Below are 72,089 nucleotides of genomic sequence, written 5' to 3' on the forward strand. Positions count from 1 at the left end.
GTTGTTATTATTATTATTATTATTATTATTATTATTATTATTATTATTATTATTATTATTATTATTATTATTATTATTATTATTATTATTATTATCATTTTATTACTTCTATTTTTATTATTATTCTGAGTTGCTATTATTATTATTATTATTATTATTATTATGATAATTGTTATTATTATTATTAATTTTATTTTTATTAGTATTGGGAGCTGTTAGTATTATTATTGTTATTGTTAGTACAATTATTCCTGTTGGTATTGTTATTATTCTTATTGTTTCATTATTGTTATTACTATCATTAGAGAAAATAGAAAACCAATATGGGTATGTAATAAATTTTTTAAATTATATTTGATGTTATTAGTATTAGTCGTATGTTGAGGATTTTCTTACCCACATTTTGCAACCTACTAGGGTTATTAGCGGTGTAAGGAGACAACAGAATATGCCTTTACACGACCGGATTATACCATATCTGGAGACCGCTGGGTTGTATCACCTCGCTAGGCTAAATAGTCAGTGGTTTTGGGTTGATGAGCCTCTATTTAGCGCATTCGTTGAGAGGTGGCGTCCTGAAACGCACACCTTTCACATGCCGTTTGGGGAGTGCACCATCACTTTGCAAGATGTGGTATATCAGCTGGGTTTGCCCATAGATGGGGAGGCCATTAGTGGGTGCCTGACTGACTTTGAGAATCTGATGGAGAACGGAAGACCCGCATGGGTGTGGTTTCGGGAGTTGTTTGGGGAGTTACCGCAGCATAATAAAGTCAAGCAGATGACAGTGTGCTACACATGGTTCCATGAGAGGTTCCGGGTTCTCCCAGTAGACGCGAGTGAAGAGACGGTGCGTATATACGCGCGTGCTTATATTCTGATGTTACTGTCATCTTAGCTATTTACGGACAAGAACGCAAACCGGGTTCACCTTCGCTGGTTGCCTTATTTGGCATTGCTGGACGATTTGGGTAGATATAGCTGGGGCTCGGCTGCACTAGCCTGGTTGTATAGATGTTTTTGTCGTGGGACAAACAGAAACGTTGTTAACTTGGCTGGGCCACTACAGCTTCTACAGTCTTGGATTTTCTGGAGGTTTCCCAGTTTGAGACCTAGTGGTTTTGTTGTGTTTGGGTTTCCGCTTGCATCCAGGTACGGTTTATTATTTTCGATCCATAACTTGTTCAATTTCATGTGTTCTTGTTTGTTATGACATGCTTTCAATGAAAATTGTAGATGGTCTACATATCTACCGAGAAACGATGCAAGGGATTAAAGAGTGGTGTCTGCACGCCTTTCTTTGGATAGATTGCGTGACCAGGCTGACGGCAGAGGCCACACCGCTTCGGCTGGTTCTCAACAGACTGATCCATGCTACCGCAGATCCTGGTTGCCTTCGGACGACCTTCCCTTGCTCGCCTCATGTTAGGATCAGGAATGACAGTTGGTCCAACATACGGGGGCCATAGGCCTTCTGGGATAGGCGGAACAAACCCTCTCTTGTAAACGTTGAACACCTCACTCATATGATGCACCTCGTGAACATATGACACCCAATTCAGGCGCGAGTGGGTGAAACATGCAATGGCGTGACAACATGGGTAATGGAGCACCTGAAAGTGGCCACAATCGCATGTGTGATCCTTAAGGGAAACTCGATAGCTACCTAACGAGAAGTTTTCAGTTCGTCTCGTCTCAGCCACCGTGTACTCCAATTGGTGCCTGTCGTATAACGTGACCATGAAGCACCTTGAGTCTCTTATGTTCTGATCAATAGCCTTCACCAACGCCTGACAAAATTCATGTCCAAATCCAAGTTGTGCCTCTGCTGTCTGTCCGCGGACCACGAATAGCTCAGCAAGCCTCCCGTAAGTAGACTTAACCAATGAAGTGACCGGGAGGTTGCGAGTTGCCTTTAACACAGAATTCACACATTCACTAATGTTGGTTGTCATGTGCCCGAACCGTCGACCGCTATCTTTGTGTTGGGTCCACTTGTCATACTCCATCCGGTTGGCCCAGTCACACATGGCCAGATTTTCAGTCCGCATGATGTCAAACCAGTAATAAAACTCTGCTTCAGTTTTTGCATAGGCAGCATTCACCAGCATCCTCCTTGCATCTTTACCTTTGAAGCTAAGGCTAAAATTTGCTGCCACATGACGAATACAATACTCTCGAAAAAGCACTTGGAGGCAGGCAACCATTCTAGGGGGCCTCAAGTACAGCCTTGATGCCATTATGCCTGTCAGAGATAATAAGGATACCTTCCTGTGGCGTCACCTGTGATCGTAGGTTGGACAAGAAGAATGACCATGACTCCACATTTTCTCCCTCCACAAGGGCGAAGGCTATCGGGAGGATGTTCGAGTTTCCATCCTGCGCAATCGCCAACAGTAACGTGCCTCCATACTTGCCATACAAGTGGGTACCGTCAATACTCACGAGGGACTTGCAATGCCGGAAGGCCTCTATGCAGGGCGAAAATATCCAGAAAAGACGATGAAAGTACACCGTTGACTCATCCACCTGATTCCCAACTCGAATAGGAGAGGTCTTCAACACAGTGACTGTCCCAGCCATGGTCGATTGCACCCCTAGCATCCAACGTGGCAACTCGGCATACGACTCATCCCAATCTCCATATATTTGTGCTACTACCTTCTATTTTGCCATCCACACCTTCCTGTAACTAGGCCTGAACCCATAATCAGCTTCTGTTTCTTGTTGCAAGACCTTTATTGTAACCGTAGCATTCGCCCTAACCAACGGAAAAATCCTCGCACAGATAACGTGGTAATCAAGCTGACGGTGATCACTAGAAATGGAGGTGGCCAAGCAAGTGTGTGGACCGTTGTACCTCCTAACCTCCCAAGTGCCCTTTCGTTCACGAAGTGATATGCAAATCAACCAAGTACAACCCTTGCCGAACTCCTTGCATTTTCCATGATACTTCAGATGATCCGATTCCATGACTCGGTACTCAACACCTCGATGGATGCTATAGTCCTTCACACTCAGAACAACTTCATCTTTATTCTGGAACGATTGCCCAATCTAAAATTCTGTAGAAGAACCCCCAATTGTAGCACCTCCGTCTTCCTGTTGACCCAAAGCCTCCAAGTTTAGAGTGGAGAAGTGTGGAGGGTACTGCTGTGTGCCAGAATTTGAAGGCCCGTGCTGTGCATGTAGATTGAGACCTGTGTCATCATCACTATCCCTAATGATATCTACAGGCTCCTGGTCAGAGTCATCGTCTCACATTGCATTCTCTACTCGATCAGGTTTCCCGAAGCCTTGTACTTCATGAATTATGCCACCACCGGTATCCGCATCAAATGCCTGCTGCCAGACCCCAGGATTCTCCAACGGTATAAAACCAACTACCTCCGTTCGATCTAGATCAGTCGCGAAGGAAGGGGAAGCGACATGCGGAATAGATGGCCCGGCTACAGGCATCGAACTAGACGCACCGCCTGCGGCAGTCGAGCTATGAGCTGGAGCTGATGCCCCAGAGCTATCGACACCAACCTCTAACTTCGCATACAGCTCGTGTATTCTGACCTCCGAAAAACTCCTAACACAATGAAACAGAACCCTAATATCTTCATAAGCCGCTAGCACAAACGTATCATACTTAACACCGGTCGTCACAACTGAGATGGAAATCTTATAGAATAGCTTCTTCACCCACTTGCTTCCAAATACCCCAAGCTTCTGCAAGATGCTGTTCTTTACATCTGACAAAGTGCTTGATGAACTGATGAATACACTCAACGATTCTCTGTCAGTAAACTTCACACCATATTTTTTGATTTTTTTAATTTTTCCAGAGCAATGCACTAACACAAGAAAACTCTCTTCCTCACTTGCCATTGTGTGATAATGATCTCTTCACAAGCTTCAATCTCGCTCATATATTTATAGAATTCTTCTCCACATAAACCGTGGCTGCCTACAAGGGTTTATGAGTTTAAAAAATCCTTCATAAACCGTGGCTGGCTATAGGGTTTTTTGGGTTTATTTCTGCCTTCCTAAACCGTGGTGGCCTACCACAGTTTACGTTCAAAACTTCTCCTTCCTAAACCGTTGTTGGCTGCCACGGTTTACATGTAAATTCTAAACCGTGGTTAGCTCCCACGGATTACATAATAACAAAAAAGGACATGCAGGTAACAAGGTTCCAATTGTTGCAATCAGGTAAACCTTTCTCTTCTTTTATTTATTTACGTACATTGCCCTAATAATTATATAGTGTATACAATATATACACTTTTATATTATATAATATAATTATGTATTATTCTAGCTTGGACATCCGGCGTCCTTAGGAGATATATATATATATTACGATTATTTAAAAGGGGCATTCGACATCTTTGCTTTATTTTAGTTGGGTGTTCGGCGCCTATGTTCTCACGGCTGGCGTTAGTGGTTCTACGTCCGGCATCGAAAGTGTTTGTGAGAATTTTGAAAGAATTGCTGAAATAAAGAGTGCTGGAAAGAGAGTCAACTAATATCTTTAAGGATAACTCTTGAATCGAAGGAATTTGATAAGACCAATAAGATGAAAAACAATGCAGTATTTTGAAACGAATTCAAGTTGAGACAAGTAAATATGAGGTTTGCAGAATAAGTATATCCAAACCAAAGACAAAGTTTATAGAACTCAAGAGTATGGTTAAAAATATTTTCAAATGCATTGTTCGTAAAGAATGGAAACTTAAGGGGAAATCATTTCATGTTCTAAAGAGAAAATGGGTAACAAACATCCTTCAAAAGAGTAATAAAAATGTAAATGTGGCATTATTTCAATATAAATTCAAGTGGAAATAGATTACACAAACTTTGTAAATGGAAAGATTAATTTGGCTAAGAGCTAAACTGTATTTTCTCTTCTTCTTCAAGCATGTATGAAAACCACAATCTTGTTGGAAGAAAACTTAACATAAAGTTTTACTAATAAAAGAAAAGATAATGCATTACAGTTGAACAGGTTTAAATCACATACAGAGATTTTCAGAGTATATGGTAAAGGAGTGTAGGCTGAATTGAAAGTGATTTTATTAAAACTTTAATAGACGGTTATATCGCCCCGAATCAAGTTCAAATCATATTAAAGAGAGGCACTACTCAAGTAAGGCAATTCAAAGTCAGGGACAACTCTGCATAAGAATAAATCAAAACTCGTTTAAAAAGGTTTAAAACAAAACTCCAATAATATACTTGAAGTCACAACTTTATAAGGATGTTCAATAATATTAAGATGCGCTAAAAAGGAAACTAATTCATTTTAGGAAAGGAACTTAAATCAAAGGATTTCAATTACAATTCATATAGCATGTCACTCATAGAAACGAAAAGCTTAAAAAGGAACTCAGCAACTTAAAAAGTTGATCCAAAACTTAAATTTCTTTAAAAGAATTCAAAACTTCGTCAAAATGGTCCAAAACAAAATTTTGAGAGTATACTTAGAATAACCACCTCGCAAAAATCATTTAAGAAAATTACGATGCGCTTAAAAGGAAATCAGCTCATGGAAGAAAGAATCTTTAAATCAAGGGAATTTGAGCAAGAACTCACTAGGCATGGATTATCAAACGAGTTTTCAATTGGTCCAAAGGAATACAAAACGCGTCAGGAAAAACAACTTAATCAATAGAAAATTCTCAAGAAAGAATCTTTAACTAAAGAAAGACAAATAAAAGGACAAATGGCGCATTAGATGGAAACAAATTAAAGTCGACTCGGATGAGAACAAGATTCACAAGAAATGGAAAACTAAGACTAATGGTGACGTTAAAAGAAATAAAAGAGTAGTTAAAAACAGAACTAAATATGACATTCACAGAAATAAAAAGTTTAAGAAAGAAATTGATCCATTCATGAGAATAAAGACATGAGTCCAACATTGTTTTTTGTAAGAACAACAATTGCATAAATAATATAGTATGTTAAACCAAATTCGAATAAAAAAAATAAATTAGGTGAAGCTTACCAAACAAAACCAACTGGAAAGAGACAAAAACCTTTCTTTGAAAAATATCTAAATATATAGTCAAATCAGGATATTCGTAAAAACTGTAATAAAATTGTTAGAAAATCAAATTATATTTAAAGTATATATACATTTCTATAAATCAATGAAGGAACAGGCGAGGTATTGGAAACAACTAGTTTTAAACTGTATAAGAAACTTTCAACGTTTATATAAAGAAGTACATATCAAATTAAAAGCGGTTGTATATTTCAAATTAAAAACGGTTTTGTTAAGATTTAAAGAATGACTGTAATTATTATCAAATAAGAGGAAAACTAAATTACAATTTATTTACAAAGGACTCGAAATATGAACTTAAAAAGGAGTCCTGCATCAAAATAGATTCAAATGTATATATAAAAAAATACATAATTTAAAAAGAAGTGCCTAAATAAAGAAGGTAAATACACCAAGAGTTTTAAACAGGCATATGCAGTTAGGATCAAACAAAAGCGTACGTGAACGAGAGAGTAGGATTGAAAGATAATCTGTTCATTTTCCAAGAAAAGTATCGCAGACAAGAACTTTAGAGCATACCAAGCAGGAATAAGATACGTGATATTCGCAGAGTTCAAGACACCTAACCGAGTAACCTCAAGAATTAACTCCTAACGTTCCCAAAACCCGCGATTCGCATTACCTATAACTCGCATATTGTCTATCATAACCCATTAGTACTTACATATACATAATTCACTAGTGTTAAGCTGGCCAAACTTAATACCAGGAATTATGCAATGCAAGATTAATGGTATTTATCAATAGACCGTCATGTACTTAAAGGTCTATTCTCGTTATCCAAACAAGACCTACTACATGACTGACTCTCAGAGTATGCAATTGAAGCATAATCAGTCTATTCCTCAGGCTCTACAGGAAAGACCGCTCTGATACCATAATGTAACACCTTCACTATTAGAAGTCACGCTTCCGGCTGCGCTACTCTGATAGCAAGAAGTATTACGACTACTTTAAATATTAGATATTAAAATAGGAGCATGTGACTCAACGCCGTATCGCTGATTTCTTCGAAAATCGAAAACTATTTTATCTTAAAAAAAATACAAGCAGGCATAGATTCATATACAAGACTCCTTACATAATATCTCATAATATAATAAACATATAAAACATACAACTCCTATCCCTCTTACAAATTTGTAATAACAAAGACGAGGGAAAACAAAATAATCTAATTAATACAACAACATATAACCCAAACGCGGTATAACTTCTCTTAATGCTTCTTCATCCGGTTCCTGAAAAGGTAAAGCTGTAGGGGGGTGAGAACCTAACCACACGGTCTCACCATGAAATTTCAAAGTTGTCATAAGAAGATATTTAATAAGAAAACTGTTTTCAAGCTCAGTGATTATCATTGCCTTATGAATCGTTTAAAAAAAAGTAGGTAATCGTTCAAAACCTTTTCAAAGAAACGTTTAATCTATCAAAAATCCAAAATCTTTCCTTTCTTATAAGAAAAATCTCAATCAGAAACCAACCACGCAATCAAACAATACAATCAATAATTTAGCACCAAAGTTTATTCTCAAATGTAGCACGCCAAGACAAACACATGCAAGGCAGACAAGGAAAGCACAAGTAGGTAGCAGTTACAGCAAATAGTTCAAGTAGCAGTTAAGAACAGTTTAGCAATTAGGCAAACCAAAACAAGTTCAAACCCAAGCAAAGCATACAAATGCATATGATGCATGCCTGTCCTATGGCTGATGAGGCTCATCTGTCGGTTATCCAGCCAACCCGACAAGTCTGAATTGTCCTTAGACTGTCCCCCGACGTGCATCCCCAAGAGTCTATGCATAGTTTTTCCCAAATAATCAATATTGCTCAATGGGGGTAACATTCCCGGGAATTTATATAGTGCCCGGTCACACTTACGTCGTAGGGTCAACAGAGTATCGAGTTTTCAACCTGGTACACGTGGTGGCAAGCCACGGCACTTAATCCAGGGAACCTCGTATCTCAGATATTTCAAATTCATAAGCCACATAAATAATTCATTCATCATTCATCAATATCTAAGCCATTCTCAATCTCATCATCATTCGTCAATCCATATCCCATTTCCAAATTCATTCAAAAATCATATTTCAAATCAATCCTCATCATCCTTCTTTCTGTTAATCAACAATCTCAATTCAAAACATAATTCTTTCTTTTTTAAATAAATCAATCCGAAACAAATAACGTTTAAGAACTAAATCTTTTTAAACAATTACTTCAAACAAAACTTCCAATTTTATAAAATTTCGGCAGCATCTCCTCTAAAATTCGGATTCTGCCACCCTGTTCGGGTCCCAACCAAACCAAACCAAACACCTGTTAATCAGTCAAATCACTTCCAACAACCATTATCACAACAATAGTACTCAACCCAAAGAAATTACAAAATCCAGAATTCAGTCAACCAATCCTATAAATCACAATTAAAACCGACTTCAACCAACAGCATCAATCAATAGTTAAGAATTCTCGGTCTTCTCAAATAGTTTCAAACCAAACCATTCTTTCAAACACTTTTTGAATCATTTCCAAAATAGCAAATCATTCTCAATAAATAACCCGTTTTCAAATATCAAGTCTTTTCCAAGTTTATTTTAAAATCAAATTCCAATATCAAATCGGGTTTAATATCAAATCAAACTAATGATCTCATTCAACTAAAACAACTCAATTCAATTCATAAGACTCACGAAATCACAAAAATGTATTTTACGCGCTAATATCGATTTATAACAACCCTGTAATATAAAATAGATTTAAGAAAAACCCCTACCTCAACTAGCTGAATTCACACAGGTTAAACATAGTAACTCCCTTCCCTTTCTGTTTTATGGCAGCAGCAATGATTCCAATGTGACTGAACCGGTGGGGAGCAGCACCCATTTTAATTTTTCAAACAATCCTTAGCAGAATTAAAACAGAGACATACGCGGTCATAATTAAAAGATCATAGCAGAGGAATAAAATGGCAGCAAAGCAAGGATAGAGGAGTTACATATTCAGTGGAAAAGGGCAGTTCTAATTCGAAGACAAGAACAGAGGAGGCTGTGGTGAATCCTTCTGGTGGCAGCTTGGACGGCGGCAGAGAAACTCTGTGGTGACCGTATAACCTGGCACAGACAACCTCAGCGACAATTCTCACGGTAAAGGTAAACTTAACGAATAAAGAAGCTGAAGCAGGGTTAGGGCTTACCAACAGACACAGGCTTGGAAGGCGGTTTCCGCCGTCGACAGCGGCGGCGAGGAGCTCCGGCAACACAGCAGCCGCGCGGGCAGGACAACGGCGAGCCCAGCAACGCGGCGGCGACGGCAGCTCCGCGACAGTTTCCCTCGCGCGTTCTCTCTTCACGCTTCCAGTGGCGGTGGCAACGACAGGTTCAGCGGCGGAGACCCGACGAAGCTGGCGGCGACGGGCTTCCCCTCGGTGACAGCAGCAAGTTCGATAGTGATGCGGACTCCAATGACAACGACGAACCCAGCTTCGACGGCGGCAGCTTCCTCGCGAGCTCCCTCTCTCTCTCTCCTCGCGTTCGCCTCTTTCTCTCTCCTCCCTTGGTGACGACAACAGCGACTGGCGGTGGGCTGGAGACGGCTGGGTGGTGACGCAACGGGGTATGAACGGCGGCGAGCCCAAGGCCGGTGATGGCGATGTAGCTCCTCCCTCTACCCTTCTCCCTCACCGATCTCTCCTCCCCTCTGCTCTCCTGTTCTCTCTTTCCCCCTTTCTTTCTTTCTTTCTTTTTTTTCATTTCTTTCTTGGTTAGTAGCTGAGGTTAGGCTTGGCTGAAGGGTTTGGGGGGTGTGACGGTGGTGACTAAGGGTTAGGGTGATATTTTGGGGATTTAGGGTTTTGGTAAAAATTAGGTATAAAGATAATTTGGTAATTTTAATAAAATTAGAGCATAAGATATTAATATTGAAAAACTAATTTAATCTCTAAAGTTACTTTAAAATATTATTTGTAGTATAAAAAATACTAATTGATTTTCAATAAATTACTCTAATTGAAAATTCATGATAGTATAATTAATTTCTCTTTATCTTTAACTTAAAGTATTAAATGATATAAATTAAATTATCTAAAATCAAATCTTATAAAATTCTTATTATTTCATAACCACTAATTTTATAATTTAAATATAGAAAATAATCAATAATTATAAAATTAGACAAAATTCTAATTTAAATAGCCAAACCTCATTATTTTTAAATTTCTAGAACTTTAAATCATAGATAGGAAAATAATCCTTAGGAATAGAGTTTAGACAAAAACCTTAATTTATTTTAAATCCAATTAATTGCCTTTAATTATTTTTTAATAAAAATAATTTCTGAAATTAAAACTATAAATAAATATATATAATTTGAGATTAGTTCAAAATAGGACTTTTCAAAAGTCTAGGGTCTTACATCCTACCCACCTTATAAAAATTTTCGTCCTCGAAAATTGATACAAAATGAAAGAGATTTTCATATTACTTCACTCTTGAACTTATTTAAAGAAATGGAAACAAGTCCTCAATATATATATACAAATAGTTTCAAATACCAGGATTTTCATATGACATAAAAATATAAAGGATATAAGTATGATGTGAAACAGAAGTTACCAGATAGGCTTGATGCACAAGATGATATGTTTCAAACATGTGATGGTAGAGCAATGCGGCAAAAGGTTATAACACAAGCTGGGGTTAAAATGATGTGCTTAACGTTTACATACTGATCTTATATCAACTTTAGAGATTCAATTATTCAAACTTCAACATAATTTATCTCCACCATTCTTAACCGTACTTCATTGAGCAACTCATCCGAAGGTTTTCAACATTGTTAAACACTTTGCAATCCTTACTACTGGTTATAAGTCCCACATCAACAAAACTCTTTCACGTAAAACAAGGTTTCACAACTCCCTGTGATGTCGTACACTTATGAGTTTCACCTTTTGCATTCACCAAACGTGTCCTAAAGAACTAATGTGTCGTTTACTAAGTCTAATGGTCACACAAAATGCCAAAACTAATCTCGAGTATACTCAGAAGAATAGTAGACCATAGAAAAGGAAGAAAAACGACAAGGACCGTGTTTGTGAGAATTTTGAAAGAATTGCTGAAATAAAGAGTGCTGGAAAGAGAGTCAACTAATATCTTTAAGGATAACTCTTGAATCGAAGGAATTTGATAAGACCAATAAGATGAAAAACAATGCAGTATTTTGAAACGAATTCAAGTTGAGACAAGTAAATATGAGGTTTGCAGAATAAGTATATCCAAACCAAAGACAAAGTTTATAGAACTCAAGAGTATGGTTAAAAATATTTTCAAATGCATTGTTCGTAAAGAATGGAAACTTAAGGGGAAATCATTTCATGTTCTAAAGAGAAAATGGGTAACAAACATCCTTCAAAAGAGTAATAAAAATGTAAATGTGGCATTATTTCAATATAAATTCAAGTGGAAATAGATTACACAAACTTTGTAAATGGAAAGATTAATTTGGCTAAGAGCTAAACTGTATTTTCTCTTCTTCTTCAAGCATGTATGAAAACCACAATCTTGTTGGAAGAAAACTTAACATAAAGTTTTACTAATAAAAGAAAAGATAATGCATTACAGTTGAACAGGTTTAAATCACATACAGAGATTTTCAGAGTATATGGTAAAGGAGTGTAGGCTGAATTGAAAGTGATTTTATTAAAACTTTAATAGACGGTTATATCGCCCCGAATCAAGTTCAAATCATATTAAAGAGAGGCACTACTCAAGTAAGGCAATTCAAAGTCAGGGACAACTCTGCATAAGAATAAATCAAAACTCGTTTAAAAAGGTTTAAAACAAAACTCCAATAATATACTTGAAGTCACAACTTTATAAGGATGTTCAATAATATTAAGATGCGCTAAAAAGGAAACTAATTCATTTTAGGAAAGGAACTTAAATCAAAGGATTTCAATTACAATTCATATAGCATGTCACTCATAGAAACGAAAAGCTTAAAAAGGAACTCAGCAACTTAAAAAGTTGATCCAAAACTTAAATTTCTTTAAAAGAATTCAAAACTTCGTCAAAATGGTCCAAAACAAAATTTTGAGAGTATACTTAGAATAACCACCTCGCAAAAATCATTTAAGAAAATTACGATGCGCTTAAAAGGAAATCAGCTCATGGAAGAAAGAATCTTTAAATCAAGGGAATTTGAGCAAGAACTCACTAGGCATGGATTATCAAACGAGTTTTCAATTGGTCCAAAGGAATACAAAACGCGTCAGGAAAAACAACTTAATCAATAGAAAATTCTCAAGAAAGAATCTTTAACTAAAGAAAGACAAATAAAAGGACAAATGGCGCATTAGATGGAAACAAATTAAAGTCGACTCGGATGAGAACAAGATTCACAAGAAATGGAAAACTAAGACTAATGGTGACGTTAAAAGAAATAAAAGAGTAGTTAAAAACAGAACTAAATATGACATTCACAGAAATAAAAAGTTTAAGAAAGAAATTGATCCATTCATGAGAATAAAGACATGAGTCCAACATTGTTTTTTGTAAGAACAACAATTGCATAAATAATATAGTATGTTAAACCAAATTCGAATAAAAAAAATAAATTAGGTGAAGCTTACCAAACAAAACCAACTGGAAAGAGACAAAAACCTTTCTTTGAAAAATATCTAAATATATAGTCAAATCAGGATATTCGTAAAAACTGTAATAAAATTGTTAGAAAATCAAATTATATTTAAAGTATATATACATTTCTATAAATCAATGAAGGAACAGGCGAGGTATTGGAAACAACTAGTTTTAAACTGTATAAGAAACTTTCAACGTTTATATAAAGAAGTACATATCAAATTAAAAGCGGTTGTATATTTCAAATTAAAAACGGTTTTGTTAAGATTTAAAGAATGACTGTAATTATTATCAAATAAGAGGAAAACTAAATTACAATTTATTTACAAAGGACTCGAAATATGAACTTAAAAAGGAGTCCTGCATCAAAATAGATTCAAATGTATATATAAAAAAATACATAATTTAAAAAGAAGTGCCTAAATAAAGAAGGTAAATACACCAAGAGTTTTAAACAGGCATATGCAGTTAGGATCAAACAAAAGCGTACGTGAACGAGAGAGTAGGATTGAAAGATAATCTGTTCATTTTCCAAGAAAAGTATCGCAGACAAGAACTTTAGAGCATACCAAGCAGGAATAAGATACGTGATATTCGCAGAGTTCAAGACACCTAACCGAGTAACCTCAAGAATTAACTCCTAACGTTCCCAAAACCCGCGATTCGCATTACCTATAACTCGCATATTGTCTATCATAACCCATTAGTACTTACATATACATAATTCACTAGTGTTAAGCTGGCCAAACTTAATACCAGGAATTATGCAATGCAAGATTAATGGTATTTATCAATAGACCGTCATGTACTTAAAGGTCTATTCTCGTTATCCAAACAAGACCTACTACATGACTGACTCTCAGAGTATGCAATTGAAGCATAATCAGTCTATTCCTCAGGCTCTACAGGAAAGACCGCTCTGATACCATAATGTAACACCTTCACTATTAGAAGTCACGCTTCCGGCTGCGCTACTCTGATAGCAAGAAGTATTACGACTACTTTAAATATTAGATATTAAAATAGGAGCATGTGACTCAACGCCGTATCGCTGATTTCTTCGAAAATCGAAAACTATTTTATCTTAAAAAAAATACAAGCAGGCATAGATTCATATACAAGACTCCTTACATAATATCTCATAATATAATAAACATATAAAACATACAACTCCTATCCCTCTTACAAATTTGTAATAACAAAGACGAGGGAAAACAAAATAATCTAATTAATACAACAACATATAACCCAAACGCGGTATAACTTCTCTTAATGCTTCTTCATCCGGTTCCTGAAAAGGTAAAGCTGTAGGGGGGTGAGAACCTAACCACACGGTCTCACCATGAAATTTCAAAGTTGTCATAAGAAGATATTTAATAAGAAAACTGTTTTCAAGCTCAGTGATTATCATTGCCTTATGAATCGTTTAAAAAAAAGTAGGTAATCGTTCAAAACCTTTTCAAAGAAACGTTTAATCTATCAAAAATCCAAAATCTTTCCTTTCTTATAAGAAAAATCTCAATCAGAAACCAACCACGCAATCAAACAATACAATCAATAATTTAGCACCAAAGTTTATTCTCAAATGTAGCACGCCAAGACAAACACATGCAAGGCAGACAAGGAAAGCACAAGTAGGTAGCAGTTACAGCAAATAGTTCAAGTAGCAGTTAAGAACAGTTTAGCAATTAGGCAAACCAAAACAAGTTCAAACCCAAGCAAAGCATACAAATGCATATGATGCATGCCTGTCCTATGGCTGATGAGGCTCATCTGTCGGTTATCCAGCCAACCCGACAAGTCTGAATTGTCCTTAGACTGTCCCCCGACGTGCATCCCCAAGAGTCTATGCATAGTTTTTCCCAAATAATCAATATTGCTCAATGGGGGTAACATTCCCGGGAATTTATATAGTGCCCGGTCACACTTACGTCGTAGGGTCAACAGAGTATCGAGTTTTCAACCTGGTACACGTGGTGGCAAGCCACGGCACTTAATCCAGGGAACCTCGTATCTCAGATATTTCAAATTCATAAGCCACATAAATAATTCATTCATCATTCATCAATATCTAAGCCATTCTCAATCTCATCATCATTCGTCAATCCATATCCCATTTCCAAATTCATTCAAAAATCATATTTCAAATCAATCCTCATCATCCTTCTTTCTGTTAATCAACAATCTCAATTCAAAACATAATTCTTTCTTTTTTAAATAAATCAATCCGAAACAAATAACGTTTAAGAACTAAATCTTTTTAAACAATTACTTCAAACAAAACTTCCAATTTTATAAAATTTCGGCAGCATCTCCTCTAAAATTCGGATTCTGCCACCCTGTTCGGGTCCCAACCAAACCAAACCAAACACCTGTTAATCAGTCAAATCACTTCCAACAACCATTATCACAACAATAGTACTCAACCCAAAGAAATTACAAAATTCAGAATTCAGTCAACCAATCCTATAAATCACAATTAAAACCGACTTCAACCAACAGCATCAATCAATAGTTAAGAATTCTCGGTCTTCTCAAATAGTTTCAAACCAAACCATTCTTTCAAACACTTTTTGAATCATTTCCAAAATAGCAAATCATTCTCAATAAATAACCCGTTTTCAAATATCAAGTCTTTTCCAAGTTTATTTTAAAATCAAATTCCAATATCAAATCGGGTTTAATATCAAATCAAACTAATGATCTCATTCAACTAAAACAACTCAATTCAATTCATAAGACTCACGAAATCACAAAAATGTATTTTACGCGCTAATATCGATTTATAACAACCCTGTAATATAAAATAGATTTAAGAAAAACCCCTACCTCAACTAGCTGAATTCACACAGGTTAAACATAGTAACTCCCTTCCCTTTCTGTTTTATGGCAGCAGCAATGATTCCAATGTGACTGAACCGGTGGGGAGCAGCACCCATTTTAATTTTTCAAACAATCCTTAGCAGAATTAAAACAGAGACATACGCGGTCATAATTAAAAGATCATAGCAGAGGAATAAAATGGCAGCAAAGCAAGGATAGAGGAGTTACATATTCAGTGGAAAAGGGCAGTTCTAATTCGAAGACAAGAACAGAGGAGGCTGTGGTGAATCCTTCTGGTGGCAGCTTGGACGGCGGCAGAGAAACTCTGTGGTGACCGTATAACCTGGCACAGACAACCTCAGCGACAATTCTCACGGTAAAGGTAAACTTAACGAATAAAGAAGCTGAAGCAGGGTTAGGGCTTACCAACAGACACAGGCTTGGAAGGCGGTTTCCGCCGTCGACAGCGGCGGCGAGGAGCTCCGGCAACACAGCAGCCGCGCGGGCAGGACAACGGCGAGCCCAGCAACGCGGCGGCGACGGCAGCTCCGCGACAGTTTCCCTCGCGCGTTCTCTCTTCACGCTTCCAGTGGCGGTGGCAACGACAGGTTCAGCGGCGGAGACCCGACGAAGCTGGCGGCGACGGGCTTCCCCTCGGTGACAGCAGCAAGTTCGATAGTGATGCGGACTCCAATGACAACGACGAACCCAGCTTCGACGGCGGCAGCTTCCTCGCGAGCTCCCTCTCTCTCTCTCCTCGCGTTCGCCTCTTTCTCTCTCCTCCCTTGGTGACGACAACAGCGACTGGCGGTGGGCTGGAGACGGCTGGGTGGTGACGCAACGGGGTATGAACGGCGGCGAGCCCAAGGCCGGTGATGGCGATGTAGCTCCTCCCTCTACCCTTCTCCCTCACCGATCTCTCCTCCCCTCTGCTCTCCTGTTCTCTCTTTCCCCCTTTCTTTCTTTCTTTCTTTTTTTTCATTTCTTTCTTGGTTAGTAGCTGAGGTTAGGCTTGGCTGAAGGGTTTGGGGGGTGTGACGGTGGTGACTAAGGGTTAGGGTGATATTTTGGGGATTTAGGGTTTTGGTAAAAATTAGGTATAAAGATAATTTGGTAATTTTAATAAAATTAGAGCATAAGATATTAATATTGAAAAACTAATTTAATCTCTAAAGTTACTTTAAAATATTATTTGTAGTATAAAAAATACTAATTGATTTTCAATAAATTACTCTAATTGAAAATTCATGATAGTATAATTAATTTCTCTTTATCTTTAACTTAAAGTATTAAATGATATAAATTAAATTATCTAAAATCAAATCTTATAAAATTCTTATTATTTCATAACCACTAATTTTATAATTTAAATATAGAAAATAATCAATAATTATAAAATTAGACAAAATTCTAATTTAAATAGCCAAACCTCATTATTTTTAAATTTCTAGAACTTTAAATCATAGATAGGAAAATAATCCTTAGGAATAGAGTTTAGACAAAAACCTTAATTTATTTTAAATCCAATTAATTGCCTTTAATTATTTTTTAATAAAAATAATTTCTGAAATTAAAACTATAAATAAATATATATAATTTGAGATTAGTTCAAAATAGGACTTTTCAAAAGTCTAGGGTCTTACATCCTACCCACCTTATAAAAATTTTCGTCCTCGAAAATTGATACAAAATGAAAGAGATTTTCATATTACTTCACTCTTGAACTTATTTAAAGAAATGGAAACAAGTCCTCAATATATATATACAAATAGTTTCAAATACCAGGATTTTCATATGACATAAAAATATAAAGGATATAAGTATGATGTGAAACAGAAGTTACCAGATAGGCTTGATGCACAAGATGATATGTTTCAAACATGTGATGGTAGAGCAATGCGGCAAAAGGTTATAACACAAGCTGGGGTTAAAATGATGTGCTTAACGTTTACATACTGATCTTATATCAACTTTAGAGATTCAATTATTCAAACTTCAACATAATTTATCTCCACCATTCTTAACCGTACTTCATTGAGCAACTCATCCGAAGGTTTTCAACATTGTTAAACACTTTGCAATCCTTACTACTGGTTATAAGTCCCACATCAACAAAACTCTTTCACGTAAAACAAGGTTTCACAACTCCCTGTGATGTCGTACACTTATGAGTTTCACCTTTTGCATTCACCAAACGTGTCCTAAAGAACTAATGTGTCGTTTACTAAGTCTAATGGTCACACAAAATGCCAAAACTAATCTCGAGTATACTCAGAAGAATAGTAGACCATAGAAAAGGAAGAAAAACGACAAGGACCGTGTTTGTGAGAATTTTGAAAGAATTGCTGAAATAAAGAGTGCTGGAAAGAGAGTCAACTAATATCTTTAAGGATAACTCTTGAATCGAAGGAATTTGATAAGACCAATAAGATGAAAAACAATGCAGTATTTTGAAACGAATTCAAGTTGAGACAAGTAAATATGAGGTTTGCAGAATAAGTATATCCAAACCAAAGACAAAGTTTATAGAACTCAAGAGTATGGTTAAAAATATTTTCAAATGCATTGTTCGTAAAGAATGGAAACTTAAGGGGAAATCATTTCATGTTCTAAAGAGAAAATGGGTAACAAACATCCTTCAAAAGAGTAATAAAAATGTAAATGTGGCATTATTTCAATATAAATTCAAGTGGAAATAGATTACACAAACTTTGTAAATGGAAAGATTAATTTGGCTAAGAGCTAAACTGTATTTTCTCTTCTTCTTCAAGCATGTATGAAAACCACAATCTTGTTGGAAGAAAACTTAACATAAAGTTTTACTAATAAAAGAAAAGATAATGCATTACAGTTGAACAGGTTTAAATCACATACAGAGATTTTCAGAGTATATGGTAAAGGAGTGTAGGCTGAATTGAAAGTGATTTTATTAAAACTTTAATAGACGGTTATATCGCCCCGAATCAAGTTCAAATCATATTAAAGAGAGGCACTACTCAAGTAAGGCAATTCAAAGTCAGGGACAACTCTGCATAAGAATAAATCAAAACTCGTTTAAAAAGGTTTAAAACAAAACTCCAATAATATACTTGAAGTCACAACTTTATAAGGATGTTCAATAATATTAAGATGCGCTAAAAAGGAAACTAATTCATTTTAGGAAAGGAACTTAAATCAAAGGATTTCAATTACAATTCATATAGCATGTCACTCATAGAAACGAAAAGCTTAAAAAGGAACTCAGCAACTTAAAAAGTTGATCCAAAACTTAAATTTCTTTAAAAGAATTCAAAACTTCGTCAAAATGGTCCAAAACAAAATTTTGAGAGTATACTTAGAATAACCACCTCGCAAAAATCATTTAAGAAAATTACGATGCGCTTAAAAGGAAATCAGCTCATGGAAGAAAGAATCTTTAAATCAAGGGAATTTGAGCAAGAACTCACTAGGCATGGATTATCAAACGAGTTTTCAATTGGTCCAAAGGAATACAAAACGCGTCAGGAAAAACAACTTAATCAATAGAAAATTCTCAAGAAAGAATCTTTAACTAAAGAAAGACAAATAAAAGGACAAATGGCGCATTAGATGGAAACAAATTAAAGTCGACTCGGATGAGAACAAGATTCACAAGAAATGGAAAACTAAGACTAATGGTGACGTTAAAAGAAATAAAAGAGTAGTTAAAAACAGAACTAAATATGACATTCACAGAAATAAAAAGTTTAAGAAAGAAATTGATCCATTCATGAGAATAAAGACATGAGTCCAACATTGTTTTTTGTAAGAACAACAATTGCATAAATAATATAGTATGTTAAACCAAATTCGAATAAAAAAAATAAATTAGGTGAAGCTTACCAAACAAAACCAACTGGAAAGAGACAAAAACCTTTCTTTGAAAAATATCTAAATATATAGTCAAATCAGGATATTCGTAAAAACTGTAATAAAATTGTTAGAAAATCAAATTATATTTAAAGTATATATACATTTCTATAAATCAATGAAGGAACAGGCGAGGTATTGGAAACAACTAGTTTTAAACTGTATAAGAAACTTTCAACGTTTATATAAAGAAGTACATATCAAATTAAAAGCGGTTGTATATTTCAAATTAAAAACGGTTTTGTTAAGATTTAAAGAATGACTGTAATTATTATCAAATAAGAGGAAAACTAAATTACAATTTATTTACAAAGGACTCGAAATATGAACTTAAAAAGGAGTCCTGCATCAAAATAGATTCAAATGTATATATAAAAAAATACATAATTTAAAAAGAAGTGCCTAAATAAAGAAGGTAAATACACCAAGAGTTTTAAACAGGCATATGCAGTTAGGATCAAACAAAAGCGTACGTGAACGAGAGAGTAGGATTGAAAGATAATCTGTTCATTTTCCAAGAAAAGTATCGCAGACAAGAACTTTAGAGCATACCAAGCAGGAATAAGATACGTGATATTCGCAGAGTTCAAGACACCTAACCGAGTAACCTCAAGAATTAACTCCTAACGTTCCCAAAACCCGCGATTCGCATTACCTATAACTCGCATATTGTCTATCATAACCCATTAGTACTTACATATACATAATTCACTAGTGTTAAGCTGGCCAAACTTAATACCAGGAATTATGCAATGCAAGATTAATGGTATTTATCAATAGACCGTCATGTACTTAAAGGTCTATTCTCGTTATCCAAACAAGACCTACTACATGACTGACTCTCAGAGTATGCAATTGAAGCATAATCAGTCTATTCCTCAGGCTCTACAGGAAAGACCGCTCTGATACCATAATGTAACACCTTCACTATTAGAAGTCACGCTTCCGGCTGCGCTACTCTGATAGCAAGAAGTATTACGACTACTTTAAATATTAGATATTAAAATAGGAGCATGTGACTCAACGCCGTATCGCTGATTTCTTCGAAAATCGAAAACTATTTTATCTTAAAAAAAATACAAGCAGGCATAGATTCATATACAAGACTCCTTACATAATATCTCATAATATAATAAACATATAAAACATACAACTCCTATCCCTCTTACAAATTTGTAATAACAAAGACGAGGGAAAACAAAATAATCTAATTAATACAACAACATATAACCCAAACGCGGTATAACTTCTCTTAATGCTTCTTCATCCGGTTCCTGAAAAGGTAAAGCTGTAGGGGGGTGAGAACCTAACCACACGGTCTCACCATGAAATTTCAAAGTTGTCATAAGAAGATATTTAATAAGAAAACTGTTTTCAAGCTCAGTGATTATCATTGCCTTATGAATCGTTTAAAAAAAAGTAGGTAATCGTTCAAAACCTTTTCAAAGAAACGTTTAATCTATCAAAAATCCAAAATCTTTCCTTTCTTATAAGAAAAATCTCAATCAGAAACCAACCACGCAATCAAACAATACAATCAATAATTTAGCACCAAAGTTTATTCTCAAATGTAGCACGCCAAGACAAACACATGCAAGGCAGACAAGGAAAGCACAAGTAGGTAGCAGTTACAGCAAATAGTTCAAGTAGCAGTTAAGAACAGTTTAGCAATTAGGCAAACCAAAACAAGTTCAAACCCAAGCAAAGCATACAAATGCATATGATGCATGCCTGTCCTATGGCTGATGAGGCTCATCTGTCGGTTATCCAGCCAACCCGACAAGTCTGAATTGTCCTTAGACTGTCCCCCGACGTGCATCCCCAAGAGTCTATGCATAGTTTTTCCCAAATAATCAATATTGCTCAATGGGGGTAACATTCCCGGGAATTTATATAGTGCCCGGTCACACTTACGTCGTAGGGTCAACAGAGTATCGAGTTTTCAACCTGGTACACGTGGTGGCAAGCCACGGCACTTAATCCAGGGAACCTCGTATCTCAGATATTTCAAATTCATAAGCCACATAAATAATTCATTCATCATTCATCAATATCTAAGCCATTCTCAATCTCATCATCATTCGTCAATCCATATCCCATTTCCAAATTCATTCAAAAATCATATTTCAAATCAATCCTCATCATCCTTCTTTCTGTTAATCAACAATCTCAATTCAAAACATAATTCTTTCTTTTTTAAATAAATCAATCCGAAACAAATAACGTTTAAGAACTAAATCTTTTTAAACAATTACTTCAAACAAAACTTCCAATTTTATAAAATTTCGGCAGCATCTCCTCTAAAATTCGGATTCTGCCACCCTGTTCGGGTCCCAACCAAACCAAACCAAACACCTGTTAATCAGTCAAATCACTTCCAACAACCATTATCACAACAATAGTACTCAACCCAAAGAAATTACAAAATCCAGAATTCAGTCAACCAATCCTATAAATCATAATTAAAACCGACTTCAACCAACAGCATCAATCAATAGTTAAGAATTCTCGGTCTTCTCAAATAGTTTCAAACCAAACCATTCTTTCAAACACTTTTTGAATCATTTCCAAAATAGCAAATCATTCTCAATAAATAACCCGTTTTCAAATATCAAGTCTTTTCCAAGTTTATTTTAAAATCAAATTCCAATATCAAATCGGGTTTAATATCAAATCAAACTAATGATCTCATTCAACTAAAACAACTCAATTCAATTCATAAGACTCACGAAATCACAAAAATGTATTTTACGCGCTAATATCGATTTATAACAACCCTGTAATATAAAATAGATTTAAGAAAAACCCCTACCTCAACTAGCTGAATTCACACAGGTTAAACATAGTAACTCCCTTCCCTTTCTGTTTTATGGCAGCAGCAGTGATTCCAATGTGACTGAACCGGTGGGGAGCAGCACCCATTTTAATTTTTCAAACAATCCTTAGCAGAATTAAAACAGAGACATACGCGGTCATAATTAAAAGATCATAGCAGAGGAATAAAATGGCAGCAAAGCAAGGATAGAGGAGTTACATATTCAGTGGAAAAGGGCAGTTCTAATTCGAAGACAAGAACAGAGGAGGCTGTGGTGAATCCTTTTGGTGGCAACTTGGACGGCGGCAGAGAAACTCTGTGGTGACCGTATAACCTGGCACAGACAACCTCAGCGACAATTCTCACGGTAAAGGTAAACTTAACGAATAAAGAAGCTGAAGCAGGGTTAGGGCTTACCAACAGACACAGGCTTGGAAGGCGGTTTCCGCCGTCGACAGCGGCGGCGAGGAGCTCCGGCAACGCAGCAGCCGCGCGGGCAGGACAATGGCGAGCCCAGCAACGCGGCGGCGACGGCAGCTCCGCGACAGTTTCCCTCGCGCGTTCTCTCTTCGCGCTTCCAGTGGCGGTGGCAACGACAGGTTCAGCGGCGGAGACCCGACGAAGCTGGCGGCGACGGGCTTCCCCTCGGTGACAGCAGCAAGTTCGATAGTGATGCGGACTCCAACGACAACGACGAACCCAGCTTCGACGGCGGCAGCTTCCTCGCGAGCTCCCTCTCTCTCTCTCCTCGCGTTCGCCTCTTTCTCTCTCCTCCCTTGGTGACGACAACAGCGACTGGCGGTGGGCTGGAGACGGCTGGGTGGTGACGCAACGGGGTATGAACGGCGGCGAGCCCAAGGCCGGTGATGGCGATGTAGCTCCTCCCTCTACCCTTCTCCCTCACCGATCTCTCCTCCCCTCTGCTCTCCCGTTCTCTCTTTCCCCCTTTCTTTCTTTCTTTCTTTTTTTTCATTTCTTTCTTGGTTAGTAGCTGAGGTTAGGCTTGGCTGAAGGGTTTGGGGGGTGTGACGGTGGTGACTAAGGGTTAGGGTGATATTTTGGGGATTTAGGGTTTTGGTAAAAATTAGGTATAAAGATAATTTGGTAATTTTAATAAAATTAGAGCATAAGATATTAATATTGAAAAACTAATTTAATCTCTAAAGTTACTTTAAAATATTATTTGTAGTATAAAAAATACTAATTGATTTTCAATAAATTACTCTAATTGAAAATTCATGATAGTATAATTAATTTCTCTTTATCTTTAACTTAAAGTATTAAATGATATAAATTAAATTATCTAAAATCAAATCTTATAAAATTCTTATTATTTCATAACCACTAATTTTATAATTTAAATATAGAAAATAATCAATAATTATAAAATTAGACAAAATTCTAATTTAAATAGCCAAACCTCATTATTTTTAAATTTCTAGAACTTTAAATCATAGATAGGAAAATAATCCTTAGGAATAGAGTTTAGACAAAAACCTTAATTTATTTTAAATCCAATTAATTGCCTTTAATTATTTTTTAATAAAAATAATTTCTGAAATTAAAACTATAAATAAATATATATAATTTGAGATTAGTTCAAAATAGGACTTTTCAAAAGTCTTGGGTCTTACAAAATCAGCTCGTCAAACTAAATTTAACCGCATCACCTCGAATTTTGCGAATTCTAATGTATAGAGCTTAAGAAATCCGTTGTTAAAAATCTGGGTTGTTACAATGCACATCTTTACTTTCTATAGTTCCCGTTCTGTAATGATTGAGATAAAATTTTCACATAACACAAGAATCTTTATTGATTCAAATCAAATTTTCACCTGACACAAGAAAAAAATCTGATTTCCTCCAAAACCCTATCATAGTTCATCGCTGACATAACTAGCAGGAGCATTATCTGACGAGCGCAACATTACCAATGAATCTCCTATCGCACAGTCATCAACGAATGTTCTTGATAATGATCTCATTGAGCATCCCCCGCCTGGAGCCGAATGTCAAAATCACAGTCTTACTCACAGACAGGGTAACAGTTGTTGGGAGTAATGTTAGGGTATGGAGAAGACGCATACTCAATCTGGGTAGCACAGTTACTGCCGCTTAAAAATGGTCCAGTTCAAAATGTCGCAGTTTGGTCCCAAAGCGTGGACTGGTCGAGAAGCGGCTCTTAAAGGGCTCATGAATCTAATTGAGAATGAAAACCTTCAATTGCTCCAAAATATTAGGGTAATATTATAAAAGGTACTTATTAATTTCTAGCCACAGTTGATCACTTTCATCATGCTGTCAATAGAATTGTTTGTGTTTGATCAAGTAAAGTTGTTTTGAACCTAGATTAATCTTTGCTTTCTCCAGTAATTTTGAAAGGCCTTTTCATTTTTTAAGTAAATCTATGAATTTATCACTTGATTTTGAAGACATATATGGATTGTTTTGGTACTTTTTTTTCCAAAATTAGGAGTGAGACTCGAACCCACAACCTCTAGGTGAGTATGGAGAGACTATGCCATTTGAGCTATAGCTTGTTGGTGGATTGTTTTGGTACTTGTCTGAACAAAAAGATGTAGACATATCAAAAGAAATAAAGATGTAGGGATAGAGACATAATATTTTTGTCTTATCTAAGTCTCATTGTCTTTGAATTTCATAAATATGCTTAATTTTGTTCTTATTAATCAGTTAATGTTGGTATATAAGAATCTCAACAACTAATAAATAGTTATTTTTTGGAGTCAATGTGAAGTTACCATTTTAATGATATCAATTCGTTGCTATAATTTACTGTTAATAATTGACTTTTATTTTACTTGCTATGTCATTAGATCACTCAACAAATTGTTTCTTGATAGTTCATGTTTGTTTTTTATTATTGATTTGTCGTTGGAATCAACAATGGAGAACCATTTAATTTTTTTAATTAATAACAATTTTTAAAATTTAATATTTTTATATTAATTCAATTTTTTTAAAGAGGTGAACTAATTTTAGTTGAAAAATATAATTTTTTAATTATTTCATATAATTTAATAAATAAGTATATTTATTATTTATATATGATATTATATTAATAAAGGATAAAGTTGTCCACCTTTAAAACTTTAATTCATTTTATAAACATTTCAAACATTGGAATTCAATTCAATTTTATAATTTTACTAATTCATTCAAAATACTAGAATTTAATTCAATTCCATACTATTAAAAGTTTTCAAGCAGAATGTTACTAATTAGATATTTGATGCGATTAATCTTGATAAGTGCTTGTTCTTGCATGAAGATTAAAATGTAATCTCGTCATTCAGCTTACAAGTTGATTGATGCAGCCTTCAGAATATGCACAAGACTCTCTCTATTGTAGGGTTTGTCTTTCAGGTTACCACATGCTCCAAATCATATAATGACTTTTAGTTTGTATCAAGAGAACAAGTATAGTTTTAGATTAGTGCATCATGTGAATCAATTTTTTTTTGTCTTTTAGGTGATAATTATAGGCCGTTTTCTTGGGATGCTTTGGATGATATTGTAAAGAATGGAGTTGGGGAAAGTAATTTTAAAAATTTGAAAGAAGGCATCACTAAGAAGGAAGCCCTTCAACAAGAAATTCCTATTCCTATTTAATATGCATGCATGCACTTGCAGTTTTCTATATTTTTTAAGCCAGCCTTTTTGTAGTTGCACCTAATAATCTTTTTAGTCAAAGAAAATATAATGTACTTGAATAAAGTTGCTGTCTAAAAAAAAACATGTTTCACATGAATTTCACCTTACAAAATGTATATGTTCCTTGTCTTCATTTTCAAATTTGGTATCTTTTGGGAAAGTAGGTGGTAATAACAAAAATTCTTAAGTTCTATTTTGTTTCTTTAATAAATGTTTAAAGTCTTAAAGATTAAAGCTATACACAATGAGTCCCATTATAGGGTAATATATGTCCATTATAGCTATTCAAAGCTCAAAAAGTTTCTAATACTGCAAAGTGGACCGTCACTTGTAAAGTATTACAAGTCCAAATCCATAATTCAAGAGGGTAAGCTATTAAGATAAGTCACTAATGCAGGACAACCTTCATGATTCTCTCCTGCACAAATTTAATATCCAACCTGTAGAAATCACCTTGTTTTAATCTATAATAACTGTAGAATAGCTTCCAATCACCTCCAGCTTCAGTTCTTTCTTTCAATTCTCGTTGGGCATTAACTTGAAGATAAAATTTCTGGTTGGTTTAGTTGGAGGTTTTATAACATGCCACTCACTATTTATGCCTGCTTTAAGCAGTATGGCAAAGAATTTTCGTGACACATATTGTAAGATAGTCAATAATGAGTTAAAAAATAGTAAAAAAATATATTTTTTAAAATATTTTTATTTTTTAACAACTTACAAAATAGCTTGAATATCAGACCTGGTTAAGAACTTAGAATAAGTGCACCAGCCTATTGATCTATTTGTAAAATACATAAAAATATTAGGCTGGTAACAAAGTATTTCACATAGACATATAAATCAAATCACGAAATACCTTTCACAATAATAATCACTTAAATCCTCGACTTCAACTTTCCTTTTTATGTCACTATCTCAAAAAAGTCAGATAGTTAATAGAGTATGTATGTTAGTATATAAATAAAAATTGGTTGATGCTCTTAAATTATAACAATGTGTGTTACATTTTAGGAGTTTGTTTAGTGGTTACTTTATCTTTCTTCGACTCATCATTGCTTGTTCTTATTTGAGCTATTGTAGAGGGGTCTTTATCAGAATACCTTAAACTAAAATACATTATGGATGAGATAAATCTCTGTGAAGGAAAAGACGTCCTTTATATAGTGGTCAGCAGATACTTCTCCTGTCACCTGGTTCCAGTGCTTATCCCACATGATGAGATAAAATATACCCCAACTAACATATCGAAGTTTGACAGTACAATATTTATGGGTGTCATATAACTTATAAACCTTCTTTAGCTCATAAAATGGAATAAACATTTCATTTTCTCTTGTCACCAAAGTGCATCATAAACAGTTGTTACCTATGACCATCACAAATATGAAATTATAATCTTGTTGCTTAAAATTTTCCATTATATGTTTCGTCAATGCTATGTCTTCTTACGATCCATTGATAGAACGTTTAATATTTGTTGCTTAACACATTATAGTAGAATATTATAATTGAATATATCTAAAGAGTAAAAATTATATACTATCATAACTTTATGGTAGAGAGTATCAGATTATACCTACTTGTTGACGTTGAATTGGAAAAAGGGGTTCTTGAACCTTGGCCATGCATACCACAATTCGATAAACCTCCTACAGATAATTTGTTTTTAAATTTAAAACATGAATTAGTTGAATCGAAATTGTGTGTTTTCTAATCTATTCCAAAATGATTGAACTTTACCAATTTGCAATTCTAAAGAAATGTTCAAGTTAGATTGAACGCTGTTGATATTTTAATAATACTGGATCATATGCAATAGTTAAGACTTATCGTACTGAAACTATATTTATGATATCTTAATATTAGGAAATAGATACAGTAAACAAATAAAGACAGACAAACAAATAAACTTGTATACAAAACTTCTTACTAAAATGCATGCCTGCTCATGTCGTCTCTGTTGGCTATTATGGACATCCTTGACTGCTAGATCAGACAAAAATAAGCTTTGGAGTCATGTTGTGGCTTGGCTTAGGCACATGTGTAATAATGGATTATGTGGAAGAATAAAGTCTCAGATCGATATTCTCAGTAGAAAGTAATAAAGTGAAAAGCTTGGTACAATATAAAGTGTACTGAAAAAGATATCTTCAACTAATTTTTTAATTAAAGGTTTGAGGCTTTGTGAAAAAAATATTTACCGGGCCAGATTGTGTGGGTTGTGAAACAAAATGATCATTCATTGTGAAAATAAATAAAATCGGTTCAAAGTCCAAATAAAATTAAAATATATTGGTTACTTTGATTATCCGCGTCTGTTACAAATGAATCAATAGCGTATACAAATTTTTTTTTCTCGAATAATATTACAATGGTGAAATTTTTTACGTTGGAAAACATAAATCCTAAATGATTAAGCCAATATTGTAAACCATAAAATGTAAACCCTAAATCTTACATCATCGACTACAATCTCTTAATGCTCCTAACAAACCATAAATTATAAATACTGAACTCTAAACCAACAAGCTTAAATAGTAACTCTCAAACCCTAACCTCCGCTAAACCTATATGTAAATTTGAATCGTATACCGTAATACTTAAATAGAAAATCACAAACCCAAAACTCTAAACTCTTAACCTCAAATCCCAAAACTCATACCATAAATTGCAAAATCATGAATCCTAAACTGTAAATTCTAAACTCGTCACACTAATTTCATTATTTGTAAAACCGAGAACATAAACTACACAAAAAATCCTAAACTTTAACCCTTAACCATATATTCAAAATCGCAAAGCAGGAAACCTAAATGCTAAAAGAACCTATCAATCAAACCATAAAGACATAAACCTTAAAAAATAAACTATGGACTCAAATACCATAAATCCTAAAGCCTCACCCACCAAATCCAATACTAAACTAACATTCAAATACCACCAATTGAAAACACAAAATTCCTAATCCAAAACACTATAGCCAAGATTCAAAGATTATATTTTGGAACCATATGGAGTAGAATTAAAAATTTTAAATGCAGTAAAACACTTTATATTAAATCATGCAATGGAACACACAATACTAAACGGGTAACACTTTATATTAGTAAATACTATTATTATATTTTAAATATTACTTATCTAATTAGTACAAAAAAATGTACCATAGCCCTTAAATAATAGTATCTAATGATACCTGGAGATTGATAATATCTAATTATAATAACATACATAAAATTATGAACACTCAATTTAAAATTATCATTCAAGGCTTTAAAATCTCTTTTGCTGATACTTGGATTAAAGAGTTTCTGAAATGTTTCATGTGGGGTACACTACAAAAAATTCTGGTTAAAACGGCGGTTTTTTTAGGTATTTACGGCGGTTTGAACCGCCATTATTACCAAGAATGGCGGTTTTAGGAAGCGACGTAATTTTGGGCGCCATTCTAGTTATTACGGTAGTTTTTTGAAAACCGCCATAATTTTCTGGATTAAAACGGCAGTTTTTGGATAGGTTAAAATGGCGGTTCAAACCACCGTTATTTCCAGGATTAAAATGGCGGTTCTTGGATAGGTTAAAACGGCGGTTTGAACCGCCATTATTACCCTGACAGAGTGGCGTTTTGGTTGGTTAAAACGGCGGTTCAAACCGCCGTTATTTCCAGGGTTAAAATGGCGGTTTTTGGATAGGTTAAAACGGCAGTTTGAACCGCCATTATTACCTTGACAGAGTGGCGTTTTGGTTGGTTAAAATGGCATTTTTGAACCGCCGTTTTACCCTTATAGTGACTTTTTTTATCGTTTAAAAAAATAATTTTTACCGTTATTTTTATTGCGTTAAATAAATAATTGTGATTAAAATTTACAATAGCAAAAAATCATAATCCATAAATGAAATATTATATAACTCAAACAAAATATTAATATACTGAAAGAGTGTCAAAAAAAATGAAGAGACCTGAGACAAGTGGGTTGACATGAGATCCAACCAGCCTAATCTTGAGGAGGGCGTAGAAGATACAGAGCCTGCCGAGCCAGAGGACTGGGGTCTCGATCAAAGAAGCATGTGAGGGTGCGATCTTGGTCTTCCTCAAGCCAGAAAGCTTACAAACCAAAAGCAACAAATAAGATTTACATATTCGAAGGTGCCAGACAAACAGGCCCTGATATCAAAAGAAAACTATGCACTAAAGGAACTCTTTCAGATGACAGAACTATTTAGTTTTCTTGAGGGTTGAATGTAACAGTTAGATTAGATGAATGCATACCGCATAAGTAAAATTACAAATTACATAAAGTCCAAGAGTTTTGGTGTTTTCTTTCTTGGCATTAATCTGCCAGCTCGTTCAAGCAAAAAGTTAGAGAGAAACAATGTGGAATCTAAAGCCCTTAGATTTTGTATAGACATAAATATGGTAATGACATCAATATCTGACAGCGCCAAAATATTTTAAAAAGATCTAGAGAAAGATTGTGCAATTAGATTCAAGCGCACATTCCAAATACCAGAGAAAGGAAAACTAATAAAATTAGCCCATAAAGTTATATTCCTTTTATTATTTCTAATAAAATTAGCCCATAAACAAGCACATCAATAGTGATATGCTTGCAAGTAAACCACGATGTCAAAAGATAGGATGAAATATAGGGAAAATCAAAAATATAGATATAGATATAGATACTACTAGAAGTCCATAAATTATAAATACTTTGCCAAAGAAACCAGACGGAAAAGCATAAATAATGTACAATGCCGACTGACTACTTATAACCACTTGACTACTTGAACAGGTTGGTTGTTTCTTATTAGGTGCCTCAAGGAACAGATAATAGGCACAGAAACATACATTTATTTTCTCTTCTTATGGTCTGCACTATATGGTATACCTTCTCCGGATGTCACTAAGATGGAACAGTTTGATATTCGAAGATGTCAGAATTGCAGACAACATTCTGATCCCAAAACTAGCAACTGAACACCCTAACCCTGTAAAAAACAAACAGATTATCAAGATGATCACCATATTGCTCCAGAGAGTAACTATATCATTTAGTGAGAACTTGAATGAACACTTGATTGTTGCTAATAAAATTTTAACACATCAAACAATTTTGTTCTCTTTTTCTCTCTTGGGACAAGTGGCTTAGATTAGCTTGGTTCTTATTAAAATAAACACCAACCACTATGTTCAAATAAAGCTCATCTAAAATGAATTTGTACCCATATGGGTTTATTGATAACAATAGAAGATGCAGTGTTACCCCCCATAGGGCCACAACGCAAGCAAAAGTAGGAGATGCTGCAAGAAATTTCAATTTCAGTACATGGAACCAGTGTCTGAGAATAAGTCCACTTTCAATACAAGGAAGAAATCTACCTATTCATCCTCTAGCCATATATAGTGAGTTTTTTATCAGATAGATTCTGGTGACCAAATTATTCAAGAACCTGGAATAGGTAAGGTTGCTATAAGTCTAGGTAAGGTTGCTAGGTTTCCTGTTCCCTCTGTATACACTAGCATCAATCAAAACAAGGTTTTCCACCTGAAAAGATGAACTGCAAATGAATGATAAGTTCACACCAGAGTTACTAAATGAAAATTTTGCTTAATGTAAAATAAATTACTCAGAAACTGGCTTGTTGTGGATAGTCTGAATTTAAATTATTAGATAGGACATACAGCTTCTGGATAAATGACTACGAAATCAATGGCAACAGCAGAACCAAGGCTTGGTCCAACCAATATCATTGGCCTTTTGATGTAAGACTTCCAAAACTGGTAGGTAAATCAAATCCATCCTCAATACAATCCGAAATAATTGCAACAAAAACAACAATATACACATTAAATAAAACTTGAAAATTGGCAATACGAACATTCCTTTAGAATATAGGCTGAGGAACAAGTCAGACCCTATAGAATAACTGTCTTACTCAAATTCACATAGTTTATTAAGCACCTGATAGAAGTGTTCGTGCTTTGATACCACATCACATGAAGTAAGTTTTTCTGCTGAAGAAAAGAAGACAAATTGAAAATCATTAAAATGAAAAATCAGGGAGAGGAACAAACATAAAATAGGAAGAGTAAGTAACAAAAACAAACCTAGATCGGAGAATCCCCAACCAAGAATGTCAAAGGCCCAACCTAGGAAGAGTAAATAGGATATATTAGAGAAGCAGATGAGACCTGTGTGCAAATGTTAAGATTAGTTTCAAACTGAACTCCAATCTCAGAAGAAAAGGAACTCATTGGCAATAGAGTCCTAAAATACCCAAATCAAGAAGATAGTGATTAGTGAACTAACACCTCTGCAATCTTTAGCCCTCATATTTTAGGTGTTGCATCAATTAATCAATTAAGAACACAAATAGCACAGTCCACCTCATTTTAGCAAAGGGACTTAAAAAGTTAACACATTTTCTCTACTTTTCATCCATGGTTCTAAATGACACAAGTGATGAGATTGCTCAATCACCAAGATATATGAATATATACTATCAGATACTTATTAAGATGTAGGCAGCAAATTGCAATAGAATATAACGCTTAAAAAGAGAGATTACTTTTATAAGCTTTTTTCTTAAAATATCCCTTACCTTTTGAGCGAAGGTATTACTGCATTTGGAGGTATCTTTGAGTATTCAGAAAGTATCCTGTAGATAGAGGGTTAAACATCCTGCCTAATTACACAAGGTACACTATAATCCAACAAAACCCCCATCCCAAAAGAGGAAATAAGAACATGTGTGCACACACGCAAATATAAAATCAACAGAATCCTGATATGAATTAGCATCTAAAGTTTGAAAGCATTAAGCAAGAAAGATTACATAAATAACTTGAACAACAAAAATTAAGATACCTATTAAAGAGATTTGCAACTTCTTCACATTCATCTTCATTGTAAAACCATATACCATTAACTTCTTGAGCTGCATTCCGATATAATAGGTATGGCTTCTTAAGTTCATACTCAAAATCCAATAGATTCTCTACTAGGTTGTCTGTGAGAACAAATATTACAAAGAAAGTTACAAATCAGAAAACTGATAGCACAAATCAGGCACACAGATGAATGAGAGCAGAGCACTAGTACATGTATATTTCTCCAAACAATGAGGAAATAATAAATCAAGCACTGCCAAAAAGAGAATATGCGATCTACAGCAACAATAATGCAAAATATATTTGAATGATTGAATCTATCCAGCACTGAACATTAATTAGCATTTAGCGGTTAATCTTGGAACTAAAAACACCACAAAATGGATTCAATCAAAAATTTCTTCCGAACCCTAAAAGTTTCTTCCGAATCAAAATTGGCACTAGATCTGAGAAGACATTGGCACTACCTCAACTGCAAATCACATAAAGCAGAAGCTACTAAAGACATTGGCACTAGATCTGAGAGAGAGAGAGAGAGAGAGAGAGAGAGAGAGAGAGGGGAAGGGGAGGGGGTAAGGTTACAAAAACTTGAGAGGGAGAGGTACCTAGAGAACTTGAGAGAGAGCTGCAGAGAAATAAATTAGTAACTGGTCGAGAGCGAGAGGTACCTAGAGAAATCGTAATCGGCGAAGAGAGGAGAAGCCCGAGAGGGAAGAACAGCGTTGTCGGAGCACGGAGGAGACGAAGGAGAGAGAAGGGAGATCGAGAGCGCCGTTACTGTGTTTAGTTTAATGAGGCTAGGGTTGCAATTCGTTTGTTTTATATACGTGTGAAAATGGCGGTTTAAAACCGCCATAATCACCAGAACTGCCACCAAACACAAAGTTAATTATGGCAGCAACCAAAAATGCCATAATAACCGGGTATTACGACGGTTCTTTAAAACCGCCGTAATGTCAATGCCATTTTAAACTCTTTTTTTTGTAGTGGTACCATCAAGAATAATGGACATACAAACAAAGTATTAATAAGATTCTAATTGTAGGTGGCAATTCATCTTGGACAAAGAGCATCAATAGCTTGTTGTTAATTAATTAATGCTATTACCATCCACCTGAACAATTAATAATCCAAATACAGTGAATACTATATTAGTGAGCATGATGCCGCCTTATAAGAAAGAAGCGATAGTGAACGATTATTTAGCTAATTTTAATTACAACATACAATATATATCTAATTTCAGAATGGAGAGACGAATCCATTTTCAACCTATAACTTCTCAAGTTCTTGACATGTTTCACAGCATTGATCGAGGTGTTTTCAAAATACTGACTGAAACACTTCAAAGAGAACCAACACAGTCTATGTTGGTCATCTCCTTTCTTCTCTTATTGGAAAGAATGGGAGTCAGAGTTGTTATGCAACAAGCAACGACCAAAGGAAGCATGTTCATGGATTATCTTGCTGAAGATTGTATTTTATGTTTGAAGTGCATACTCTCTCCACATGTCCCAATTGGATTAGAGGCAAATAATTCATTAGAGACTCTCAGACAAACGTGTATAGCTGAGTTAACTCTAGCAAAAGTGCATAGGATGATGGATGTATTGCTGCAAAGAGTTAAAGAAAGTTTAGATAATATTTGCCCAAGAATTTTGGGTGATTTGATGATGAATGCCATTTGAATGGAGTACCAAAGAAATCCTTCAAGAATATTTGGAAAAATGTCACATTCTGACATACTGTCATGTCCAAATAATGATGTCGCACACCACATACCAACCAGATGAATGCAACAACTACGAGGAAGAAGGCTAAATCAACAGAATAAAGGGAAACTTAAATATATTTCCAAGGAACTAGATGACGCGGAGCGTCCGAAGACACTAACAATTTCCTTTGGAAGAGACTCTATCCTAACAATAGGTGTTATTGTAGATTTTTTTCACCAAAAGGTTCAGTCATGTCGTCGACAAAGTGACCCTTTTATGCTCAGAAGGACAAAGATGCTGGCGATTATGCTTTTGTTCTTTTTAGTGATACATCAATCCCACACATCATTATGGGAGATAAGAATGTTGTCCAAGATAGCCTAAACATAAAGAATATTTGGAATAGGTAGTGGACTAGAATACGCGTACACTATGCCAACTCTAAGGCTCCGTTTGTTTAGTGTATAGCATGAGACATGGACACAGAGACATAGACTATATAGACATAGACACAAAATACATGTATATATGTTTTATATTTGGCAAAGAACATACATAAAGAACATAAAACTTTAAAAAGTCAATAATACCCTTATCATCTACCTTTACCACCATCATCACTATTTATATTTTTCATCAACAACTGCAATGATTCTTTTCTTTCATCTCCATTCATGACAAAAAATTACCCAGATAACAAAAATTCCAGTAATTTCAACAACAAATTCAATACATATCTTCTTAATCAAATAACAAGTAATTAATTGGCATAATTCCCATTTTGAATCCCTTGTGTCAATTTTAAGTTGTTAAAAAGTTAATTGAAGGGTGAGATATTTCAACGCGTAAAAGCCAACGGAAATAAATTATCCATAGTATTCAAACTATAATTTTTTCCCTAACACAGATAATAATAAAAAACAAAGAAAAAATAGAATTTTATTTTAGGAAAAAAAATCCAGAAAGGGGCAAATAGAAGGATGAACAGAGATGAAGATGGAGGCACGATAGATCGATGATAGAGGTTCGATTGCGATATGGTAGAGATACAAATCGCAGATCTAGAGATTTAGAAGAAGGAAGAAGACAGAGACGCAATCTGGAGAGTATGAGGAGGAAGTGAGGCAGTGACAATGGCAGGCCATGAAGAGAGAAGAAACCGAAGTTGAAATGGGGAGGAGAAGGGAGAGGAGAATAGATTCTGCTTGATTGGCCATGAAGAGAGAAGAGGGAATAGACGGAAGTTGAAATGGAGAAGAGAAGGGTAGGGAGAAGAGATGAAAAGTCTGGAGATGGATGAGAGGAGATGACAAAAATAAAAATATAGAAATAAAACAAGGGTAAAATTGTCAAAATAATCAGTGTCTCAATATTAATTTTTGTGTCTCAACTTATTAGAGGTACACTGAATACATGTAATTTGTGTCAATCTGTGTACCAACGTGTCCTTCAAAATTGTGTGTCTCAACAACTAAACAGAGAACATATGCCAGCGTGTCTCTGTCTTATGCAAACACACCCACTAACCAAACACTACCTAAAGGAACAACACCATGAATTATATCTTTGTTTTTCAATGGTATATTAATTTGGATAAGTATAAAGATCTTTACTTTTGCATGCTCTAATTAAATTTAAGTATTTAGAAGTTATTAGGTACAAGTAGTTTATTATATTTTAGTAATAGAATGTATGTTAGCAATATATTTTGGACTAATATATATTTATGACAACCAGTATTTGATAGTTACTCAAAGTTGGTCTTCATTCATTTAAAGGTTTTCCTTGTTTTATAATAATGCATAATTTTAACCTTTTCTACCATAGGAGTAACGCTATGTGGAACTATCATTGCTGAATTTTATATTTCAATAAATTTCAGAATTAATCAATGAAGAAATATTAAAGATATCGTATCTAATTGAGTCCATTTGTGGTATATCTATAATTGTTTTTTAGGCCTAACGTATATAATGATTTCTATTTTTTATAATTCACTATTTTATTATCTAGGTTAGGCCAACTATAATTTAATAGACAAGCACAAAAAAAAAAAATAATATGATGGAAACCATGTGATTATTGCAGGGCTATTTTTGAGAAACTTTTTTATTGTGCACCTTATTAGGTCAGTAATTATCCATGTCATTACTAAGTGTGCTGAGCTTATTTTGGGCATGAATATGAATTAGATTTTTTGGACTTATCATGCTAAAGACTAGCACATACGTTAGTGGCTGAGCCTAAGTTGTTGTAGTTTCTATTCATAATTATTAAATTATAAGTGTTGCCTGAACCAAGAACACTAAATTAAAATTCATTTCAAAAAATTAAATTAAAAAGATAAAATAAATTAATATAAAATAATTAATATATGGGAAGGAGCTCCTTTACTCTTAACAACAAAAGGATCATTAATTCCTTTTACGTTCGAATTTAGAGTGGTGGTGCCATGTTTTCGTGACTACATATGAATAATTAGCTTCACAATTTTTGATTGAATTTCTTCAAAGTAAACATCTTTTTACATGCAAGATCACAGAATTTATTACAATTGGAGGCCAATGCACCCACTCAGAACTTCAAAACCCTCTCAACATCATTCTTATCATACATTCTTGTACAACTAAATTCATTCTTTACATTTTTAGTCTACCTTTTGTAGATCAAAGTCTCTGAAAGTCAAGCAGGTTCTCGTACTTCTTGGCATAGAAAATGTGGTTACAAGGAATGCCACGCAATTCAAACAACTTGCAAGAGCATGAAAATGGATTATTACATCTATGTAGTTCAACCAATCGATCTTTCATCGAGTTTCCTAGAGTAGTCACACTAAAATCAACCTTGTCCCCAACGGTAATAACTTGATATTTAATGTCCCAACCTTCTGAATCTCATTACATTTTTTCTTAAAAATGTTACAAGTGAAACAATTTGCTGTAAATCTTTCATAAACTTCTAAGGAAGTAATCATCGTAGGCTCAGAGCATTGAGATTTAAAGTTAGCTACTAATTCATTGTTTTTATATTCATTTAATGCCCTATCTAGGTTGCACATGAAGTCGATTAGTGTATTAATGAGGTTAACATAAAATCTAATAAGAGAGTTTATACCTTTACACTGTGACATTGTTCTAATGTACTCGAAAACTTTTCCCTTAGGAAATAATGTTCCCACATCATTCGAGTTTCGTAAGTTTTTGCCATCCATGTATTCCCAACAAGATTGTGCTTTTTCAATATGGCCTCCCATCTCCAATCAAAATATTTGCAGTCACTGTTGTCATATATTAGACTCGTAAATTTGAATTCTTTATATTTTTACATGTATTTCTCTAAAGATGCCATCCACATAAGCGATGAGTTGCATTAGGAACAATATTCTTTATTGCATGTCGCATGACAAGGTCTCTATCTGTTATTATTGTATTCGGAAGCTTCCCACCCATCGATTCAAGAAAGGTTTCCAATTCATCCGATAGTAAACCACAACCGAAAATAACAGTCTATCCATGATGATTGCATCCAAAAAATATGACTAATGACTTGTTGTATTTACTCTTCTTGTATGTAGAATCAAAAGCAACAATATCTCTAAAACACTAATAGTCGACAATTAATTGGCCATCTGCCCAAGATATATGCTCGAGCTTGTGAATCACTTGTGAACGTATACTTCCCAAAGAAAAGAAGATCGTTGTTAGACTTGCCAATCAAATAATTGATTGTGGCATTTGTATCCCCATTTTTAACTTTTGATCTACGATAACGGTCAATATAGTTGTATAAATCTTTGCGAGTGAAGCCAGCATAATAATATCCACCCTTCTGGCTTGCAATATATCCCATAATATGACACGTCTTGACACCAAGTTGGTGAAGATTCTCCACTTGGACTTTATCGGCTACAGTTAGATGACGATTGGTTAGAACAAGATGTGCAAATTGCAGAGGAGTTAATTCATGATTGTGACCTTTAACAAAACATTATATTTTTCATCTCCCACACTGGTAGTCAAGCTTAACCTTAAGTCGCGCTTGGCACTTAGTTCGCGTGATTGACCTTGTTTTTGTTGTTCTATTGTCCAAATCAAGATACCTCATATTTTCGCACCTCTCTTTATTGCACACAAGTTGTCTACAAATAATTATACCATCCTTATCTCTAATGATATCGTCCTTCCTCATACAAAACCATGCCAATTAACATAAAACGTTATAAAATTGGCAAGCTTCATCATCTATTCTAAACTCGAGATTCCAAATGTCATCCACCATTAAATCCGCAATTCTTTTAACTTCAGCTACGTCTTCATTATTGCTAGTAACATCTAATGAATCTTCATCATCTGAAATCGGTTCATAATTGAAATCATCACTCAAATCATTGTCTGAATTAATTTTTACATCATTCATGTATGTGGACATTATTTTTCACTTAGCACAATCAAACATGGTGAATCAAAACTATAGGAATTTATTGGGTTATTTATTAAAACAAAAATAATTCTTGCTTAGAAATAATTTTATCAAAATATGCATAAATTAAAGACAACTTATGGCATAACTACATGACAATTTTACCCATTGCTAAACCTTATCAATAGTTTTACAATTAAACTTTATCAATTTTTGGTCTTATTTAATTTGATGATGGTGTTCCAACAAATACATAACTATGGAAATGATTCATTCAACTAAAATTAAAATAAAAAATTACTCCAACTACTAACGTATTATTGAGTTTTCTTTTATCAACATTTTCTCCCATTATATATAGATTATAGTAGAAAAAAATGAGGCACGTAAGTCTTAACTTTAATAATAATATATGACTAATAATTAAGTAATTATCTTCGTCTATAGTGTATACTCTATAATATATAAGAGACCCGTTCACATCAACCTCTTCAATGCTTTTGAAACAATGCATAAAAAAATACTTCGATTAGAAAAGCATAACTTACATGGGAACTGAAATCTCACATTTATTTATTTTACAATTGTCTTAGTCAAAACAGGGATATAAAGCATGCAGGTTCAGGTTGTGAATTACACTAAATTTACTAAGGACTTCTTCCGGAAAAAAAAGGAAGCATATAAATAGCAACATTATAACCAAAGATTTGTTATTGATAGTCCTGGTCTTAGGGTTTTTTTTCTTTACAAACTAGATAGATATAACCAAAGATTTGTTATTGATTTATGACATATTATCATTATTTAAATGAATTGTACCTTTTACACCTCCGACTTGTGAAGATCTTCTTCTTCTTTTTGTTCCCAAAATTAAAAGAAATCTTTGATGGTTATAAGAAACTTTGTAGAAAGAGAGAATGGAAAGGACAATCACTACCGTCAATCACAAATTTAAAACCTTGTAGGAATCATCTTTTCTTTTTTAAATGAGAATCTACTAAAAACTAAAAATACAAAAGGATCTTTCACGGATTTTTTATTTTAAACAGATATATGTAATTTTTCAATTTTTGTATATTTCGTTTATAATGTGTTATCTCGTTTACACGGTAAACGAGATATATGTATTTATAAATAATTAAATATAATTTTTAAAAATAATAAAAAATATTAATATTTTTAATTTAACCAAACTTTTATAAATGGAATGTTTCAAATAATAGGAACGGATAAACCGTCTATTTTAAATAATAGAGAAGATAGACTGTCCATTTATCACGTTAACACGTTTATTTTAAAAGCACATAAGTGCATCGTTAAATTACCTACTATTAATATGGTTATCTTGAATTGACTCTTAATGTAAACATCCAACCAATTAATCCATCTCCATTAAGTTCTGTCTGGGATAAGGTTCTGTTTGAGATAAGATTATTTAAATTATATTTCAAATTTTTACGTACTTCCATGCAAAAATTTGTATGTACATGTACTTCCATACTACAAACAAAATTTCAAATTTTTAAACGAAATAATTAAATATAATTTTTGAAATTTCAAATTTCAAATTTACGAAATTTATGGGAGTACATGAAAATTTATGGAGATGGATTGATTGATTGGATGATTACATTAAGAGTCAATCCAAGATAATTGTGTTAATAGTGGGCAATTTAACGGTGCGCCGTCCATTTTCTCTCTTAGTTAAGATGAACGGTTTATCTTTTCTGTTATTTGAAATATTCCATTGTTTAGAGTTTTTTTTTTTTTTACCAAAGATAGGAGACTCGAACCCGCAACCTCTTAATTGAATATGGGGAGACTATGCCATTTGAGCTATTACTCATTGGCTCCATTGTTTAGAGTTTGGTCAACCTAAGAGCATTAATATTTTTTATTATTTTTAAAAATTATATTAAATTATTTATAAATGCATATATCTTGTTTACACTGTAAACGAGATACATGCAAAATTATCTCGTTATGTAAATGAGATAAAAAAATAATTTTTATTTCGATAAATAATTTTTAAATTATTTATTTCGATATTTATTATATTTATTTTATTTATTAAAATAAAAAATCCGATCTTTCACTGCATCAAAACAAAAATAACAGAAAATGTATTAATTTGCATCATAATAAAATCATGGATCATACTTAGGTAGCGTTTGTTTGCGAGACAGAGACTAAGAGACAGAGACAGAAAGACAGAGACCAAAAGATAGAGACAAAAATAAGTATCAGTATTGTGTTTGGTGTAAAAGTGTACAAGACTGATTTATATCTCAGTATCCTGTTTGGTTTAAAATAAAAATAGAGACTAAAAATTTAAAATTACAAAAATACCCCTTAATTTTAATTAACAGCCCTAACTCCCAAATCCAATTTCATTTTTCTCAGCAAGCAACAACCTCCTTTATCATCTCCTCTACCCTTTCTCCTCTCCTTTCCTGTGAAGGAATCGTCTAGTCTTACCCACCGCCAGTAGCACCTCCAAGGGTCCGAATGACAACGGCGCGTCTCCTATTCTCCATCGGTTCACTTCGTGGCGCCAGTTGCTCCCCAAGGTTTGTGATTTTGCTGCCGTTTGCGCGCCCGTGGTTTGCGTCGTCACCGTCGCCACCGTCTCGGAGCTGTGTCTCTGGTCTCCATTCTTTCTCTCTCAACAAACTTGGTATCTTTTGTCAATTAATCTTATTTGCTTGTTAATCTTGTGAAGAAAGATTGTAACTTGGTTGATTCTAGTGGTGGAAAGTGTGGTTTGGAAAATGGTGTTTGTGATGATGATGATGATGATTGTGCAATGGTGAATGGTGAGGTTGGGGAAATTTTGGTTCATTCGGATTCTGATCTAAATTGTGGTGTTTATGGAGAAACTCAGAAGTTGTTTGCTAAGAAAGATTTTAACTTGGTTGATAGTCCTAGAAAATTTGGGCCGCAAAGTGATGGTGCATTTGTGAATGGTGAAGTTGAGAAAAGTTCCAATATTCCAAGTTTTGATACTAATTGTACTGGAAGGCCTGCTATTACTTTTAATATTGGCAATAAAGTTAGTTCTCTATCTCATTTGAAGCTAGAAGTGAATGAGATGAGCTTGTATAGTGATGTAAGGCACCAACCTAAAGCTGGTTATTTGTCCACCATTGAGAGCATTGTGCATGCATTGAAGGACTTTGGGGAGGGGAATCATGAGGATTTGGATAGACTCTTGGACACTTTTGAGGCCATGGTTGGAGATCAAAGGTGTTGTAAAGATGAGAGATTGAGCAAAACTCTTCCCTAGTTGATGAGGCCTTTTCTTCATTTGACAGAACAAGAAACTGTTTAACCCAAAATAGAAACTATGTTCAATGAATTAAGAATCATTAAATCTATGAGTTTTTAGCTCTTGTATCCCAAGTAGTGATAGAACTATTCATTTTTGTGTGACTTCTACTTTTTGTGACTCAAATTATTAACAGAGTTACACAAACATTTTACCTGTATTTTTTAGCTGCAAGCAACATGAAAATTCTACTCGATTATAATATGTAAGGATAAAATTATGCTTCATTTACTATACAATGATAGACCAATCATGCCATGCTTTAGACATAAATCAATACAAAGACTCACGTTTGCATCGGTTATATAAGCAGTTCTTAAACTTCTTATGTACACAAATCAAGATAACAAGTTCTCACAATACAAGTAACACCATCCAAGAGAACATCATCACTACACTAAAAGTTGATGATTTAATTATATTTCTCTGTCTTTTGAGCATTCAAATATACAACTATACAATCAGAACCAGTTTCAATATGCTAAATGCTTCAGTATCATCAATCTATATTCTATATAGTCCTTTCAAGCTGCTAGCAGTGTCATATATACTCTTGCTAATCCACCAAGTTAAGGGATGGCACCGGCGGATCTGAGGCTTTTACGGTGTCATAAGCATACTCCGGAGTTCATGGCTCTTGTCATCAACACATCTCGAGCTAACCAAAGAGGTTATCCAAAAATTATCAGTTTTTACTGACTCGTCATCATCATTCCTGTGCCAACTCCAGTAAGCATGAGTTGAGTTAATCATTGATGAACCTTGTTACTATTATACCATGGTACATGAAACAACACAACCAGCCAAGGTGTCCTTTTCCTATCCACCTTTGATAGATCTACCTGTAAGCGAAGACAAGATCGAAAACAATAGTGGAATAAGATTTCTCTTCCATAATTATAATCTCAGATGCCATTTACTAGTTATAAAAGTATATCCTTGATCAATTGGGAAACAAACAAACCTTTAGCCATCTGTATTGTTCTGACCACTTATCAAAAACAAGAATAAAAATTTGGAATCAAAAGACATGTAACTCTATTTACTTCTCAATTTTAATTTAGTTTCAAGTGGAAATCTAAACAGGACATACAATAGAAACACTATAAAAATGATAATATCGATTTTTCTCTCTCATTTAATATACTGAAAGTGACTTTTTCAGGTACTTTTAAGCACATTAAACTCTTCCAAAAGGCAAAAAAGAAGATTTGGTAATTATAGTCCTGAGAGCTCTGTGCAGGCATGGAACAATAACAGTCGCGGACATAAAAAAATTGGAAAAAAAAAGTATAATCCAGAATGAAATCAACAAATAGATGTAGTCAGGCTAATGAATTGAGTAATGATCCAATTAGTGGCACTTAAAAGGAAGTAGACATCATAAACTCATTAATTATAAAGCTGAAATAAATGGGTTAGTTAGGTCACGAACAAATCCACACCAGGCAAAGAATTTCTTCAACTTCAATGCTACTACTTCATACCATTAACAAAATAATGACAAACCAAGCAAACAGGTTCCAATGCTAGGTCACGAACAAATCCACAGATTAGGGAACGATGGAAAAGATGAAAGGAATCAGTAAATTAAATAACATTTGTATAGAACTAACTTGGGTCAGAGCAGTTCGGACGAGGAGTTGATGGTTGAGGTCGACAGCAACCCAGGAGAGGCGGCATCTTCGTTCTTTGATTTTTCTGTGAAGGAGAAAAATAGGAGATGAGAAGATGAGGGCTACGAATATGAACTTGCAAGCGGCAAATCACTTACCTAGCGGTGGCGAGGCCAGCGGCGACGCGGTGGCTGTTCTTGAAGAAGAATGCTTCAGCGGCTGCAGTGGCCAAGGAGAATGAGAAGAACGATGGTTGATCAAGAAGCTTGATTTACATTAAGGGTAATTTTGGAATTATAAAATTAGAAGGGGGTAATTTAGGTACAAATTATAATTAAAATTTCTGTCTCTGTCTTTATATTTTTCTGTCCCCAGTGTCCCTACTTTTTGGAGGTACTGAAATACTGAAATTTTGAAGACAGAGACATAAATTTAAGTACCAGTCTCTAGCTCAACAAACATAATACTGAGATTCTGTCTCTCAGTCTCAGTTCCAGTCTCTGCAAACAAACGCTACCTTACGGTATAATTCAAACTTATGAAAAAATTAAAACAAGTTGAGATCTCTTATGGGTGGTGGAAAATGGAAGCAGTCGAGACACTCATCAGACGCAGCTACAATGAAGTGTAGAATCCTAGTTTTATTTAATAAATATAAAGTCAGTCAAGACACTCATCACAAGTCACAACACACAGAAAATAAAATAAAGAGCCCAACCTTCATTTAATACATATAGCTTAAGTTATTTTGCAAAATGGTCCTTCTAAATATCTTATATTTAAGTACATAATTCGAATTCTACAATGCAAATACGATATAATATAAACAATTGAATGAATACTCATTAATGATCTTTGATATTTTTATCTCATGCATGGTCAAGATTGATACATGTTGTTAAGGGCGTGTTACCCGTATTTTTATTGCGGGTTTAGAAGAAATCACCTATATTTAATGCCAAGACTATAAATTGTTGTTTGGGCTTGAATATGGATTTGGATCTCAAAACTCAAAAGTCCGTTCATGTTGGCAGTTGGTTTATAAATATTCACCAAACAAAAGAAATTCTTCATTCAAGCCAAGAAACGTCCAAGTGGATGAAATTATGAACCAAACACACCCTGATCTCTTGTAAAATCTAAACAATCAAATTCACCCTGACAGCATGGTTCAGGAAAGTTTACTTTTTCCACACTGCTAGTCTTAAGGTAATTTGTAAACAATGTCCTAAAATAAAATCATTCTTCTTTGACCGTCCATGCAAAAGAGAAAAAGCTAGACATGATTAAAGATGTTAGTAATAAGAGAAAATCCACAATCATGCAATTATGCAAACTTTGTTTTAAGAATCACCATAGACTTTAGCGTAGTGACAGTTCATTTGTCTCCTGAGCAATCATATTTGGATTTAAAACTTGATTGAAATCAAGTAGTAAATAGAAATCCTTAAAAGTATTATGTGTAAATACGTAATATGCGTGAGTTTGTAATATTGTCATGTCTAGAATTTAGAGTGTCTAACTCATCTAACAAAAAAAATATCATACTATGTGTATAACAAAAATCAATCTTTCATATAAAATATATATTAAAATATAAAACATATATTAAAAATATTTAAAACAATATATATATAATAACTAATGTAATATCCAACTTTTTTATCCTAATTTAATATCTAACTTTTTGTATCCACATGTATTTCTTATGAAAAAGTATATGGTACTAATATATTATTTGTCAACTTATTGTCAATAATAATTAATTATTATATTTTAAATACATGTATAAAGAGATACATCCAGAAAATATATCTATAAAGACACTTCTATTAAACACGGTCATAAAAAAATCATTTTTATTAGACACATTTACAAAGACACTTCCATTAAACACAGTCATAAACAAGAGTTGGCAGCAGTTGGCAAAAATGCTGTTGGTATTGATTTTTTATTCACCTACCTATAACAGATTATCATGTTGAGGTTATAACTCAAAGCTTGTAAGTTAATTATTTACGAAGACTGCCATATTTATTATTATTGTTGTCGTTATTATTATGTAACTCAAAGACTTTTTGCTTGAGTGAATTTACATTAGGGTTAAAGAACCCTTAAATATCCTATGATGATAACCAAGGTCGACCAAGGCTTCACACTAGTTAGGGTATAGACCTACATTGATTAAAAAAGAGAACCCGCATAAAGTAACGAAAAATGAAGCTTGAAGCAGAAATTAAATCAGCAATCACATCTTGTCGCTCCATCAAATGAACGTAATTGAAAAATGAGAAAGAAAAAGAAAGTATCAACACTAATAATATCTTGCTGATTAAATAAATTCATAGTTTTAAAAATAATTGCAATAAATTGAGCAAATAGCAAAATGCCTCCTAAGACCTAACATCCTTAAATCTTCACTTCCAAGGATCATCCCTCCAAGGAAAAATGTGTTACTGCCTCTGCAATAATCATCAATGCAAATCCCTTTAGCAGGACAAAGAAACATCAATGTCCCCAATAATAACAATAATGAATCACTTAGAAGGTGAGCAATAAAAAATGCCTGTACAAGGTGATCTTGTCACTGTAAAATGGTAAGAGCCTTGAAGGAAGCAAATCCACACCCTTAATTTGATCCCACAGCTTTGTTACACAACCCATTTCTTGCCCTCTTGATTGATATAATATCGGAGAATGAGTCGACGAGTTGCCCGGCCAAACTACTCGGATCATCTATCAGAGTCTGAATGAACGTGTTAACCACCCTACGTTCTTGCTCCGTCGACCTCAAACTGAACCATGTCAGCAACTTCAACCGAAACTCCTGTTTAATATGACCCTGGCATTCTAGCCAACGAATCACTTTCACACAATATTCGAAGTTCTCGTCCAATGAGAACGAACCATCCGGTATGTGTAAAGGAGATCCATTCATCAGAGTGCTGTCACAATCATGCGCCTCTTCGTTCGAGCTTGCTAACCTTTTCTTGCATGCATCTACGCGAGAGTCAACAGCCGGGACTTCTCCGGTCGGCCCTTGTGTCCAGATTTGGGAATCACCACTACCATCCGACCCTGCCAAACAGTTTTTTTCGAGATCATGAGAGGCTGCATCGTCGTCTGGCTCAACTGCCTGCTGCAAAGTGCAACCATTATCTTCGTCCCTGGAAGACTCGAAAGGAGGTGTAAGTTCTTCATTTAAATCAGGCACCGAAGCAACATTTAAATCGAGGCCTCGTGAAACGGAAGGGAACCGCTCTTCTAGATTGCGAGGCACAATCATTTCTCTTTGTGCACAGCAATTTCTCAAGTCCGCTCCGCAAAACCCCTCCAAGCAACCTTGTTCTTGAGCCCAGGCAAGATGCAAAAGTTTTCCAAGGTCTCGAACTTTAAATCCAGAGTCAGACATTGAAGAACTCGGCTCCGTTTTGGATCCAAAAGAATTGTCTCCAGTTTGAAGGCTCTCCTTCTTGCGGCCGATGGCAACCGATGAAGACGGACTTTTTTCCAATATCTCTATGCTCTTGGTGAAACACTTGGCCTCAGAATGACCTAAATCGCCCTTGTCGGTATAAGATATAATCCTAAAAGTATATTCTGTGCATGGCTGGAGATCAGATATCAAAATCCTCCTCTGAGCTTTCGGAAAGACACAAACAGGATCTTTTGTGTGTGATTCCTCCCTACTCTTGTAATACCAGAGCTTGTAACCCTTAATTTCCTCGGAAGACGCATTTGATATTCCAATCAAAATTATTTTGACTGATGAAGCTGTTACCTCTTCGAAAACAAACTTGCAGGCCGCGGGAAGGGAGCCCTCTGCAAGTTAAATACAGTCATTGTCAACAGTATAATTGAAATTGTTTGGGCCAAAAAACAAAAGGATAAGAAAGGAAGAAACCATAAATAAAAGAAGGCAATAATTCCAACCTCCGGATTCTGGATTTGAACTGGGAACAGTGGCCAACCATTCATCGGCTTTCCCAATAGCAAGAGAGCAGAGTTTCTGTACATCACCGGCAATAGGGAGTCTGCTGACAATGCCGCGTGCCATCTTGGAAGAAACCCCATTAACTGGACCAACTTCCGTTTCTAATTTAGCCTTCGCCTCTTGTACAATTTCATGAAGTTGTTTAAATCTCAAACTTCCATTCAGAAGCCTGAAGCTCAAATATATCCGGTAACACAGCACATCTAAACGCCGAGCATCTTTTGCTATATTTAGCTGCTTCTTCCAACATCTGCCATTATTAAACATGAACATCAACACAATGCTGCAAACTTAGCCACCGACGTAAGTGTTGAAAGAGAAGTAACACAAAAATTTATACACCACAACAATTTGTTTCACTACAAAAATTCAAGGAGCCAGGGAAAGGCCATAATGGAATTAATTAATCATGGAAAAGACACATCAAAGATCCAAAAACTATAGTAGTTGAAAGTTTGCTTATTGTTGCAAGAAAATGATGGACAGAAGGGGATGTAAGCATGAGAAAATTCTATTTCCAGTATTATATGCAATCAGAATGCACATCAATAAACTTTTTGCCACTGAAACAAAGAAATTGGAAATGATTCATCAAAAACCTCCGCATATGAACGAATAGTAGGTGAGGTCATGTAATGTAGTCGGTGAAAAGAAATTACTCACCCAAGTATCCCGGTAACTTTGCCGCAGGATGCACAACAATAACTGCCATCTAGTTGCATCAGTTGGCCATGATCAACTACTCCCACTTTTTCATGCTGAAGAGCACACTCGATGTGGCAAGACATACCACAGGAGTCCCCTTGGGCTGAGTCGGATGTGCAAACCAACCAAAGACTAGGGTCCTTGTTATCATCGAAAAGGTGGCAAATACAGCAAGAACATCTTCTACAAAATGTATCATCTTTAGACAGAACTGCTCTACAAGCCGAATTCTTACAGATCCACGAGTCAGAATGTCCAAAATCAGAAGGCAGGTCGGAGGTTGGAATGAATCGAGTAGGGTTTTCACCCTTTCGATGTTGTTTCCTTGAAGGCTGATTGCTGGGAGCAGAATATTTTTTCGAATCCTGTTTCTTGGAAATCTTGCTAGTTGACTTTGTTTCTGTCATCCTGATCTTTGTAGAACTGTTCTTTTTGTCCTTATCAAAGGACGTTCTCAGAAGTTCTTTCCTAGGACCAGATTTCAGGAATTCCGGAAGGAGTTCTGAATTTTTCGAACCACCTTCAGAATTGACATTTTTTTGGGATTACTTTGCACACTGGATGACTGGCCTTGAACACCAGAGCCTGAACAGATAACACGGCAACAAAAGCAAAGTAAGTCCTGTGAAGACAGAAAGGAAGTTCGACTAACTAAAACAGTAACAGTGAAAGAGACAGATAAATGCCAATTAACTAGAGAGAAATATCGAAGATATTGATAAGATTCATGAAACAAATATAAAGTTCAAATTCAACCATTGACATGACTAGAATGGCAATCAGAGTGTAGTTCAAGCTTTGAAAGCCGGGGCAACCTAGATCATTTACAACATAGTCAATTTCATTTGCTTTTATAAGTAATGTCAAAAGCGCTTATATTTAACAACTTAAACTAAGATTGTTACTCTCCACACATATGATCTAATTCTCACTCCTAATACAAATTTTTCCATCGAGCCTTGTTCTATGCATTAAGGGGCAATTTCTACAACACTTGCACTAGATATATGATCTAATGGGAAGTATAGCCTCACACATCGGTTAGGGTCATTTCGTCACAAAAAATTGTCAAAATGAGTCCAAAGATAACACAACAATCTATGTCTCTATGGTAAGATAAATACACTCATAGAATTTGATCACGTGTGGTGAATCACAACCAATTGAACAAGAAGTATAAGCCTAACATTAGAACAAAATCATTTGTCTGTTAAAACATTCCTCCTTGGCTCTTTGCATTGACAGAAGTGATGTTAAATCAAATATTTACCTTCTATTTAGGAACATTCAAAATCTCCAAACATCAATGTTGAAATTATTATTATGCTAATACCATCCTAAATAAGGAAATGAAAGAAATAAGCATTCAAGGGAGACAACAAGAACTAAAGAAAAATGTATTTAATAATGTAAGTTCAAGATGCACAACCGCCAAGAAAAAACCAAAAATCAAGTTGATCCAGGTGAAGAATTGCACATATGTTGAACAAACAACAGCTACCCTGAATCAGTTAAAATTTCAAAATGATCCCTAGCAATACACTCAGAAAATAAATATTATATCTTCTCACCAAACATGCAATGGTTCACATTGAAAACAGATGAAGCAGCAAAAGTATACACACATCAAATGCCTTCAAATAATTCAAATACCTAAAAGCCTAAAGTGTGGTTATATTACTAGAAAACATAGAGCAGGAAAGTGGATACCACATAAGCACCAGATCCTCCCCAAGGGTGAGAAGAGTCGGAAGAGAGATCTTGACAGAGTTTACCCTAGTGAAGCATTTCCAAAGTCACAATGGAGTAGCTACTCAAGGAGCATCGACGGCTAAAATGGCTGCTAGAGTTTAGAATAAGCATAACCCTTTTTATATACTAGATTCTATGGCTCTGTGCAGTTATAGGAGCACATGCTAAAAGCTTTGATTTCAAATTTAACACGCACATCTCAAATTATACCCATAAAGCATTTCAAATGTTTAAATGGAATGTATCTTTTTTATCAATCAAACGATTGGTCTAAAACTCCATGATCTTGATATTTCATGCAAGATATTTCTAACATTACTACTAATTAAGTACATAACCAAAATTTAAAATTTTCTTTGATGTTATACTATATCTTGCACGATTATCTTATCTTTCTAGTGAACGATGACAAATCAGTTTTTGCAATAATATGAACAACGATCATGATAAAAAATTCTAATTAAGAAAATTTAAGACCTGCTGGTAGATTTGTGAAGTTTGTGACCGATATTATTAGCTTAATATAGAAACAGCAGATACAGCTTGGCCATGCTAATCAAGGACAGGGAAATCATACACAAATACACCTTAATGCATTTTGGAAGAAATATTTGAAGAATGAATATGGTCTTTCAGAAGGTTCACAAAACAATCTTGCGTAATTGTGCAAAAATACTAAAAATCACTATTGATGAACTTTTAATACCAAAAAATTTATTTTTTATTTGGAAGCGAATAGGACAACTTAGGGTGAGTTTGGTTTGCGTTTTCATTTTCTATTTTTATTTTCAGTGTTTTTTGTTTTCACCTCCTGTTTTCTCTTTTATCTTCACAAAATTCTGAAAATGGAAAAAAAAAAACTGAATAAAAACAGAAAATGAAAATTTAAACCAAACACACCCTTAGACTGCAGAATTACCCTTTCTAGTTGCTATCAAGAAAATGATTAAATTCAATAATAAAACCCACCTCTAAACATTTATAACACCAAACAAAAAATAAAACATATACTTGAATTGGGCGATTACATGTCTTTTTGTATGAGCCATGCTCAACATATATTAGAAACACAAATCAATTCTTTAATGTTTCATATGGTGAAAACAGAACATCAATGGTAGGTCAACATTTATATCCATGAGCTTCAAAGGAAAAAACTAATGCATGTTAAAAGTCCAATCAAACCAAACAGGAAAGACCAAAGAAATATCCTATTGAAACCAAACTTCACATTTGGTTTTGTGGAAAATATTCATAACCTTGCTTAAATTGTTACAAACAAGTTGAAATGATTTGATTCTGCGTATTTCATTCTTATATTTTCCATAACAGGGTAGCGCTCGGGTTTTTTATGAGGTAATAAAACATTTCCGCGTTGCCAAAGACAAACAGCATTTTCTAATTTAATAGTGTATAACATTTTTCCAATTTAATAAATTTCCAAAACAATACCACCCCGTGGCAAATGAGATAATACAAAATAGTAAACATAATAGTTCAGTAATCATTAAAACCCAAAATGCTTATTCTGACATAACATTGATCCTTGACTAAAATTAGCCATACACTGGAATTTATCACAACCATTTACACGTACTACGGTATATCATGTCAATTATAGCATATAATTATAGCATATTATGTCACACCAGCCAAACAAATTTCATGTTTTGGCCAGCAAGAAGGAAACAAATCTTGATCAAGGAATAGGATACATGCAACATTAAAAGGAAAGAAACCATGAAACTGCAAAGTGAAATTATAAGAAACGAACAATACACCTTCCAAAACAAGTTTCAATAACTTATGCTATGAACTGAACTAAAACTGCATAAGAAAACTAAAACTTATACTATGATTAGTATTATTCTGAAACATGTAGTAGTAACACTATTGAAAACTGCTAAAAATGGCCATCTAGTATAGTGAAGAAAGGGATGCAACAATAGTGAAACTGGAGGAAAGGGAGTAAAATCTTTGTGATTTCACCCTCCTTCAGGTAAGTGCGTATTATTTACCGACAGAATGAAAGCAAACGAGTGACCATGCCAAGTTTCCGAGAGACCTAGCCCTTTACTAGTCTTAGTCTACTCCCCAACAATCTGAATTGCCCCTCAGCATTATCTCACTTCCAAATATACCTCCCCACCTCACCTATTGAACAGAATCACAGCATTTGAGCATCCCCCATGCTATCCTTCCCACATGGTAACGGGTAAGGGCATACTTCACCTAAGGTTAAGTTAAATGAGTTGGGACAATTTTACTATTATTCCTAGAAACATCCGCATCCGCATCCACAGCTAAGCCTTCTATTCCATTCACATCACGGCATCTAACGGAAACTGTCTAAGTAACTATAAAAATGGTCAATGCATGGCAAGAGAACTTTAAAATCATCTATGCAACTTCCAATTTCAGCTGGTATTCCACATGATGTCATGTTTCGACAGATGAACATACTATACATGATAAACTATTCTTCAGCTGGCACTCAGTAGTCAGAGCTACTTATAAAATAAAACGGTGAAGCAAATCGTTGCAACTACCAAAAGAGAAGGCTGAAGGACAAGCTCGAAAAGCTCACCTCTAGCAAGGAATTTATCTTCTAAATCCATTTGCACTCACTAAACAATATAACTGAATTGCCGTTTTCTGACAAGTAAAGAGAAAAAGCATGACAAGTGTGTCTACATTACTTGTGTAACAGCAAAGAAGGCCGCGCATGAATCACCGCTACACGTGAATCGTGAATCATACACGAACCAAAATAAGAAACTAAAAAGAACTTAATTATTTTTACACCAAAGAAAGCTAAAAGTTTTTAAGCAAAACTTTAACACAACTACCAGCTTGTTTAAGTAGGAATTCTAATACAAGATCAAGAACAAACAGCTAGCGGGCGATATGAACTCTCAAAAAATCTTTGGATTTTCCACAACTATTGATCTATCAGGGAGAAAACAATGGTTCATGTTCATATACAAAAATGCCACGATGTTGCGCATGAATTTAACACAAGAAACACACAAAATCACAATGCAGGCTAGAAAAACTATAAAGCACATGACACCAACAAGTATTAAATTGGTAAAAAATAAATAAATAAATAAACACAAAAAGGAAAAAATGCACAAACCACACTGCAATATTACCATATATCCTGCCCATTTAATTGTTAACCAACAATGCCTCATGCAAAATACCCAATTGAAAACACTACAACAAAAAGAACACACTTTTTTTTTCAATTATTTTCATTATACTTATTTTCAACATACATTCCAAGCCAAAAAAAAAAAAAACAAGTGACATAAACGACAAAGCGAACATGAACAAAAAAAAGGAGCAGAGAAGCACAATAAAAAGCGCATACTTCACGATTTGACTTCTTTTCCCATACGCATTGCCGCATTAACAACAGTGTAAAGAGGGGGAAAAAATCAGACAAAGTCTTCTACAAAAAAACACATATAAATATCTTTTTACTGGTAATTTTATTTCACGAAAAATGAAAAGAGAAAATTACTACAAAATTTACAATAACCAGCTGAAATAATAATAGAAACAAATAAAAGCACGTAATTTTAAAAAAAATAATAATAGTAAATTAAAATCTGCACATACGAAAAGAAGAACGAATCTAAAAAAGGGATCCCGAAATAAAGTAAGGAATGAAGGAGTGGTTTTTGCGAAGTGGAGGAGGAAGGAGAAGAAGAAGAAGAGAATCACTGACCCTGTAAGTATGGTGAATGGGGAAATCAAGGGCTCTGGAACGAAAGAACCGAAATTTGGAGATGAATCTCGTTTTGGTTTCACAAAACACAAACTATGTTGTCGTTGTTGTTGTTGTTCGAGTTTCGTTCGTTGTTGTTAGTTTGTGACTTTGTGTTGCGTTGAAGAGAGAGAAAGAGAGAGTTGTTGTGAGAGTTGGTCACGTTAATAGAGAAAACAGGTGGGTGTGGAGGGGCACGCGCGCAGGGTGGCGCGTGAGGTAGGAGGTGGAAGTTTGAAGAGGTAGGCTAAGGTCTGAAGCAGTCTTTGTTTGTTTGGTTGGATCAGTGTTTTCTTTTCTCTTTACCTATACACTGTACTTGTTTTCATTCCCTTTTCAGGCTTCCAATTTACTTGGATGGACGTTATTGCCCCTCTGTTTAGGTCAGTGAAACTCAGATTTGAAGTTATTATAACCTTCTAATGTACGGTATTATTGAATTGGCGTGTTCGTTCTTCCGAAAGCCCATTTTTGCAAGAGTGAAAGGATAAGAGAATAATGTTTTTTTTTATATAATTTAAATAATAAATTAAAAATAGAATGTTAATTTTAATTTTAAAATTTAAATTTTGAATTTTAAATTAATTAAATTTATTTATATTTAATAGACCTAAAATATGTTATATTATTCATATTGTTTATAATTTTCATTGTCTACTTAATGAAATTGTTTTTAAAAATTGGATAAAATATGTTTTTAATTGAAATTTTGAAATATTTTTAATATTTTTTCTGTTAACAAATTTTAGTTTTATCCTACTATGTTAATTGCGCCTGCTAAAATAGTTTAACATTTGTTTTTAAGCAAACGTCAAAATCTAACCTTTCTAACATTTTTAAAAAGGTTCCGTTAAAAAATTAATTAGGGGTAAAGTCAACTCTAATTAATTAGTTAAAAAATAAATCTGTTAAAAAAATAATCTCTCACTATTTTAATTTTTTAAATTTTAAAATCAAAAATAAAAAAATTAGTTTATATTATAGTTAACTCTTTAAATTTTTTTTTCTAAAAATATTTTCATCACAATTTGATTTAATTAATTTTTAACTTCAGAACACATTCATACAAATAAAAAAATGGATATAATGCAAAATATAACGGAAAGACAGGCAAAAAATTTATTACCAAGAGTCGAGAAAAATAAACAACTTTATATCAAAAGAGTTTTTACTGTTAACTAAATAATTTTGGTATAACCAAATACTTCAAAGATCTAAAAAAAATTAATTGACCTATATTTATTAATCCTAACTCCCAATAAAATCCTTTATTTTATTTTATTCTCACAGAAAATTAATACTCCTTCTCATATTTATTAGTCATTAAAAAATTTTTATTTAATAAACAAATCAAACAATTCACATTTTTGATATATTCTACAAAAAAATAAATATATTTTACATAAATTTTAATAATAATAATAATAATAATAATAATAATAATAATAATAATAATAATAATAATAATAATAATAATAATAATCCAAAAATAGAAGGGGGGTATGGTAAAAGTTGAAACAGGGATTGGAAGGACAAAAATGTCCATTAGGATTTAGGATTTGGTGAAGATGGGAAATGAAGCAAGGAAGTGAGGAGAAAAAATGAGAGTGAGTGAATGGGTGAAGTGTGGGGCCTATAAATAGATTAGGATATGGTATTAGGGGGTGCCCTGCAATGCACTGCGCCTGCACCTAAATAAAAAGTACAAACAACCCCTCATTCATTGGTGCGTCAATTCACTCTCCTATCTACTGCGCCTGCGGACAACATTTTACCAAAAATTAATTATTTCATGGTACATTTTAATAACGCTGTAGTCATTTATTATTTTTTATATTTAAAAATTTAATTTTGAGGTAATAATATTTTAATTAATAATCTAATTATATTTGTTTATTTAAACAATTGTTAATATAAAAATAATTATTTTTATTTAAAAAAGATATATAATTAAATATACGTGTAAATTATTTATTATAATTAAACTTTATATTTAATACATTAAAATACAAAAAATATATTAAATATATAAAAAAATTTATAATTTTAATAGATATTTTTTATAATAATTATAAAATATACTTTTGAACACATATTAGTAAAAAATTTTTAAAAATTATGAAAAACATTACTTTTGAAAATTGAAGTATTTAAAAAATTACACTATTTTCAATAAGTTTACTTATGAAATTCGAATTTGTGCCCTATTCTTTGGGAGGATCAAGATGCTTATTAGTTATTATTGTGATCTAACATCTTAATAGTGCTCCTCCTTTTGAATTAATACTTAAATTGGTCCTAAAAATTATATTTGCACTTCAATTTAATCATCAAAATTTTAATGAATTGACATCGTATCCTTTATGATCTATATGATGTGGAGGAAGCGTACAAAATTTTGAATTATCAAAGGGTGGAGTTGCCGATTCGTTATCTTGGTATTCCTCTAGACGCAAATTCAAGGAAATTAAAAACATGCAAACCAATTACAAAAAAAAGGTGGAAGAGCGTTTGATGGTACGGTGGGTGGAAGGAAAATTTTTTCTCTAAGGCGGGACGATTTGTTCTTAAATCGGTGGAAAATAACTTATCGATGCATTACTTGAGTCTCTTTGCAAGTGAAGTTGTTTAGGGGCAGGAACGATGGAAGTAAAGGAATGCTTGGGGTGGGTGACATGGTTCTTAAGAATGCGTCTCTTTTGCTTAAATGATTCGACAAGGAGGAGTGTCCTCTTTGGAAGAGAATTATTTGTGAAAAAGTTACAGCAAGATATGGATAAATATATCATATATGTGAACAAGAATCTGAAACCATTTATCACTTATTTTTCTCATGTCATGAGTGGATGTGGTCTAGATCTCTCAACAAATACTTTGAACTCTGGATGGGTGTCAAGATGTCAAAGTTTTCCAACAATAAATGGGCTACTATTTTCTTTGCTGTCTTATGGGCTGCATGTGATATGATTTTTAAGAAGGACAAGTTTGATAAGGATAAGCTGAAGCAACGTCGTATAAAATATCTCTTGAATGCGTGGAGATTATACAGGGAGGAGTCTAAAGCATCCCTAAGGAACTAATCCAGTTTCTAGTTGTTTATGCTTGCTGTCATCGTGCCATATGTCTTGTGATTCTCTTTGATTGTGTTTCTTGCCGTTGTTTTTTGCTTCTGTGAGACTTTTTCTTTTGGTTTGTGTCGATGTTTAGCTCTGGTTTGTTGTTTTGGAGCTGATGTTGTGGAAGTGCATCATGTTCTTGTTGCTCTTGATGTCGTTGTTGGACTCACTTCCCTTCTGGGACCTTGGGAGTCTTGTATTAAAAAAAAATGAAAAAAAAAAAGTATTGACATAGATTGATAATCGTTATATTGAATTTTTTAAAGATTATTTGATGTGGTAATTAAAATTTTTTATTTTAATTTATTTTTTAAAAAAATTTTAAAATTTTTAAGCGTATACAAATAAATTAGAATGAGACAGACCCAGGTGTTGCGCAAACTCAAATAAATAATAAATACCCGTGCATGTCCAGTACCATGCACGTGCATGTCCAGTACCATGCACGTGCATGTCCAGTACCATGCACGAGAATGCTAAATTAAATCACTTATTTCAGGATTATTATTCTTAAGGGATGCTCATATAAAGATGCAGAAAACATCTTTTTTAAAGATATTTTTTAATAATTAAAATTTAACACATATAATCACTTAAATTATGTTATTTTTGTTAAAATTAGGTCAAATAAATTAATTTGACCGAAAAATAGTGAATTAAATTTTGAATCTGTCTAAATTAATATTATTTTTTATAAAAAATGACTACAATACTCATATTATATAAAATGGCTAAAATACTTTTATTATATATATTAATTTTGAGAATTCTAAATTCTATTCCTTTTCTTCTCTATCGTTATAGAGTTAAAATTTAAAGTTTTCAAAATTAATATATATATATATATATAGAGAGAGAGAGAGTAAAGTATCGTTTTTGTCCCCAACGTTTGGGATAAGTCATATTTGTGTCTCTAACGTTTAAATCGTCTTATTTGTATCCTTAACGTTTATAAAAGTGATTCAATGTTATCCTACTATCAATTATACTAACAAATCAGATTATATTTTTCAATTATTCTCACTTGAATGTATTCATTCTCAATTATGTCTCACTTGGATATGGTCGATTTTAATATTATACCCACTATTTGTGTTTAGATTCAATTATGTCCCTAAAAAAGTGAATTATGTAAATATTGTAGAAATTAGTTTCAACATTTGATGAGCTATTTTTCGGAGAAGATCATCGATTTTAACTTCAAGAAGAGATTTTTAAAACTCAAACTAAAGTGCTCATGATGTGTAATTGACGGTAGGATAACATTGAATCACTTTTACAAACGTTAGGGATACAAATAGGACGATTTAAACGTTAAGGACACAAATAGGATTTACCCCAAACGTTGGGGACAAAAATGATACTTTACTATATATATATATATATATATATATATATATATATATATATATATATATATATATATATATAAGGATATTTTAGTTGTATTTTATAATAGGGATATCGTAGTAATTTTTTATGAAAAATATTAATTTATACTGGTTTAAAATTTAATTTATTAATTTTTTTACTAAACTGATTTGTCCAGTCTAATTTTAATAAAAATAATACAATTTAATTGATTATATATATTAAATTTTAATTTTTAAAAAATATTTTTTTAAAAAGACGTTTTTGAGATCTTTATCTAAGTGTTCCTATTCTTAATTTTTTTATTAGACATGTGTCATACATAATTGTATATTATACATTCACACACCAAACGAAAATAAAGATATTATATAATTTATTTATATTTTAAATAACTTAGTCTAAAAATTATATATGATAAATCCCTATAAATAATAACAGAAACACAAATTGAAAAAAAAATATGTAATATAAATCACAAATATAAAAAGTACCAAAATTGATAAATTTTAAATTTTTACATCTCATTCTTCTCAAAATGCTATTAAATATTATATAATTATATGATGTTAAATTTAATATTAATTTATATAATTATATGAATTTTTATTAGTATAAGTAATTTAACAACTCAAAAAACATGACACCTTATTATATTATAAAACATCAACCTATAATTATCACTGCACTTCAATATTTTTGTCTGTTTTATATTCTGTGCCACAGTTTGTTCAAGCCATCCACTATACCCATTTATTCTTATTATTTAGTGTCTTTTGTTTTCACTCTTTTCTTAGTTTATACCCACTTTACATTTGAATTCAACACACATCGTTATTTTCAATTTGTTACGCTTACACCATTAATCCAATTCACCGTGATTGTATTGAATAAACAGAGTACCTAGAAGTAATTATCAAATTTGTCTTATCATGTGTTTTGTAAAGTATTAGAAGTGTGGAATAGTCATTTACTTGTCATTAAACAAAGAAGTGTTTGGTCATATAAATATTTTCTTAATAAATTAACTTGATTCAAATTCTCAAAATTGATGTCACGATTTTATTTTTCAAGACAAAAAAAAAAAAAAAACAAACAAAAATATGTAAACTAAGCTTTTGCATTATACTTATAATTTTGGATGTTCATTTGCTAAAGCTTCTATATTTATATATATCAAATAAGTTGCTACTTAGTAGTGATTTGCCAATTTTTCTACTTATTTATTAATTGCATCACAATTAATATACCAAGGTGCAAAAACCTATTTTAATAAACTCGTGACTCATGAGTGCATCCATCAAAAACATAATATAAATGTCTCTTTTTAAAAGAGCAGAAAATCTGAAATAATTTACATGTGAATATATGATCAAAGAATTCAACTTTTATAAGAATAGAAAAAAGACAACACATTACATTGAGTACACAACTAATGCTCTTATATAATTAGAGACTATAAATTATAAGAGACAACAAATATTTTTTTTTAAAACTCACGTTATTTGATATTGACAGAAATTTGAATAAAGGTGATAGAGAACCTTGCATAAAATTATTGTAAAAATCGTGAGAAAGTTATTTTAATATTATATTTTTTATTGTTGATAAATGGAATGGTAATGTACATGAATATATTGGTTCTTACTCCAACAAATGCTAGCTCGTCCCACTTTTTGGCGGATTGGCGGGTTGGCAGGCTAGCCCGCTTGACTCTTTTTTTTTTGAAAAATAAAATTCACTAAAATTAACCAAAAAATAATAATTAAAAAATTAAATACAAATAAAAAATAGTCAAATTATAATATAATTTTTTCATTATATTTTTTTTAATTTTTAACTTCAATAAAATTGTTCAAAATAATATTTGTCAATAGAATCATCTTTATTTTAAAAAATAAGTCACATAATTTGAGCAAATATACGAAATTGTAAAATAAAATAAATAAAGTTAATAACTAAAAGAAGAATAAAAATAAAAACAAAAAAATGTTTGAAAATTTTATAATTATTAATTTTATAATAGTAATCACTCTTTTATTTAATAAAAAAAAGAAAAATAAAAAGTTTCGGCCCGGCGGACCGGCCCGCCCCGCCCCGCCAATTTGGCGGTGCGGGTTTGGCAGATTTTTTAATTTGGCGGGCTCCAAATTCTAGCCCGACCCGCCTTTTTTGGCGGGTTTAGCGGATCGGCCCAACGAGTTTAACCCGTTTTGCTATCACTACAAATACAGCTATTTATAAATAAACACACAAAAAATAAAATAAAATACATCAGTTAATAGAATTATCAAAATATATAATGCAAATCTCAAAAAATAATGAACTCATAAACTAACCAGAATGATTTTTGATTCTTCAAGACCAAAAAAGAGGTCCAAGATCTGTATCTTTAGCAGCTGTTTATCTTTTGAGTTTTGCTGCCTATCTAAAATTGTTGATTTAAAATATCTATGGCTATACACTAAACAAGTGCATAAGAAAAGAAACCAAGTATAAATAAAGTTTTAATTTATAAATACAACAACCAAATTAAATTAAAGCATGTCCTAGCTAGCTACTTAATAATTAAATTCTATATCAAACTTTGAAAATTGAATATGTGAACCACATTTGCTCTTCGAAAGTATATGTTGTGAAATAAAAGATATATATAATAGAGATGTACAAATAGAAGACTCTAGTATTAAAATAATTAGCCCAATAATAATTTATATATATATAATAATATTATATGTTGTAATGTGTATATATATACAAAGATACAAAGAAGTATTAAAAATAAAGAGAGAGAGAATCGCATCTGTTTATTGTTGCAATCTCAATATAATAAAGATGGTTAATATTGCTATTAATATTATATGTAAAGAGTAATAGAAAATAGAATTTAAAATACTTATAAAATAAAAGAAGAGAAAGAATTGTAGTAGAAATATAAAGAGAAGAGTATTTGATTGTAACATAAAGAGAGAAGTGATTTTATTATTTGCTTGTGTTTCTCTCGGAGGCAAAGGCCTCTATTTATACATGTACGAGGGGGATCAATTTCAACATTCATTAATTATTATTCCTTCTTTGAGAATGTGAGTACTGCATGGGAATGGGCATCCACGTCCTATTCTTATCTCAACACTCCCCCTTGGATGCCCATTTAGGATTATTGCCTCATTAAAACCTTACTAAAGGAAAACCCTGTGGGAAAAACCTTAGTGAAGGAAAAAGAGTACAATATCCCTTGTGATGGGGACTGCCTCATTAAAAACCTTGTCAAGAAAAACCCAATGGGAAAAAACCTGACCAAGGGAAAAAGAGTACAGTCTCCCCCTCTTGCCGACATCATTTAAAGTCTCGAAATCGGCGCATTCCAATCTCATGTACCAATCTTTCAAAGGAGGATTTTGGAAGTGACTTTGTAAATAAATCTGCCAGATTGTCGCTTGAGCGGATCTGTTGCACATCAATTGTCCCTTGATTTTGAAGATCATGAGTGAAGAAGAATTTGGGGGGAAATATGCTTTGTTCTATCGCCTTTGATGTATCCGCCTTTAAGTTGAGCAATACATGCTGCATTATCTTCAAACAGGATAGTTGGAGCTATCTTATGATCAATCAGTCCACACGATGACAGAATATATTGAATCAGACTCCTCAGCCAAAAACACTCGCGACTAGCTTCATGAATCGCCAGTATTTCAGCATGATTAGAGGAGGTTGCTGCTATCGTCTGTTTCGTGGACCTCCATGATATAGCTGTACCACCATATGTGAACAGGTATCCTGTTTGAGATCTCCCTTTATGTGGATCAGACAGGTATCCGGCATCTGCATAGCCAACTAGTTGTGACTTGGATCCATAGGGATAAAACAATCCCATATCAACCGTTCCATGAAGATATCGAAAAATTTGTTTGATTCCACTCCAATGTCTTCTGGTTGGAGAGGAACTATACCTTGCTAGTAAATTCACCGCGAATGATATGTCAGGTCGCGTATTATTAGCAAGATACATTAGCGCTCCAATGGCACTAAGATATGGTACTTCAGGACCAAGGATATCTTCATTTTCTTCTTTAGGACGAAATTGATCCTTTTTCACATCCAAGGATCTTACGATCATTGGTGTACTTAATGGATGTGACTTATCCATATAAAATCTTTTCAAGATTCTTTCTGTGTATGTTGTTTGATGAATAAAGATCCCACTTTTTATATGCTCGATCTGCAGGCCGAGACAAAATTTAGTCTTTCCAAGATCTTTCATCTCAAACTCTTCTTTTAGAATTTTTATAATTGTTGGAATCTCTTCAGGAGTCCCAATGATATTTAAATCATCAACGTACACAGCAATTATAATGAACCCAGATGTAGTTTTCTTTATGAAAACACACGGGCAGATATCATCATTCTTGAATCCGTTTTTGGCCAGATACTCAGTAAGACGATTATACCACATTCGTCCAGATTGCTTTAGACCATATAAAGATCTTTGCAATTTGACTGAGTATAACCCTTGCGAATATTCATTGGATGGTTTGGATATCTTTAGTCCTTCAGGGACTTTCATATAGATATCCCGATCTAATGAGCCGTACAAATAGGCTGTTACCACATCCATTAAATGCATATGCAGTTTATGATATGCAGATAAACTGACCAAATAACGCAATGTTATCGCATCCACTACAGGGGAATACGTTTCTTCATAATCTATACCGGGCCTTTGTGAAAAACCTTGTGCCACAAGTCGGGCTTTGTAGCGCACAACTTCATTTTTCTCATTTCGTTTTCTCACAAATACCCATTTGTATCCAACAGGTTTTACATCTGCAGGTGTACGGACTACAGGTCCAAAGACTTCACGTTTTGCAAGTGAGTCTAATTCAGCCTTCATGGCTGCTTCCCATTTTGGCCAATCATTTCTTTGTCGACATTCTTCGACTGATCTTGGCTCAAGATCCTTACTTTCATGCATGATATCTAATGCCACATTATATGCAAATATTTCATTGACAATTGTCTTATTTCGGTCCCATTTCTCTCCTGTAAAGACATAATTTATCGAGATCTCGTCATTTTCACAATTTTCAGGTACCTGAACGTCTTCTGGCGTTATATCAGAATTTTGGACAACTGCAGGTATCTTTACTATGTCTTTTTCAACAGGAATCATATTTACCTCTTTTCTCTTTCGAGGATTTTTGTCTTTGGAACCGACAGGCCTGCCACGCTTCTGGCGTGTATTTGCTTCAGTGGCTATTTGTCCTACTGGGACATCAATTCGAATTGGGACATTTTCCGTCCTGCCACGCTTCTGGCGTGAATTCGCTTCAATAGCTACTTGTCCTACTGGGACATCAATTCGAATTGGGGCATTTTCCGCTGGTATATAAGATTTGGTTATCCTCTTTGTATCGGAAAATGCATCAGGCAATTCATTTGCTATTCTTTGCAAATGTATAATCTTTTGAACTTCTAGTTCACATTGCGCTGATCGAGGATCTAAATGCATCAACGATGATGCATTCCAATTAAGTTCCTTTTCAGGAAGCTTATTCTCTCCCCCTAATGTTGGAAATTTTGATTCATCAAAATGACAATCCGCAAACCGGGCTTTAAACACATCACCAGTTTGTATCTCAAGATACCTCACTATAGAGGGAGAATCATATCCAACATATATCCCCAATTTTCTTTGGGGTCCCATTTTGGTGCGATTAGGTGGTGCAATGGGAACATATATCGCACACCCAAATATTCTTAAATGGGAAACATTTGGCTGCTGGCCAAAAGCTAATTGCATAGGAGAGAACTGATGGTAACTCGTTGGCCTCAAACGAATAAGTGCTGCAGCATGTAAAACTGCATGCCCCCAAACCGAGGTTGGGAGATTTGTTCTCATAAGCAAGGGTCTAGCAATTAATTGGAGGCGCTTAATAAGTGATTCTGCTAACCCATTTTGTGTGTGAACATAAGCTACTGGATGTTCAACACTTATTCCATTAGCCATACAATAAGCATCAAAAGCTTGGGAAGTAAATTCACCAGCATTATCAAGACGAATTGCTTTAATTGGATTTTCTGGAAATTGTGCTTTTAATCGAATAATTTGAGCCAGTAATCTTGCAAACGCCAGGTTGCGAGAAGATAATAAGCACACATGTGACCATCTCGAAGATGCGTCTATCAGGACCATAAAATATCTAAAAGATCCACATGGTGGATGAATAGGTCCACATATATCACCTTGAATCCTTTCTAGGAATTCAGGGGACTCAAATCCAATCTTTACTGGTGATGGCCTTAAAATTAATTTCCCTTGAGAACATGCAGCACAACAAAATTCACTAGATTTAAGAATCTTCTGGTTCTTTAGTGAATGTCCATGAGAGTTTTCAATAATTCTTCTCATCATGGTTGTTCCCGGATGACCCAATCGGTCGTGCCAAGTTATGAACTCATTTGAGTTAGTAAACTTCTAGTTTACAGTGGCATGTGATTCAATTGCACTAATCTTGGTATAATACAACCCAGATGAAAGTGAGGGTAATTTTTCTAATATAACTTTCTTATTTGAATCATGAGTTGTTATACATAAATACTCATGATTTCCCTCATTCATCGTCTCAACATGATATCCATTTCGGCGAATATCTTTGAAACTCAACAAGTTTCTCAGAGACTTGGTAGATAATAGTGCATTATTTATTATAAATTTTGTTCCTCCAGGAAACAAAATTATAGCTCTTCCGGAGTCTTCTATCACATTGCCTGAGCCAATAATAGTGTTAACATATTCCTCTTTTGGCACAAGATGGGTAAAATATATATCACTTTTGAGAATAGTGTGCGAACTTGCACTATCCGCAAGGCATACATCTTCATTACATATCCTTGCCATTCTCTTCAAAAACAAATAATAATAAAATGAGTAGTATGCACAGTTAAATTGAATACTTGATCAGAATTATTTTCTAAGAAACACTGTACATAAAATAATGTCATATACCAAAATTTTATTTTAAAATTTGACACAATTAATAATTTCAAAATTCATAAATATTAATATTTCATTATTTATGTACATCACATTTGAAACTTAAATACATAGAAAATAAAACTTTAACAATAAATTTTTTACATTATTTATTTACATAGATACTTCACAATTTCACATATTAAACTATTCCATCATTGATCAAATGGCCAATATTTCCTTCAGGGTCCTCAAAGAAATCAGATACATCATAATGAGTGGTAGAGTTCTCAGCATCATTTGAAACAAAATTTGTTTCCTTTCCTTTGTCGTTCTTTTTCAAAGATGCCTGATAAAGATCGACTAGGTGCCTTGGGGTACGACAGGTACGTGACCAATGGCCCTTTCCACCACAGCGGAAACACTTCTCCTCGGTTGATTTATTCTGCCCGATATTCTTTTCTTTGTCCCACTTCTGGTGAGATCCTCTCTTTTGAACATAATTCTTTTTCCTTCCATAATTTTTCTTGTTATTAAAAGCTTGCCATTTACCTCTTCTGGGGTAATGATTTGCCGCATTTACTTCAGGAAATGGGGCGGCGCCAGTTGGGCGTACTTCATGATTTTTCAATAACAACTCATTGTTGCGTTCGGCAACAAGAAGGCAAGAAATTAACTCAGAATATTTCTTAAACCCTTTCTCTCGATACTGCTGCTGCAGGAGCACATTCGAGGCATGGAAGGTTGAGAAAGTTTTCTCCAACATATCATGATCAGTTATTTTTCCCCCACACAATTTCATTCGTGAGGTGATCCGAAACATTGCAGAATTATATTCATTTATAGATTTAAAATCTTGTAAACGCAAATGCGTCCATTCATACCGGGCTTGAGGAAGTATCACCGTTTTCTGATGATTGTACCTTTCTTCAAGGTCTTTCCAAAGATCTGCAGGATCTTTTAATGTAAGATATTCATTTTTCAATCCTTCGTCAAGATGACGACGGAGAAAAATCATGGCTTTGGCTTTATCCTTTTGGGATGCATTATTTTCAGCCTTAATGGTATCTCCAAGATCCATTGAATCAAGATGGATTTCAGCATCTAGTATCCATGATAAATAATTGTTTCCAGATATGTCAAGAGCATTGAATTCAAGATGAGAGAGTTTTGACATAATGAAAATTTGTTACCTGAGTCTTCCTAAAAATTTGATCAGAGTCTCGTGCTGATAACATGTTGTGAAATAAAAGATATATATAATAGAGATGTACAAATAGAAGACTCTAGTATTAAAATAATTAGCCCAATAATAATTTATATATATATAATAATATTATATGTTGTAATGTGTATATATATACAAAGATAGAAAGAAGTATTAAAAATAAAGAGAGAGAGAATCGCATCTGTTTATTGTTGCAATCTCAATATAATAAAGATGGTTAATATTGCTATTAATATTATATGTAAAGAGTAATAGAAAATAGAATTTAAAATACTTATAAAATAAAAGAAGAGAAAGAATTGTAGTAGAAATATAAAGAGAAGAGTATTTGATTGTAACATAAAGAGAGAAGTGATTTTATTATTTGCTTGTGTTTCTCTCGGAGGCAAAGGCCTCTATTTATACATGTACGAGGGGGATCAATTTCAACATTTATTAATTATTATTCCTTCTTTGAGAATGTGAGTACTGCATGGGAATGGACATCCACGTCCTATTCTTATCTCAACAGTACAGGCATTTAATGAGATTTGAATTAGAAGTATTGTTCACATACATGTAAATACCGAATTTCTATTTTACGCAATTTCTAGAGTAAAATTTGTTCTCTACCTTTTTTTATGGCATCTAAAATGCTTTTTATGCTATAAATTTTATCATCTGATTCAATCTCTATGACACATTTTTATCCAAAGTGTACAGTATATTTTTACTAATTTAATAAAGATAAAATAATAAATTATATTTAACAATTCTTAACATTATATACATGAATAATAAAATAAAATAAAATATTTAATCACTAAAAACAAAGCAGTGACCATATAGAAATTATACTAAAGAAGTTGAGAGAGAGGAGCTAAGTATTAATATACAGTAATTATACTAAAGAGTGATGATAGAAAAAAATATTATTCACATATAACAAAATTTTTGGATTTTATTTTTTAAAATAATTAATCTCAAATGAGTAGAAAAAACTAATATACAAAGATCTCTCTATTAATAATAATCTTTTACACATTGCATCTACCCACAAAGATATTAAATAATTTAAAAAACCTTCAATTACCAAAAAGAAAAAGAAGCAAACTATCATTTTTTCATAAATTTTAGTACTACTTGTCCCATATTTTCTACTATGATATACTAATATTTTTAAATTTAAGTACATATTTAAACCTGAAAAACATAAAATAGAAAAAGAACTTAAACACAATTAAACTAATAACTTTTAAACATTCACGACTAAGAATAATGTTTGGAAAAATTATTTATAATTATAAGGGTCAAGGTTGGTGATCCACTGCTCTGTCTACTAACTATGCAATATCATTTGTAATATTAAAATACCTAAGTAAAAATATAGTAACTCAAGCATAGGTTGAAAAACAATAACAATAAATAATAACAACTAATGTCAGAATCCATTTCACAATTAAAAATAAAATTCAAAATTCCATCACCTCTTTATTATTGTCGATTTACTCGAATTTTGACTTATCAAAATCTCCACTCTCATTCTAATACATCAAAAAAGTTCAACCATAAGATTAGTATGATAAATTACAATATAAGAGAGAATCACAACATTAAGTTAAAGTAATCACCAATCTTTTGTCGTCGGCCTTAATATCCTTCTCATATGCTAGTTTATTCTTGTCAGTATTTACTTGGTATAGTTACTAGAAAACGATAATAATAACAAATAATAGAATAAATCATAAAACAACAACTACAACAAAAAGTAGAAATAATCGTTATATGGAGAAAAAGATAATAAAAGAGGAAACATTTTAAGTGCACCGGGAGTACCGGTGCACCAGTTGTTTTAATCGTTGATCTGAATTATAAAAAATATATATAATATATATTAATTGAAATCAACGATTAAAATAACTGATGTACCGATACTCTCCGGTACACTTAAAATGTTTCCAATAAAAGAAAAGTAAAAACGAATTTGCTTTGTTCAGAGCATGACTTCCATCTGATACCATCAGCCGCCTTTTTTATCTAATCGGAATTTAAGAAGACATTAATTAGTCAGAATATTAAACAACATTAAAATTTTGAATTTTCAGATGAAAGAAGAAAACCGATAACAAAAAATAGGGGCCTGCTACACATACAAGTAAAAAGGCCGTACAAGTTTTACAAGTTATCAGCCCAAACTTCATTAACACGCGCATTAACTCATTTTGAATGGAGCGTAACTACACGCGCCCCACTCAAACGGTTTCTCTTCGTCTTCTTCTTCTTCTTCTTCTTCTTCTCTTCTTCTTCTTCGTCTTCTTCTTCTTCCTCTTCCTCTTCCTCTTCCTCTTCTTCTTCTTCTTCGTTTTTTTTCCTATTTTCATGGTTTCTGAAATTCTTCTTATTCTTCTTGCTGCACGTTCTTCTTCCTCTTACTCTTCTTCTTCTCCTTTTCTTTCGTTTCTGCACGTTCTTCTTCCTCGTTTTCCTCTTCTTCTTCTTCATTTACGTCTTTTCTCTCTGTTTTCTCATTTTTTTTTTCGATTTTTCATGGTAAAATCGTTTTTGAAGAAGAAGAAGCAGCATAAGATGAGGAGGAGAAAGAGAAAGAGTTCTGAATTATGCATAAGATGTACTTCAACGAATTTTGGGTGTATTTTCTTAAATTCTTTGGGTGTATTTTCAGTAACCCTTTGGGTGTATTTGAGTGATATCTGACTGATATCTATGGGTGTATCTGACTCATATCTATGGGTGTATCTTACTGATATCTATGGGTGTATTTTTCATTTCAGAAAAAATGGCAAGCATTACAGAAATACACCCAAACGATTACATAAAATACACCCAAGAGATTACAGAAATACACCCAAACGATTACATAAAATACACCCAAGAGATTACAGAAATACACCCAAACGGTTATAGGAATTCACCCAAACGATTATAGAAATACACCCAAAAGATTACAGAAAATACACCCAAAGGATTTAAAGAAATACACCCAAAATCATGCATAATTCAGAACTCTTTCTCTTTCTCATCCTCATCTTCTGCTACTTCTTCTTCTTCAAAAACAATTTCAAAGCTTGATGTCAAAAAATAATAGAAATCGAGAATAACGAAGAAAGAAAACAGAGAGAAAAGCACGTAAATGAAGAAGGAGAAAGAGAAGGCAAGAAACAAAAGAAAAGAAGAAGAAGAAGAGGAAGAGGAAGAAGAACGTGCAGCAAGAAGAAGAAGAAGGTGTAATGAAAACGTGCCGTAACAGTATGTGGAGGAACTAACGTCAACGACGAAGAACAAACCATTGAGAAAGGAGGAGAAAAGAACGATCGAAAAAGAAGGAGAAGAAGAAGGGATGTAGCGCGTCGTACGTGGAGCAGCGCGTAATTTGATTTTATTGTTTAATGAACTTGTAAAGCATACAAGCCCTAATGACTTGTATGCAGAGCTTTTCCCCAAAAAATAATCTTTGATGATGAATACTTAGTCAATTTAGAACTTTCGTATTAATAAAAAACTAAAAGTTATATATACTCAAATGTGTTATGACTTATGTCTGCAATGATAGTTTATTCATATCTATTTTTGTCTTTAAATAATTTTTTACATACAACAAAAATTAAAAAAATATTATTTTAATTTTTAATATTTAAATTAAATTTTTATTTTATTTTAATTCTTTGATCAAAATATTTTTTTAGATATCTTTTTTATTATTTTTTATTTCGCTTATTATTATATTATTTTTAATCTCAAATCATTACAACTATTTTATCACAATTGCACTTTTATCGCTACCTAGAATAAAATCATTAAATCATTACGGAGGAAAAGAATTTTTTTTAAAAAATTTAATTTTGACTAAAAAATTAAAATTAGACGAAATAACATATTTAGAATAAAATATAACGTTTTAAAAGTTAAGAATAAAATTAAAGACTAAAACAGTACTTAATAAAAAAAAAAAACCAAGAAACAATAGTTCAAATATCATAATCTTTCCATACTCAATTAAGAAGTTGCGGATTCGAGTCTCCATATCTTCGGTAAAAAAAAAAAATAATAAAAAAAAAGAGAAATAAAAAAAAATCAAAGACAACTTAATTATCCAAGTTAACTGGCTAGTCTCTGAATCACATATAATTGAACCTCCGAGTCCCTATCTCAGCGAACTTTTGTACTCTTCTAATAACACTTAAATCCACATACAGCAAAAATAATGATAGAGACTCATGCAAATATATATTATTGAAAAATTATTTAATTTTTTAATTTGTGTGTAGGAACTGGATAATATATATATTAATTATAATTATAAATTATGTTATTTTATATTAAATAATTTATATAACAATGATTTTATTTATTGTCATAAATGATAAATTGAATAAATCATAATTATTTTTTATTTGGAATTAAATGAGAATAAAAGCAAAGATATTATTTTTATTTGGGCTAGAATTTAATATGTGTTGTGTTTAAATATAAATAATGATTTCAGGTTTCGGTCTTTAATAATACACCAAAATTAGTTACTTCGGTTACTCTTTTTCTCATCAGAAGAGATACAATTCAATTCTATTAGAGATACACAAAGTTTTTCTCAATACAAAAAGACTAATCCATCTTAAAAGCTTTTAAAATAATAAAATTTTATCGATGATTGAAATCTCTTATTTAAAATTTCTTAAGAGACTAATTTAAATATCTATTAAAAAATCTTTTAATGAAGTATATATATGTTTCGGTCAAAAATAATTTTAAGATAAATTAAATAATCTTTTTGGAGATGGATCAGATAATATTGTCCACTTTCAAAATAATTCACGTTAACTTTTTTTTTGAATTTATTACGGCCATTTTTAAATAATTATCTATTATATTTATAGTAGTTTTTTAATATGACATTGTGCTTAAGTATTTTTCTTTTTTAAAAATTAACTAAAATTATAGATATAATTTATTTTCAACTAACTAGTTTTTTGGATGGGAATTCAATGGCGGTTGTCATAGAAAAACAATGTAACCCAACGCCTCTAAAGATCAGATTTTCTGAGGAGGCTAGAAACACTCTATCTGAACCCTACAAGGAGGTTACTGTAATTAATGTCCTTGAGAAGTATTTCAGTTATATGGCCTTGGTGCATAAACTGAAAGGTGTATAGAGGTTTAAAGGAGGTTATAGAGTCTTAGATGTTAGTTTCAATTACTTCTTAGTCAAATTTGATCTCAAGGAAGACAAGGAGAATGTGTTATTAGGGGGTCCATGGATAATGTTAGGGCATTATATTGATGTCAAGTCATGGACTCTGAATTT

General features: G+C 33.3%; 4 protein-coding genes and 3 long non-coding RNA genes across 60 annotated transcripts; 1 reads left to right on the forward strand and 6 right to left on the reverse strand.

The window, feature by feature from the left end:
• The first annotated feature begins 448 nt into the window (after window positions 1-448).
• LOC140179398 (protein MAIN-LIKE 1-like) lies at window positions 449-898 on the forward strand. Its single transcript, XM_072218272.1, has one exon. The coding sequence runs from the start codon at window positions 449-451 to the stop codon at window positions 896-898; it is 450 nt and encodes a 149-aa protein (XP_072074373.1).
• A 343-nt stretch (window positions 899-1,241) lies between these two features.
• LOC114925381 (uncharacterized) lies at window positions 1,242-2,207 on the reverse strand. Its single transcript, XM_029293006.1, has one exon. The coding sequence runs from the start codon at window positions 2,205-2,207 to the stop codon at window positions 1,242-1,244; it is 966 nt and encodes a 321-aa protein (XP_029148839.1).
• A 4,856-nt stretch (window positions 2,208-7,063) lies between these two features.
• On the reverse strand, window positions 7,064-10,295 carry LOC112751163 (uncharacterized). The gene is made up of 4 exons (XR_003176246.3): window positions 9,258-10,295; window positions 9,060-9,174; window positions 8,838-8,966; window positions 7,064-7,313 (listed from the first exon to the last, which is right to left on the reverse strand). It is a non-coding gene; the product is annotated as an uncharacterized lncRNA (long non-coding RNA).
• A 3,462-nt stretch (window positions 10,296-13,757) lies between these two features.
• Window positions 13,758-16,989, reverse strand: LOC112751164 (uncharacterized). The gene is made up of 4 exons (XR_003176247.3): window positions 15,952-16,989; window positions 15,754-15,868; window positions 15,532-15,660; window positions 13,758-14,007 (listed from the first exon to the last, which is right to left on the reverse strand). It is a non-coding gene; the product is annotated as an uncharacterized lncRNA (long non-coding RNA).
• A 3,462-nt stretch (window positions 16,990-20,451) lies between these two features.
• Window positions 20,452-33,600, reverse strand: LOC112751166 (alpha/beta hydrolase domain-containing protein VTE7). 50 transcript variants are annotated; one of them, XR_011872489.1, is made up of 12 exons: window positions 33,467-33,600; window positions 32,776-32,917; window positions 32,510-32,566; window positions 32,016-32,057; window positions 31,870-31,919; window positions 30,796-30,895; window positions 29,867-30,011; window positions 27,487-27,555; window positions 22,646-24,792; window positions 22,448-22,562; window positions 22,226-22,354; window positions 20,452-20,701 (listed from the first exon to the last, which is right to left on the reverse strand). XR_011872489.1 is itself a non-coding variant. In XM_072217166.1 (11 exons), exons 2-6 carry the CDS (start codon window positions 32,882-32,884, stop codon window positions 31,384-31,386), a joined length of 369 nt encoding a protein of 122 aa, XP_072073267.1. In that variant the 5' UTR covers window positions 32,885-32,917; window positions 33,467-33,600; the 3' UTR covers window positions 26,864-27,272; window positions 27,483-27,555; window positions 27,837-27,892; window positions 29,867-30,011; window positions 30,796-30,895; window positions 31,358-31,383. The 50 variants fall into 50 exon arrangements, 14 of the variants coding, with proteins under 14 accessions (XP_072073271.1, XP_072073261.1, XP_072073262.1 ...); XR_011872496.1 differs by lacking the exons at window positions 20,452-20,701; window positions 22,226-22,354; window positions 22,448-22,562 and adding exons at window positions 27,837-27,889; window positions 31,358-31,452; window positions 31,535-31,685 and having other exon boundaries at window positions 23,905-24,792; window positions 27,483-27,555; window positions 31,870-31,922; XR_011872494.1 differs by lacking the exons at window positions 20,452-20,701; window positions 22,226-22,354; window positions 22,448-22,562; window positions 22,646-24,792 and adding exons at window positions 26,864-27,272; window positions 27,849-27,889; window positions 31,358-31,452; window positions 31,535-31,685 and having other exon boundaries at window positions 27,483-27,555; window positions 31,870-31,922.
• Window positions 33,601-42,466: 8,866 nt separating this feature from the next.
• On the reverse strand, window positions 42,467-44,571 carry LOC112751169 (uncharacterized). Its single transcript, XR_003176292.3, has 3 exons — window positions 44,035-44,571; window positions 43,877-43,961; window positions 42,467-43,102 (listed from the first exon to the last, which is right to left on the reverse strand). It is a non-coding gene; the product is annotated as an uncharacterized lncRNA (long non-coding RNA).
• A 1,613-nt stretch (window positions 44,572-46,184) lies between these two features.
• Window positions 46,185-54,412, reverse strand: LOC112751168 (VIN3-like protein 1). 5 transcript variants are annotated; one of them, XR_003814517.2, is made up of 5 exons: window positions 54,064-54,378; window positions 48,534-49,160; window positions 47,810-48,120; window positions 46,443-47,698; window positions 46,185-46,338 (listed from the first exon to the last, which is right to left on the reverse strand). XR_003814517.2 is itself a non-coding variant. In XM_029293416.2 (5 exons), the coding sequence occupies exons 3-5, from the start codon at window positions 48,980-48,982 to the stop codon at window positions 46,506-46,508; spliced, it is 1,953 nt and encodes a 650-aa protein (XP_029149249.1). In that variant the 5' UTR covers window positions 48,983-49,160; window positions 53,704-53,784; window positions 54,064-54,196; the 3' UTR covers window positions 46,185-46,505. The 5 variants fall into 5 exon arrangements, 4 of the variants coding, with proteins under 4 accessions (XP_029149249.1, XP_029149248.1, XP_072073273.1 ...); XM_029293416.2 differs by adding an exon at window positions 53,704-53,784 and having other exon boundaries at window positions 46,185-47,698; window positions 54,064-54,196; XM_029293415.2 differs by having other exon boundaries at window positions 46,185-47,698; window positions 54,064-54,412.
• Window positions 54,413-72,089: the final 17,677 nt, after the last annotated feature.

The sequence above is a fragment of the Arachis hypogaea genome, chromosome 15 (genome assembly GCF_003086295.3).
Source record: "Arachis hypogaea cultivar Tifrunner chromosome 15, arahy.Tifrunner.gnm2.J5K5, whole genome shotgun sequence".
Taxonomy (NCBI): Eukaryota; Viridiplantae; Streptophyta; class Magnoliopsida; order Fabales; family Fabaceae; genus Arachis; species Arachis hypogaea.

Excerpts from the sequence above, each read along its gene's own strand:
- LOC114925381 (XM_029293006.1), bottom strand. The coding sequence starts at position 2,207 with ATGGTTGCCTGCCTCCAAGTGCTTTTTCGAGAGTATTGTATTCGTCAT.
- LOC112751166 (XM_072217170.1), bottom strand. The coding sequence starts at position 32,884 with ATGAACTTAAGAAGCCATACCTATTATATCGGAATGCAGCTCAAGAAG. Across the intron at positions 31,686-31,869 it reads AGCACGAACACTTCTATCAG|TTTTGGAAGTCTTACATCAA; the intron begins GTGCTTAATAAA and ends TTTACCTACCAG. Across the intron at positions 31,453-31,589 it reads TAGTCATTTATCCAGAAGCT|GTGGAAAACCTTGTTTTGAT; the intron begins GTATGTCCTATC and ends TCATCTTTTCAG.
- LOC140179398 (XM_072218272.1), top strand. The coding sequence starts at position 449 with ATGCCTTTACACGACCGGATTATACCATATCTGGAGACCGCTGGGTTG.
- LOC112751168 (XM_029293415.2), bottom strand. The coding sequence starts at position 48,982 with ATGACAGAAACAAAGTCAACTAGCAAGATTTCCAAGAAACAGGATTCG. Across the intron at positions 48,121-48,533 it reads AAAGTTACCGGGATACTTGG|ATGTTGGAAGAAGCAGCTAA; the intron begins GTGAGTAATTTC and ends TAATAATGGCAG. Across the intron at positions 47,699-47,809 it reads TTCAAATCCAGAATCCGGAG|AGGGCTCCCTTCCCGCGGCC; the intron begins GTTGGAATTATT and ends TTTAACTTGCAG.